This window comes from Triticum aestivum, chromosome 3D (genome assembly GCF_018294505.1).
Source record: "Triticum aestivum cultivar Chinese Spring chromosome 3D, IWGSC CS RefSeq v2.1, whole genome shotgun sequence".
In the NCBI taxonomy this organism is placed as follows: Eukaryota; Viridiplantae; Streptophyta; class Magnoliopsida; order Poales; family Poaceae; genus Triticum; species Triticum aestivum.
The window spans coordinates 1,784,079-1,856,167 of record NC_057802.1 but is presented as its reverse complement, the minus strand read 5'-3'; the positions used below and the strand labels follow the sequence as shown (position 1 = coordinate 1,856,167).

Here is a 72,089-nt window from a genome sequence, read left to right as displayed (position 1 = left end):
ATATGCTATTATGTGCTAAAACAAATATTAGACCGTAAAAAACAACATAAATACGGACTTTGTAAATGCACAAATTAATTGAAATTGTATGCAATTTTGGGCAGAACAATGGATTACCGCGAAGTAAATCGAGCACGAGGTAATTTAAACATATATTTACAGTACGGAACAACATACCTTCTGACCACAGGCAAGAAAACGTCTGCCAGTGTCCAAGGAATCAAAAGCAACTAGCCTGACGCAAGGTTCTCGATGCAGACAACGAGAAGACAGATCGTGAGCAATGCCACTCCATTCATAGCAAGGGATAGTCGTAGGAAGCTAAACGAAACAACAGAGATAATGCACAAATCAACGCCCTGCGTTAAATACCGGAAATGAAGAACCCTAACCCTAAGCCTAGCACTATTTGGAGATTATATAGTAGGAGCGTACCTGCAGGCTAGTCACGGATTCGCCATCCGAAGAAGAGCTCGACTCGTCGCTCCACGAAACCATGGCGTAACGTGAACGGCGACAAGACGTGGATCGGTGGCGGCAGCGGCGGTTGCAGTGGATAGATAGAACGCGCGTGGAGATCGCGAGGGAAGAACCGCCCCAACCAGGTGGCCAGCGCGGCCCATTTAAACGGGCTGTAATCAAAAAAAATTGTTGAATGGGCTCGGCAACGGGAGCGGCCGTGTGTCGCGCCGTCTTACGGCATCCGTCACCCCCCTCCACGTCATCGCGACAAGCGGCCCGAGTTACACTACAAGCCATAAAATGGTGGGTTTTTCTTTTCTTTATAAGGGGAAAATGGTGGGTTTTTGGTACGAAGTCTATACTATCGACCAAAGTGAGCTGGTGTCTTCTATATCTAAATGGTGGTGACCCAAAGGAGTGAAAAAAATTTAATTATTACCACACATAATTACATCTTCTATATCTAAACAACTAGCCACCACTAACCTATTTCTCTTAACATGCAAGTTTGCCACCTCGTCATTCAACATGTATGGAGAAAGGTCCACCACAACATGCAAACAAAATATTCCCGCAACAACATATACATGTTACACGTAACCATTTCTCTATGAATATATTGCAAAACATTCCCGCAACAACATGCCAGGTATCGTCTAGTTTTCTAATATAATATAACTACAGTGGACAACACAAAAGATGCCATCATTACAATGGCTAAAATGCTATCCATTTTCCATGATTAAAGTCCCTAGTGACCGCCTCCTGTTTAGTCCATATATGCTACAAGCACTATCTCAAGGTACTGGCCTCTTGCAATAATATATATCATGTATCATGTATGCAGTAACACATTGTAAACACCTCACTATTAGATCACTGGATTCATCCTAACATAACTTTAGCAACTGTTCTACTCTTCTTCGCCCACCACGCTTCTGCACACGATAACAGGAAAAGTTAATGAATGACAAGTTAAAAACAATTATAACCTACAATGCATACAAAAACTTACTTCTTATTTAGTTTGCATTTCTTGCTGCGTTTAGTGTGCCCTAGCAATTTTCATGCGCCGCACCTGATTCTGATCTCGTCGTACGAAAGTGGCCTACCATTTTTTGACATAGGGCGGTTCCCATCTGCCTTAGTTGCACCTTTCGTTGATACTTTAATAGGATCATGAACTTCAACTATGTTGCCTTCACCATCATCTACATATTCAATTGCACAAGTACTAAGATCAGCCGTTTTCTTACTCAAATTTTCCTTTAGCTGATCATACTCATGGCTCTTAGCTATCACGGCCTTCAAACTCTCCTGTAACTGATCCCACAAAGTTGGGTGTTTGCATGCTGCATGCATAGCTTCTGAAGCCAACACACTGACCTGGCTATATTTCATTCTTTCAGCTGCTCCAGTCCATCCAAATCCCAACAGATCGCTTGTGCGCCTGGCGGGCAGTCCCAACCTTGCATCTTTCGTGAACCGCACAAGAACTAAACACTTTGGTATTTCAGATATATTCAAGTACTTCAGTACATGGAATATGTGCTTGCAAGGTAGACCCTTTCGAATCATTCTTCTGCAGCTGCACCTTATAGTTTCTGCGGAATTTACTGGAGTGTACTCCACCCAAAACGGCTCTTCCGGTTATTCATCCAGGCCACGATGTACTGCTGTGATCCGTCTCCGAGCTTTATTCCTACAATAGCCATGCCACCAATTTTCCTAAGATCAGCTTGCAACATATAGAAGTTTGCTGGAGTGAAGACGTGAGAAGCAGCTATCTCAAGTTCCCTCGAGCTAGTAACTGGCACCGGTAAACTCTGTGAGGCCGTGCAATCATCTCGTGCCTCATTCTCACGGATACGTACAACGGCGTTCTCATAGTGCAAAATCATATCCACCAGGGTCATTTCACCGTCTAGGTGGAGGTGAAGGCATGAGTTTAGACTTTCACTCCTCTGGTTGCTTTTCATGCCAAGCCAAAAACCCTCTGTCAGATAAGCCGCGGCCCACAGTCTCCTCTTCTTATACATCCGTCTCAACCATGTTACTGTTTTTTCCGACTGCCATCTTTTCGAAAACGCGTGCCATCTCTCCTCAAACGTGGCCGTGGACGTGCTGTAGTACAGAAGAGTTCGGAACTCCTTCAAGGACTTGTGACTGAGGTGAATCTTCATATTTTTTTCTATATGCCACGTACATATACGGTGCCACACGTCTGGCAAGACTTGGCGAATTGCCTTGATCATCGCAGCGTCGGCATCCGTGATAACACTCATAGGCATCTTTTGACACATGGACCTCAAAAAAGTCTCCAGCAGCCACACATATGTCTCTTCGGTCTCGTCCGAAACTATGGCACAAGCAAAAACAGTGGTCTTCCGGTGATTGTTAAGACCAACAAAGGGTATGAATGGCATACCATACCGGTTCATCTTGTACGCGCTGTCAAATACAAGCACGTCGCCGAAGTCCTCATAGTCATGACAAGACTGGGAGTCACACCAGAACATCCTATTCATATGTCCTTCCTTGTCTAGCTTGTACTCGAAAAAGAAGCTAGGATCCCTCTGTTTCCTACTGACCATGATGCCTATGACAGTGGCAGCATCACCTTTTGAAAGCAGCTTCCTCTTCTCCCTGGCGCAAAGGTTGTATATTTCACGCCTGGTAAAACCAACACCGCCATACCATACATGTTTGCTGATGAAGGTATCCATCATGTCGTGAATTCTAATCCCTGCAATTCCCATGGACAGTATCTCAGCTCTCTGGTACTCTTTGATTTTTCTGTGGGACCAAAGAAAGGGTACCTCGTCCGGTCCTGCCAAGATATGGCTATGCTTGTCCTCAAAACTATCAACATACCAAACCCCACGCTTTTGGTCAAGCTTCACGGTCAGGTGCGCTTCGCAGTGGCAGCGTGTCTCGGGTCTGAGCCTACGGCTGTGTCCTTCCTCGGTTAGCAACCTGCTGTCACGTTTTCCTTGTCTGGAACAAACAAACCGCCTATAACGCATATGACGTGACTCGGTTTTGCTATACCTGACCCTTTTCTTTCTAATGCTGAAACCATTATCTCTAGCATAGCTGTTGTAGAAATCATACGCAGCCTCGTGAGACGTAAAAGTCATTTGTATTATCTGCATGAACATATCCCTCTTATCATCTGCACTAGCAGTATCTTGGACATTCTTTTTCCCCTCAACTTCTGTCACCTACACAATCATAACATAGCCATGAAAACAGTTTTCTATGGTATAACATTACTTCCATACAACATTGATTACATACATACCTCACTCATGATGACCGACGATTGCGACTCCCCAGAATCAGATGCAGCTAATGATTCGACATCAAGGCCTGTCTCCGCGTCGGATTCACCGTAATAGTCATACGCATTATGACATTCGGAAATGAGCTGAAAAATATAACACAAATACATAAGTACTTATCATATAATATTCCAGGATTAATTCAATTTGCATGCATGCCAACAAAAAATTCCACTTCCATACCTGACTAATGTAATCTTCAGTCGAGATCTCCGAGTTGTTTTCCTCACCATCATCATGCTCATTGTTTTCCTGACCATCATCATGTTCATCCATCTATAATTTTTCAAAATATAATATTGTCGGATGCCACCAAAAAATTACAACATGATAATGCCACTCACATTAAGATCTTCCAATACGTTCCCATTCTCTAACCTATCTCCACGATCTGAATTTTCATCATCTGACCAATCTTCTATCTAGTCTTTCATCAGTTCTCCAAACTCCATGTCATACATCATATCAGTTAACTCATCGTCCGCCATTTCCTACAACAATTAATATGTATCATCACATGTGCAAACATTATCAATGCTGACATATACAACACCTAGCGCACGATCACGGATGTTAGATAAACTACACCAACCGGAGAGCGCCCCAACCGAGGGCGTTCAGATCGTGCACACAACCGACGCCAACGACCTCTGATCAGCCATGGATCCTCCCCCCTCTCCACACCAAGCGGCGTTAAGGTACATCCCACGAATCCAGTACGTGATCACTTTGGATCACGAGAAGCCGCGCTACCCGTGATAACATGCGCCGCCGGATTCCTAGCCCACGGCACCAGTCGTGATTATTTTGGATCGCCGGATACCTAGGTAAGCCGCCGCATCAAATAACGGAGCCGTCGTGCACACAACCGACGGCAACCGACGCTAGGTTAACCCTAGAAAGAAGAAACCCACTTTAGCCCGCGTGATCACTGTGTATATCACGACGAGCAGCACTACCAGAACAAGATCTGCGATGGCCTGGACCGCCAGAAAGCTAGGTTGCCTGCCCCGCTAGGTTAACCACTACGACGAAAACAGCGGTAGTTCGTTTGATGCTGCCGCGAGCGAGACAAACGTGGGGAAACGGGATGCGGTACCTGCGAGCGCTGGAGGTTGACGACGGTGCCGCGCGCGCTCTCGGACGAGATCGCCGGCGATAAGATCGCTACCGCCGATATTCCTACAGAAACTCACCAGAATGATGGAGGAGCTGCGTGATTGATTGAGTTGCGTGATTGATGGATCGGCCGTCAGCAGGTCCCACCTGGTCATGGGGTCGTGTCATCCTTTTTTTTCGGGATGTCACCGTATAGATACGTATGGGTCATACGGGTTATACGGGGCTTGGATATGGGCTACGGGGCTTGGATATGGGCAGCGGCGGGCCGGAGAAAAAATAGATGGCGGGGTCAAGAATACCCCTAGGAAATTGAGTTAGGGGATGCACCGGAGCAAGCCTCGGCGTCGAGACAAGGAACTTGGAACCGCTCGCACCTTATCACAATAGGACAGGCAGAAGGGTTAGCTCCTAAAAAAAATCCGCACGATCAGGCAATGAGCTAACCGTATACACGACACGAGGCAATGTGGAAACGTAAAATTACTTCGGTATGGTGCCTATAAATTTTTACACAGGTGGCTCGGTTGAGTCGTCTCGTGCCGCTCGGTCGATCGACCAGGGTGAAAAATAAGTAATTCCTCACCCTATATATTTCTCATTGCAAACTGTGTTTTTCTGGGTCAAAGCTAGTCTGTCAACTTGGTTCGACTTGTGAACAAGTGCAATTGAAGTTAGGTACCATTGTGATGTCTTAGCATATGCAAACACTCCTTTGTAGCCGGAAAATATATGCCAATGGTGGCCGCGCTAGTCTATCAACTCGGCCGTTGCACCACCACAGGGATTCGCGCTGCCAGAGTATATATATATATATATATATATATATATATATATATATATATACCATGTATTCGATTTCTTTTTGGCCCGTATCGAGCCTGGGAGGTCTTTTTGGCCCACATGAAAAGGCATCTAGCTAGGCTTCAGATGTGCACCTGACATGTACGCCCAGCATGGCTAGCTGGAGACCGGCCTCTGTACGTACGTCCTGGTGCGGAGAGACCTGTACGCATGCATGGCGTCGAGCATCGTTGGCCAGCGGAGGCCACAATCGGGTGCGGACGTGGAGCATTGGCGCCTTAGTTTGCTTTATGTTAATAATAATGCGACTGTCCGTTTTGACCAACAAATGCAGCACAGTTAGACTGTCTTTGTGTTTAAAAACCATTACTAGTACTAACCTGGGAATTGATTTTTATCTTTGCGGGCGCGGCTCTACAAAACAAATACTGCCACGTTAAAGATGGCTGTCTGGAATGTTGATGTTTTATTTGTTAAAAAAAAACTGCTACAGTGTCATCATCGGCACCCCTGCCAGGCTGCATAACTGAACTTAATTAAGCAGGTTAGAGGGTAAAGAATGATTTAAACTGCGTCATTTTGGACATAAACTGTGCCAGCAGCAGGCCCATGCTTACACTGTTTAACAGCCATTGATTAACATGTTTGGAAGGTTCCACAAACAAGTCTCCGTAATCTACTAGCTGGAATTGTACATCATCTAATTGAACATGTGTCTGACACATAATGCTTTGTCATTACAGCTGACATAAAAAAAATCATCGTACATGTACGCCAGAAAAGGTAATTTGTAGCAAGATTAGATGTAGATATGAACTTAAATAGCGCTGGAAGGAGCAATCAATGAAACATCATTCATGGTAAATTTTGTACCCAGTTTTTTGTGTAACATGTCGGCATGTCTCACTGAAAAACTAGTTATATCATAGAGACATGACTCTTTCGCTGACATGTACCAGTAATTCCCGAGACATGTACATATGGTAAAAGTCCACTCCTCACTGTCTAAGTGCTACAACAAATTCAGCAAATACCAGTGGGGCAAGAGAAATTAGACATGATTGAGTATCAGATGAAGGTGATCATAAAACTGGCAGATGCGAAGAGTATAGTTAACTCTTCCTGTGTAAAACTCAGACACAAGGTAGAATCAACTGCATTTGCAAGATGTTTTATTTATGGCGCAGAACAATGGGAGTTTCCCCATTTGGAGGACTGACACCAGTATATATTTTCGTCAGATATATAACAACACACATAAGTGAGAGGCTAACAACAAATTGCAGTTTAAGAGAAAAAGGCTCCTATTTAAACCCATTGTGCTCCAGATTTCTTATACAGGCCATAGTATTTCCAATCTGGTAATCATCATACGACAGTCATGAAGGGAGAAACACCACCGTGAAATCTATACATTACTAGCACTTAAACACTGTAAAATCCAAACTGCAAACACATGTTCAGTTGTAGTGCACCTAGCTTTGTACAGAGCTTTGGCAAATTGACCAAAAATCACCGAGGTGTAAACCTTAATGGCATGCCTCTCGATTGGCAGGTTAGCTCTCAGTGAAACACCACTCTGCAAAAGAAGAAACGTTCAGCACCAAATCAGAGTGAAACCCCACTCACGTTCGAACAGGTGTTTTCCCAATCCTTGCACTAGCAAATAAATTCCAGTTGGGTTAAGAATTCGGGCAAAAAAATTATTCTATACTGTTGAACGTGACATATTTGTACTTGCTATACCTAGAATCTCTAGCCTTGTATAGTTGACTCCTAAAAATATGATAGCATTAGTTTCCTTGTCACACAAGACATCTCGTGTATTTATTGTGACCACCTCCGAGGAATACAATTGAGTTATCCCATAATCTTTCTACATGGTATCAGTTTTTCTGCGATCCTCCTCGCTTCCGCTCTTCCGCAGCCGTCGCTCCTTCCTGTAGTCGCCGCTGCCACCTCCTCCAAACCCTAGTGCCGTCTCCGCTACCACCTCCCGTAGCCGCCGCCTACTCCCCAAACCCTACCGCCGCCGCCGCTACTCCTACCTCCTGTAGCCGCCGCCACCCACTCCCCAAACCCTCCTGCCGCCGCCGCTGCCGATCTACCGCAGCCGCCGCCGCCCCTCCCCTATACTACCACCTAAACCCTAGCCACCCGTCGCCACCCCCTCCTCCTCTCCGTCATCATGTCCCGCTCCAAGGCCGACCCTTCCGATGTTGGTTCCTTCGCCGGCGCCATGTTCACCTCCGACCGCCTCAACGAGCTCCACATCATGGACCACGTACCCGTCGTCCTCGACCTCGACTCGCCATCCTACAACGCGTGGTGCACCTACTTCGCGCTGTTGTTCCTCTCCAACCGTCTCATCGAGCATGTTGACGGGAGCGTTGACATCCGCGACATGAAGGACGACGACGAGTGGCTCGCCGTGGACGCCTGCATCGTCAAGTGGCTCTTCCTCACCATCTCCGCAGGTCTCTTCAACATGGTGAACACCCGTGACCCATTGCTACCTCTTGAGCATGCGTTGGTTTTCCCTTGAAGAGGAAAGGGTGATGCAGCAAAGTAGCGTAAGTATTTCCCTCAGTTTTTGAGAACCAAGGTATCATGGACACCATTGCTACCTCTTGAGCATGCCACCCCTTCACCAAGCAACTATGGTGGCGGTGGCGATTGGTACATGGACATCACATGGCTTCTAACCCCGGTATCCTCTCCCCTCTCCCTACCCCTTCAATTCTCGTATCGTGGTCGGTGATGGGTCCTCTCTTCCCATCACCCATCACGGTTCGTCCTCCCTTCCGCTTCCCTCTTCATCTTTAACTCTCAATAATGTGCTCGTCTCACCATCCTTAATCAAAAACCTATGCTCTGTTCTTACTCTAACTCGTGAAAATCCTGTCACTGTTGAGTTTGACGCTCTTGGTTTCTCCGTCAAGGATGCTCGCTCCATGAGGGTTCTGCACCGATGTGATTCCCCCGATGATCTCTACCCATGCGGTCCTACGACGAGTGGCGGTCCGGTTGCTCTCCATGCTGATGTCTCGCTTTGGCACGCTCGACTTGGTCATCCCGGCGCCGACACTCTTCACAAAATTTTGAGGACTTTTCCTCTTTCATATAATAAATCAGCGGCACACACTTGTCGTGCTTGCCGTGTCAGAAAACATGTTCGCTTACCGTTTCCCTCATCTACATCAGTAGCCACTTTCCCTTTAATGTTATTCATTGCGATGTTTGGACATCTCCAGTGCCGAGTAATTCGGACTTATCATATTATCTTGTGATTTTAGATGATTTCTCTCATTTCACTTGGACTTTTTTGTTACGCCGGAAATCCGACGTCGCTTCCACCCTCCACTCATTTTACGCTTATGTCCACACCCACTTTCATCGCACCATTGCTCATCTTCAAACGGACAACGGAAAAGAATTTGATAATCTCGCCATTCGTCACCTTCTCTCCACTCATGGCACCATCTTTTGCCTCACATGTCCATATACATCCCAACAAAACGGTCGAGCAGAGCGTGTACTTCGCACCCTTAATGAGAGTGTTCGTGCATTGCTTTTCCATGCACACATGCCCGCTAGGTTCTGGCCCGATGCTCTCGCTACCGCCACACTTCTTCTTAACATCCGACCTTGCAAACCACGCTGGCACTACAGTCCTCGTCATCTCTTGTTCGGGTCTCCTCCATCCTATGACGATCTTCACGTCTTCGGTTGCCTATGCTACACCAACATAACCGCCACTGCTCCACAGAAACTTGCTCCTCGGTATCTCACCTGTGTGTTCCTTGGTTATCAACCCAACACCAAAGGCTTTCGCTGCTACGACCCCGTCTCCCGTCGTGTGTTCGTCTCGCGGCACGTTTACTTTGACGAGGTTGTTTTTCCTTTTGAGAAGGTTACTTCGACAGCAGCAACACCTCCGGACACTGGCCCCCATCAGTCGTGTGGCGCCCTTGCGCTCCCTGCGCCGCGGCCACCTGCTTCTTCGGTGGCCCGTCCGGCCTTCCCGACCGGACCCTCATCGCCGGTTGTGGTACAGCCGGCCTCATCTTCGTCCTCGTCGGTCCAGGAGGATCTGACCTCCTCCCCGCTGGCCTCGACTCCAGCCCATGCAGGCACGATGGCCTCTTCATCGACCTTGGCCGTCGCCTCCCCCGTGGCGTCACCCCTTGTGGGGTCTTCTACGACGGCTGCGGTCTCGCCCGCCGACACGTCGCGCGGGGCGCCTTCTACGCCGCCTGTGGTCTCACCCGCGGACCCGTCATCGCCACCCGCGGCTCCGTCTGCGGCCTTGTCGCCACCGCTTTCTGCGGCCTCACCAGCGGCCTCGCCCGTTCCCTCAGTGTCTGCGGACTCGTCGCCACCGTCCTCTGCGGCTTCACCAGCGGCCGCCTCGGTGCCTGCGGTACCCCCCGCGGCTATGGCTCCACCGCGCCGACGGCCTCGGCTCCCGCCTCCGCCGCCTCATCACTCTATGGTGACGCGTGCTAAGGACGGCATCCATCAGCGGAACCCTCGCTACTACAACCTCAGTGTTACGGGTCTCTCTCCGATACCACGCTCGGTGCGCTCCGCTTTGAGCGACCCGCACCGGCTCGCGGCCATGCGCGCCGAGTATGATGCTCTTGTCGCCAACAGGACATGGACGTTGGTTCCTTACCCTCCCGACGCCAACATCATTACCGGAAAATGGGTGTTTCGGCATAAACTTTTTCCGGATGGCTCCCTGGACAGGTACAAGGCTCCATGGGTCGTACGTGGATTTGCACAACGTGCCGGTGTTGACTTCTTGGAGACCTTCTCTCCAGTTGTTAAACCCGCCACGATTCGTGTTGTTCTTCAGCTCGCCGCCTCTCGACACTGACCTGCTCATCAGCTCGACATTAACAACGCTTTTCTCTATGGTCATCTTCAGGAGCGTGTTCTTTGTCAGCAGCCAGCTGGTTTTGTTGATCCCACTCGGCCTGATGAAGTTTGCCTACTCTCACGGTCTCTATATGGCCTGAAACAGGCGCCTCGTGCGTGGTATCAACGCATTGCAGCATTCCTCACTGCTCTCGGGTTTCGCAGCACCACCTTCGACACGTCGCTATTTTTTCTTCATCAAGCTGATCATGTCGCCATGCTTCTCCTACATGTTGATGATATCGTCATCACCGCCTCTCGTGCGGACATACTTCGTGACATCATTGGGCGCCTTGGTTCTGAATTTCGGCTGAAGGATTTGGGCGCTTTACACTTCTTCCTCGGCATTAATGTGCGACGCGATGCCTCCGGATTTTTTCTTCATCAAGGATAGTATGCTCTTGATCTCTTGGATCGTGCTGGCATGACCGACTTCAAACCTGCTGCTATCCCTGCCGAGGCCAAGCCCAAGCTCTCTGCCACTGCTGGACAGCCTGCCACTGATGCCGCTCTCTACCGCAGTATTGTTGGTGCTCTTCAGTACCTCACGCTCACCAGACCGGACATTCAGTTTGCCGTGCAGCAAGTTTGCTTGCACATGCACTTGCCTCGTGATGTTCACTGGTCTCTGGTCAAGTGCATTCTCCGGTACATTCGTGGCACACCGACCTTCGGCCTTCGTCTTCGTGCCTCCGCCTCCACCGAGCTATTTGCCGACACTGATGCGGATTGGACCGGCTGTCCTGACACTCGGCGTTCCACGTCAGGATATTGTGTCTTCTTCGGTGACTCTCTCATCTCGTGGTCTTCTAAGCGACAGCCCACCGTCTCCCGCTCGAGTGCCGAAGTTGAGTATCGTGTCGTCACCAACGTTGTTGCCGAGACATGTTGGCTTCGTCAACTACTTGGTGAACTTCGGGTTTCACTCCCGAAAGCTACGGTGGTTTCCTGTGATAATGTTTCAGCCACCTACCTCGCGGCCAATCCGGTGCAGCACAAGCGCACCAAGCACATTGAACTTGATGTTCATTTCGTCCGCGAGAAGGTTCAGTTGGGTCAGCTTCGAGTTCTTCATGTACCGACCACCCAATAGTTTGCTGACATTATGACCAAAGGGCTTCCAACCGCTGCATTCCAAGAGTTCTGTTGTCTCCACACGATGGGCTGTTATGACCATCGTAAATAACGTGGCACTGCCGGCTCAACAGCATTTACCGCCCTCTTGTGAAGCTTCTGATCCCGCTTACACAGGCTGGTGGTGAAGACGTGGTATTTCCCACTGTTCAATTGCTTCGGGTTGCTCTGATAACCATACTGTGGCTGCTGCTGATTTCCCTGATTACTCTACTGATTATAACCTCCTTGGTTGCCCTGGCCATGAAAACCGGAGTTTGAGCCATCGCCTCCATGACCCGGTCCATGAGAGCCGGATCCTGAACCGCCGTTCGGGCCACAGTTGTTCTGGATAGATTCCCTGAAGTGCCTCATGATACTGCAATCCTTCCACATGTGGGTGGCTGGCTTCTCATGCGTTCCATGCTTGGGACACGGATGATTCAACATCGCTTCAGGGTCAAATTTCGCCCCCTGAGCCGGCTTCCCCTTCTGGTGCTGATTATACTCCCGCGCCCCGGTGTTAGCTACAAAGTCTTCAGCTTTGCGCTTACCGTTGCCGCCCTGATTGGCATGGTTGTAGTGCTGTCCTTTTACGCCGCTGCTCTTCTTTCCCTTCCCTGATCTTTCATCCTCAGAGTCGGGGTCCTTGGTACTATCAGAGACGGCATACTTAACGAGGGCCGCCATGAGCACCCCCATGTCATCACAATGACGCTTAAGCCGTCCAAGCTTCTGCTTGAGTGGAATAAAACAACAATTTTTCTCCAATGTTAAAATCGCTGAGCCGACGCTGACATTGTCTGAAGAATGTATAATGGTCAAGACCTGGTGCACCCAACTGGTTGTTGATTCGCCCTCAGCGTGAAACAAGAGTCCAAATCCACAATCGACATGGGCTGCTTGCACGTATCCTTAAAATTTCGGATAAACCGGGCCTTCATCTCTGCCCATGACCCGACGAAATTGGCGGGCGGCCCCTTAAACCAGGTACGAGCCGTCCCCTCCAGCATCATGGTGAAGTACTTAGCACATGCAGCCTCACGAACATCCAACATCTCCATAGCCATCTCATAACTCTCTACCCAAGCCTCAGGGGGCTGATCTGCTATGTAGTTAGGCACCTTTTGAGGGCCCTTAAAATCCTTGGGTAGACGTTCGTTTCGCAAAGCCGCCGTTAAGCACGGCACACCGAAAGCCTTAGAGGTTACACCTGCCCCAATTGGAGCCGCCGGGTAAACCGGTGCGTGTTGATGAGCCGCCAGCTCGGCCTCCCGGCGCTCTCTGCTCTGGTCCACCAAGTCCTGTGCATTAGCACCATTGCGCGCCGGGTCATGTCCATGCGGTCGGTTACGGTGCTGCTCCGTACTCGAGACTGCTGGTGAGTCAATGTGCCTACTGTAGCTCCGGCTTGGACGAGGGGTCGCATGAATCCGGTCGCGACTATAGGAATAGGCCTGCTGCTGCACCAACGCTGTTTGAAGAAGCTCCCTGGCTCTTTGGGTTTCAACCGCCACCGGAGTCTCACCCTCGTCTGGCAGAGCCGCCAATCGCATAGCCGCAGCGATCATATTGTCTAAAGGGGTGGAGTAATGATCCGCGGTGTTACCAGGTGCTGAGGCGGGGTGTTGTTTATATGCGGAGAACCTGTCACGCGCGACTGACCCGACATTCCACCCCCTGGCGCTTCAGTCATCCGGTTTGTGATTGGCGGGTTACTAGCTCCCGCCCTGGGTGTGTTGAAGAGGTCCCTTGACTCGTAAACCGAGGGCAGACAACTCCGGTGCTTTCTCCTCAAGACTTCGTTTGAAGCGTTCTGATCCACCATAAGCCGATATGAATCTGCTTGAACCCGCTGTGCTTAAGCTTTCAAAACGGCCTGCTCTGCAGCCATCCTAGTGTTTTGTGCTGCTAAACCTGCTTTAGCTTGTGCTATCTCATCATGCAATTTAGCCACTTCTGCTTTATGCTGCACCTGGTTGTCTGGAGTTACATCAACCTCCATCAGAGTCGCCAGAGCATCCAACAGATCTGTTAACACTTGAGCCGGCAGGCGTGCTGAACCGCCAGCACCTGCTGCTGCTGCACCGGAAGTCATGGCCGCGGCGGCTGTTGAACCGAGAGTCGGCTGGGTGCCAGCCATGAAGATTGCCACCCTGTTCGGCGACTCATGGGGGTCCGGAATACTATCGCCATCGGACCAGCCCCCAAGCCGTCCGTCTTGCAGTTGATACATTGAGTCAGTTTCGCCTGTGGACGATTCACCATCAGAATGGATGGCCGTCTCACCGCCTGACAAGGAGCTTCTAATTCGGCCCCATGGATGCACCCAACAAAGGCACACTTCATGGCGGGTTGGACCTGGGCGGCTCGTGCACGCTGAGCCGTCTTGATGAGGTCGGTGCAGATGTCCGGCTCAGGGCCCGGCTCACCGATTTTGCTGATGAAGACGTGGATTCCGCCGAAGGGGACCCGGTACCCGTACTTAATTGAGCCGGCCTCGGGGCCCCAGCCTGCATCGTCGATGTAGAGCTTGCCGCGACGACTCTTGGTCATCCGGCCCAAGAACTCAAAACCACCGTGCGCAGGCCCCATGGTGGGCGCCAACTGTCGTGGAAGTGTCACGGCAGATGTCCTCATGAAAGGACTTAGTTGTGGAGCCATTGCGACGAGGTTAGCTTCAAGAGGTTAAACGGGACAAAGGACGCGAGGAGTTTATACTGGTTCGGCCCCTTGCGGTGAGGGTAAAGCTTAATCCAGTTTGAGGAGGTATTGCTAGGGTTCGATTACCAGGGAGCAAACACGCTTTGCCTGGCTTTCGATTTGTTCTCTCTTGCCCTAAGCCGCCACCGGGTCGTCCCCTTATATACAAGGGTTGACGCCCTGCGGCCTACAGAGTCCCGGCCGGCTCATACAAACGTGTCCGGCCCGGTGACTAATCTTACATGCCTTATAATACAAGTCTACATATACATGGTGGTTTATATTTATGGGCCTTAAGCCGCCCTTTGGTTTGGGCCCTTTAACGAGCCTGCCTTGTGAACCGCCATCTTCAATATACTCTTGGGCTTCATTTAGATGAACCGCCACTGGGATAATCCGGCCCCTCCTGGGCGGGTCATATCCAATAATCATATCCTCAACAAGTTCCATTCTAATCTTTGCATCGCCGACGCCGACGCTTCGACTGCGCGGGGTGTTGAACGTGACATATTTGTACTTGCTATTCCTACAATCTCTAGCCTTGTATAGTTGAATCCTAGAAATATGATAGGATTAGTTTCCTTGTCACGCAAGACATCTCGTGTATATATTGTGACCATCTCTGAGAAATCCCTCAAAAAAAAAGTTAAGATGCAACACGTCTAAACACCACTTTTTTTAAGTGAAGAGGGGTCTAGAACGACCCCGAGCTTTCATTTAACACAAAGCGGTGGAAGTACAAAGCTCCTACAAGGACTCCAAAGTAAAATACATAACAAACAAGCCCCTGACTTTTACATGGAGGACCCCAAACTGAAAGCAAGAAATGCGATCGGGTCCCTAGCAGCCACCGGCCGGATTGAACCTCATCGCCGCCGGGGACGAACCACTTGGTGTGAAGAAATCGCCATGGCCGCAACACCTGCACACCATAGCCTCTGAACAACAGCTGGATCTGCCTCCCATAAGGCACGCACGCCGGGAGGAATGGAGTCGGCCGCCTTTCGGCCAGAAGAAGCAGCGAACCAGCGGAGACCGGCAGCCAATCGAGGGCGCCGTAGCTCCACCATGGAATCAACTGCTGATGTGCACGAACTCGATCTGCCGGCTTCAAGTATCTGCAACGCCCCTGCTCCTCATCCACCAGCAAAGTGACTTGAAAGAGCAAGCAGCAGCAGAGGGCCATCCTCCAGATCAGGGAAGACCTCAGGCTTATTGGGGAAAGAGAGCTCGCATCAGATCCACTCCCATCTGCCTCCATCCACCATGGATGGCCGGCCTGGGAGGCTACTGGTGACCACCAAACACTGCCTGGATGTGTTGATGGGGAGCTCAAGTACGGCATAACGCCAGACGCCACGGAGACAAGACACAACCTACACCTAAACCTAAGACTACTATGAACAGAGGGAGACCGACCACCTAACCCATCCTCGCGCCGGACGGCAGAGCCGCCGGAGAGAGAGAGGGAGAGGGGCGGTGACGGAGTGCACGAGGAGACTCTCAACAGGAGCAGGGAAGAGAAGGGTGACGAATCTCCCCTCTTTCAATCCAAAAATTGCTTCTCCTTCCTCCCGCCGAGTCTCTTGCTCGCGCCCACCCCCTCCCTCCTAGCGTTGATGGAAGAAACATGGCCAGCCCTCGGCCTGGCGGCCGGCGACGCGGCCTTCCCGCCCCCGCCTCCCCGTGGCGTGGGGCGAGGCCGCGACGGCGCGACGAGGCCGCTCGAACCGTGTGCACCAGCAAGAAGGCCAGCTCGAACAAACAGGATGCCCTGCAAAACGATTTCGAACGAGGTGCGTGTAGTTAGCAGATTAGCCGCTCATGTATGTGTAGATAGAGGTATGAGTAGCTAAATTCAGAAACTTTCCTACACTAGGCACTGTAAACTTCCAGTACACAAAATTCAGTTATCTTTTTCGTAGGAAAATTTCTGTAACAAATTTCAGAAGCTTGTATTTTCAATGTAAATCTAACTATGCTTGAAACTGAAATTTAAACTGAGTATGAAGTAAATTATTTTTGCATGATATTTACTGAATGTAACAAGAAGCATATGGTTTAATGAATTTAAACTGAAATGTAAGAAGAATGCAAGTACACTATGTTTCAGATTTCTGCAAGATATTTACTGAATGTAAATGTTTGAAAATTTGTGGCTTATCAAACTCCAGAAACTAATCAGATTGTCAATCAAACTAATCAAATTTGTGGCCGATTTCACAATCCTGTTTAAAGAAGAATCTAGCTAAATATGACAGGATTACAACCTCGTCAGATTACAACCTTGTCAGATTGTCTTGGCCAAATATGACAGCCTTGAAGATTGTTGCCTTAATCATAATGTACCAGCAACTGAATGTACTTATCTTTATCTTTGGCTCCATCTTTTGAAAGATTGGCACCAATATGTAATTACTGTACTTATCTTTATCTTTGGCTCCTTAATCCTAATCTACCAGCAACTGAAGTTTTGGTGCCTTATGATGCAGGGGAGATGCTAATACTCTTAGAATGGTCATTTGAGCCAACTGTTTCAATCGAGAGAACAATTTTCTACTGAATTCAGGAGTGCTCTGCAATGCCATATGCCATTGCTCAGGTAAGAAAAGAGTAAAATAGAAGAGCTATAACTAAACACAATGGTAGCTAAAGTACATAAGAATGTCATTGGTTTCTTCGGGTATCTTAAGCCTTGTGTATTGCTTCAGGTTGTCATGGCAAAAAATTAACTGAATTAGCATTAGCTAAAGAGTTAACTGAATTTTGCAGATTGTCATGGCCAAACTCTTCAGGCGGTATCTTAAGCTTTCGCTAATGAGTTAACTGAATTTTGCAGATTCCGCTGGCCAAAAATTCAGTTAACTGCCTCTTTTTTGCAAATTCTGCTGGCCAATAATTTGCATGTTCATGGACTGACATGAACATGTAATGTAGGAGGAGGATCAACATGAAACTACTCACATTAAACTGAAATTTTCCAAATTAACAGTTAACTGATTTTTTCCCAACATCCAACTACTCACATGAACATGTAATGTAGGAGGAGGATCAACATCAAACTACTCAACGTTAACTTCTGCTTAGCCAATAATTTTGATCACTGAACACTTCAATTACTCAGCACATAAACTGATGTTTTTTCCAAATTAAGAGTTAACTGAATTCATCAATTTTACTTTGCACATTTTTTCACCAGCAGCCCTGTACTTCTTGTCGCGGTGCTTGCAGAGGAGATACTGTGAGAAAGGTACTGGAGATGAACAAGCAAGGAGCCCTGTACTTGTTCTCACAGGCAGCAGCACGAGAAGGGGACCTCCGGTGGCAGCACACGAGCAGGGGAGCTCCGAACGGCAGCACGAGCAGGGGAGGAGCAGCAAGTTGTAGAGGAGCAGCAGAGGGAGATCGAGCTTGAGGTCCAGGCCTGCGCGAGTACTTGAGTTCCAGGCCCGCGGGAGAGCTTGAGGTCCAGGACGATCTTGAGGGGATATCGGCGGCGCAGGCCTGGCGGTGGCGGCGGAGCAGGTCCTGGGTGGCGGAGGAGCAAGCAATTGGGCGGCCTGGGCGGCGCCGGAGCAAGCAATTGGGCGGTGGGGCTCCTGGGCAACGACGGGCACTGGCGGTGGCGGCGGCGCAGGTCCTGGGTGGCGGAGGAGCAAGCAATTGGGCGGCCTGGGCGGAGGAGGATTAAGCCCTAGACGGCGCCGGAGCAAGCAATTGGGCGGCGCGGCTCCTGGTCGACGACGGGCCCTGGCGACGTGCGCGGGGGATGGGCGGAGGAAGAAGGCACACGGCGACCTTTTTGTAACAGATTTGAAGCTGCGGGGATGTTTTTGCAAAATTTGCAGTACACTATGCTGGAGACAACTTTTCTCGGACGGAAGGAGTACATGTGAGTCTCACCTCTTTAGCCAAGATTTCATTGTGATTTATCATGTTATGCCATATATCTTACAACCCCTTTGTTCTCTGCAACAAAATGTCATAAACATTGTTATAACGAAAAGGATGATGTATTCCTTCTTTACTAACTATTTTTTCCAACAGATATTTACACTAAAAAATTGTACATCGTAAGACTTTCTTCACCACTGAACATTACTGAGCTCGACATTTCTGAATTTTAAACAGAAAAAGTTGAAAAGCGGGGACCCATGCCAATGGGGACATGCATACTCCCCTGCACCTTACATCACATATTAAATGGCTGAAAATATTTGCAAGCACCGCCAGCACAGGGATTTCCATGCCTGAAGAAGCAACCGTTAGTCAATAGGCGTGGAATTGAAAGCATGGTCTGAGTAAATGGTAGTCTTTTTTGACTACTATCTGTGAAGCACAAATTTGAAAGGAAAAGTATAGGAAGATTATTAAGCAATCATTATTCAATGGGCATCTAACTGAAAGTACAGTTTGTGGGTGCTAAAGCAGAACCAGATCACGCAGTCATTAACTGGCTATTAGAGAAAGGAAGCGTAAAGGTGAATAAATAAATTGTCAAAAAGCATACACTACACTGTACACATAGGATGGAGAAAGGGAAAACAAAGTAAAATCATGTAGCTATCAGTTCGTTTTAAAAGATTGGTGCGTCAGCAAGAAGCGATGTTGGTAAAAAGTTTCTGTAAGCTGAAAAGAATTCCACCCCTTGGTCACAAAAGCCTTTGTCTTTATCTCCATCTTTAACCTATGTGCAAATGAGTGATGAGTTCCATGTGAGTAGCGCTACCCACAGTAGAATGAAAATTGGCAGATCCAAAAATGGAAGGAGCATAAGGCTTAAAATCGATATCTAAATAAATCTATAAAATGACTAAATGAGCATTGTTCGAGGAATCACAAAGACGGAGTACATGCTCCTCTAACAGATGCCCCTGAATCCTAATTTGAACGTATGGAGGCCATGAATCATGGCATATATAGCAAGCAAGAGGAAATAAGCATGCGGTCATCCACCACTTAATCTTGGTATGCTAACCTCTGAGAACAGACAGTAGCTCTTTTTAACTTATATTACTACACTGTAGCAAAATTGGAGGTAGTAAAAATCCATGAATTCTAAACCATTCGCCTGCGAAATATTCAGAACTGGTTAGATGACTAATTTCTCCCTTTAACCCCACTTCAGGTATTCCAGGGGGTTCCTCAAACAAATGGTAATTTTTCAAATCACAACATAAAGGAGGAGAAGGTTGCTGTTTTGCATGACATGAGAGCAGATGTATCACTGCACCTACAAATTTAAGTCTGTATGGTCTGCTGGCACAGATAAAATTCAAAGACATCCTATGGGTATGTTGACATGGCTGGCTGGATCTGCAAAGATGGATGTTCCACAGTGTTTGATCATACACAAAAAGAGGAAAAACTAAACATATAAATATGTGATTCATCTGTATGCGTACATATCAACAGGGATATAATATAATACTATTTTTGCACCCACAAAAAGAGGAAAATCAGATTTAAGCACTAGTACTTAAAATCTAAACATTGTATTGGACGACATACCTCCACGCAAGCATTAGGCTATTGGACTGTGCCGCAAGCAATCGCTCCATCCATCCGGCACCACAGCTACAGGGCAGACTGGCAGCGCCCTCTAGGCCTAGTATGGATGGTATGGTAGAGAGCAGCCGATTCTTAGTCTTTGCATGCCGCCAAGCTAGGCTGTAATTTCCTATTGCTGTTTCCGTCAAGAATAGAAAATCAAGGAGAAAAAACATTTACATTTCAGCAAACATGTTACATGCAACATCCTGGATGCAGACAGAATTGAACAGAGGAGGATCCAAAGCACAAGCAAGTGTGTAGATGGAGTCAGTAGAACTGATGAGTAGTGCAGCACGAGAAGTTCTAATCAAGTCCATATGCCAAGCAATCCCTACATATTCAATGGGATGTTTTAGACTTTCCAAAAAGACCTGCAAAAAGATCACAGGTATTTTTGCAAGCTTCTGGTGGGGAGGTGATGAAAAGAAAAAGAAAATGCATTGGAAAAAGTGGCAGGACATAGCTATCCCAAAATGTGAGGGGGGAATGGGCTTCAGAGATTTTGGCCTCTTTAATCAAGCCATGCTGGCTAAACAAGGATGGAGGCTTCTGACCAACCCTGAATCACTTTGTGCAAAGGTGCTTAAAGGCCGATACTATCATGATTCAGATTTCTTGGCAGCTACAAAAAAGAGGAACTCCTCTCATACTTGGAGGGCAATACTACATGGGAGAGAATGCGTGAATCTAGGGCTGATTAAACGTGTTGGGGATGGTGCGAGTATTAACATCTGGGAGGACCCTTGGATTCCCTCCAATCATGGCTATCGTCCAATTATTCGGTTACCAGGGGCTGCATGCACCAAGGTGGAGGAGCTTACTGATCATGTGAATAATTGTGAATAATAGTTGGGATCTTGCTGCCTTGGAAGCAAACTTTGTTGCACCTGATATGCATGCCATTGCTAAAACACCCATAGGGAATTGGGGTGAAGATTGTTGGGCCTTGGAGGTGAAGAGGAATGGTAACTTTTCAGTTCGGTCGGCGTATAAAATTCTGAGCACAAACATGAGACATTCCTATGAATCGTCTTCGTCAGGAGCGGCAGGAAATGCCTTATGGAACAAACTATGGAAGATATCGGTACCACCAAGAGTCAGGAATTTTTGGTGGAGAGTTATAAGGGGTTTTGTCCCCTGTAATTATGTCCTGCTTACCAGACATATAGAAAAGGCCCCATTCTGCGACCTATGTGGCAAGGAGGAAACTATAACACATGCCCTGTTCGAATGCACTTGGGCGAGAGTCTTCTGGAAGGAGATGAAGACCATGATGCAGATTAAAATCCCAGTGTTACATCCGCATTCGTGGGCTTCAGATTTGATTGAAGGAAAATTGGGATCAGGCCAATTTGTATGCATAGTACTATGTGGCTGCTGGGCGGCATGGTCTGAAAGGAATGCTCGTACTCATGGTAAGAAGGGACAGTCAGTTCAAACTCCTGTTCGATGGGCTCTTGATAATGTTGTTGACCTTACAACAGTAGGGGGAACTATCCGACCTATGGTGACCAGGGAGGAAGATCGCTGGCAAGCACCGGAACAAGGGACTCTGAAAATCAATGTGGATGCGGCTTTTCTTGTGCAGGCAGGGTGTGGAAGTACAGGGCTGGTGGTCCGAGACTCAGAGGGCAACCTAATTAGAGCGCAGGCCTTGTGGTATCGTTTTGCATCAAGTGCCCAAACTATGGAGTTGTACGCTATCCGGGACGGGATTCAACTAGCCAGAGACATGGGTTACTCACGGATATGCATTGAAAGTGATGCTCGGCAGGTGGTTAGGATGTGCAAGTCTGAACTTTCAGAGAGAGCAGCGGATGCAGCTGTTTGCCATGAAATCAAAGAGCTTTTGGGAGGATTTATGTGCTGTGGTCTGGTGCTTGTACATAGGGAAGCCAATGAAGCGGCCCATCCGTGTGCAAAGAAAGCCACACAAGAGAGGAGGAGATGTTTGTGGATAAATTATATGCCTCCTTTCTTAGCTAGTTGTATTCAACTCTCGTGTAATCCCCCCTAATTGAGTTATAAAGCTCTTGATTCGCAAAAAAACGTGGATCAATCCTTTCTGGATTGAAGGAACTTGTTTATTAAAATTGCTCAGCTCGAGGGGAATACCCTCGAAATATGCGGGAGGAGAACATTAAAAAACGCAGAAATTCAATTATTTTTTAGTCATAGTGAGCATGTCCATGGAATGACAACCGGTAGCTTGCTAGGTGCCATGTCATCCTTGCATTTAACCTAGCTCCCTTTTTGTGTGGTTCAAAGGAAATGGTGTTCGCACAGCTATCAACAACGGATTACAAGTCCAAGGCACATTCGTACAAAATGTTGACCCCCAAAATATTTTTATTTAAAAATGATCACCTCTTTTTTTTGCAAATTTAAAAGTGAGCATCTCAACAGCGAAGCCAATGCGATATCCAAGTAAAAAGTATGGCCTCGGATTCGGTTTTAAGGCACATGCATGTTTGATCAACAATTACATCACTATTAATGTGCAGTTTTATATCTTGTAAACTTGATATTCACAAAAGGAAGTTTCATATAAAAATGATGTCATTATAGCTATATTCAGAAGTATGTAGTTATGATTGTAATTTTGTATCACACATACCACATAAGGCGAGAGCAGTTACACAAATATACTAGTGTCAAAAGAAAAAGACAATTGCTTCACCGTGTTTTGGACGAACTGGAAAATATCCACAAAAACTATGTCGGCTGTGAACCAACCTGTAACCGGATAGTTAGAAAGACAGTGATATCTCTAGCTCACAAGTCCTAGACTAGACTTAACATTGATGCTCACATTTTCCTAGCTCAATCTCTCAGAGATGTTCATAAGTGGGCTTTATTAATTTAAAGCCGGACGCTTCTAGCGTCTTTGTTTTAAAAAAAAGTGTAGAGTGTGCGTGCGTTCATATGGGTAAATGCATGTGCACTTGTATGAGCGTGTACGTCTATACTGTGTTTGAGGTGCTCATAGGAGTAGGGTATACATGCTTGGCTTGATAACGGTAAGTGCATGTGTGTATGTATGAACGTCTACGTCTGTTCTGTGTAAAGCAAAAAGTAGGCGCTAGCTGCTCCTTATACATAAAATGAGGGAAAATAGGAGACATAAAAAAGCCAATCACTCCATGTCGGAGTGAACATGCCAAGGGACGTCAGCTTGACAGATATAATATGAAAATCGCCACATCAACCAATATGCGGTTTAATATGAGAGATTGCTCACCACCCTCGCCGGGTGGTTGTCCTCGGTGCCGGAAAACGAGCATATAAACCGCTTCGGCGTCGTCTGCCGACGCGATGCGGTACTAATGTAACGACGTAACCGGCCCCTCCTCCCTCTCGATCGAGTTGCCCGTACAAGCGAAAGTGAAGCCCGATGATGGATGGTAGCCTGTCAGCTACGGCCCGTACTGGCCCAATAAGCGCCGGCCCGTCGTGTGGAAGAACTCGTCGTCATTCGGCGATTGTGTTCCTGTTGAGGAATTCTACAAAACTCAATACGAAAAGAAGCTTACGCACATCGATGACAGAGTGCGTTGGGCGTCCGAGGCGAGGCAATAGAAGCTGTGCTGCGCTGCTGTGAGAGGATCGCGGCATGCATGGGAGAGGAGAGTCAGAGCTCCATATTCGTGTCGACATAATCTATTTGTTTGAGATTGCTTTATTACCACGCCAGAGTGGATCTAAGCCGTCCGATGGGAGGCTGCGTCCTTGGGAGAAGAGACGGACAGCATTAGCAGGGACAGCTCGGCAGGAATCCGAGTCCTTTCTCTAGCTAGCAATGCCTTTAGTGGTGGCAGATATAGCACATCGTAAACAAACAGTGAGCGAGGTAGCATGCGTTTGAAGAGGAAAAAGTTCAAAACAAACCTTGAAGTTGTAGACGAAAGCTAAATCAAACCCTAAATTTTGAATCCCGGAAATTGGCACTCTGAAGTTGTAATCCCAACCTATTTTGGACTCTAGACCAGTTTGGCACAGTAAGAATACTACAACCCCGACCGGGATAGCCTGCTACTCTCAGAAACAAGAATTTGGGCCGGCCCACTATAACACAACAAGAATTCGTGAAGTTTTAAAATGTTCGCGCATTTCTACAATTGTTCAAAAGTTAAAAAATGTTCCTGTTTTCTATTTGTGGCACAAATTAAATTCCTTTTGTGTTTTTAAAATTTATTTAGAATTTTGAAATTCTATTCGCATTTTTTAAAACTATTCATGATTTTAAAAAACCACATTTGTCAAAAAATGTTCCGAATTCCAAATGTTCTCCACATGCTATGAAAAATGTTCAGGAAATTGTGTTGAATATTTTCTCTACTCCCAATGGAGCAGTTGGTAGAACAACGTCAAGGTTTTTTTTTCACATTCGTCGGTTTTTTTTTGTCATCCACCCACATTACATCCCATTGCGGAAACGTTCGCCGATCCATCCCACCCCACCGGACGAGACTTGCCTGCTCCCCGCGCGTGTGCCCATCCATACTCCCGTGTATGTATTTAATTGGAACAAAATAAGGCCCGGCCCCACTCCCTTAAAATCAGAGGAGGGGGGAGATGATTAGATAAGAAAGAAAAAGGGAAAAAGACAACCGTAGGATGAAGTGGGAGCATGGATTGGGAGCATGGAGAGGGAGCAGGCAAGCCGGATCCCACCCCACCTGCCTCCTTCCCGATCCCGACCTCCCGAACCCTGCCGCACCGCCAACCCCGCCGCCGCCTCCTTTGACCCAGCACTCCGTTCCATGGATCCACTACGCGACGGCCAGTTCTCACGGCAGTCGCCGCCCGCTCTTCCCCTCCTGGTGCACCTCCCCCACCAAGCTCTCTCTCCTAGATCGTGAGCTAAACGAAAATGATTTACGGAACCTCTGGTCGTTGCCTCTCAGCGGCGACTACCCTTGCGGCGGTTGCGGGAGAGATGGATCCTCATCCTCCCGAAAATACACTCGGCACCCGCCTCGTGATTTGTGGTGGCGGCCACGGCACTACCTTCCCACGTCGCCGAAGAGGCCCCCGGGGCGGGCGACGACGCCTTTAGCGGCCTTCCGGAGGCACAGCAAGTCTGGCCTACGGTGGGGTGGCGGCATGCACAGCATGGACGTCGTCTGATTCAGGAGCGACCTCTGGCTGCTGAAAAACCAATCGCTGGAACACGTGTGGATGGCCTCTGGCACGGTCCTCACCAACGGAGGGGCCTCGCCAACGCTGCAGTGCTGCAGGGCCACCCCGGCCATCGGCGCCGACAGTGTGTGCCTCATCCTGACAGGCAAAGTGGCCTTCGGCCTCCCCATCAACTGCACCCTCGGCATCTCCCTTCCGAGGATCTGCAAGTCACTCTGCGTCTCGCTCGTTTGTAGAGGTCCGTTTCTACTTGCAACGATTTATTTTCATTGAAGAAATTTACTTCTGATTAGCGAAAAAAGTTCTTTTCTGTTCCATGCTTGTGATGTGCAGATACATCAACGCAGATCCTAGCTCCAGATTGCATAAATTCTCCTTTGTTGACCTTGCATTGACATCACTGCAGTACGGACCACTGACTGTACATATTACTACAGTGAATTAACTTGCAGGGCATGTTGCATTTAATCCAGCACTGCCCCCTCTGCATAAGTATCTTCAATGGCCTTCTGCGTATAGGGCGCCAGTAGTGCTGATAGTACCATATCCGTATCGAAGTTGCACATTCATTTGGTCTGAATAGATGTCTCGCAATTCTTCCGCACTGTTGCCACCGGATTCGTCAGTTGATGAGAAGGCGCCGCTGCCGTGAGTGGAATCGACGCCGATCATGCAGGGGCAGAGGCAGGTGGTGGTGCCCATCATGCATTGGTAGCATAGTTTTAAATAGCGCACTAAGCATCTTAGCGGCGGACCTCTTCCAAATGCTATAGCGTGCTATAGCGGAGCTATAGCGCGCTATTTAAAATGTTTGTTCATTTGTTTGGACCAAAATCTCTTAGCGCAAGACCTTTTGTAAACGCTATAGTGTGCTATAGCGGGCTATTTAAAACAATGATTGGTAGGTATGTTTTTGCAAATCTGTGTTACAGTTGGTATTGGGTGCGTATGTATGTAGTTAGAGAAGTAAATCTGTTTCATGCATGGAGGAGAGATGTGCAGCTCTGTGAAGAGTTCATGAATACTTCTGAAAGAATGCTCAACTGACAGTCTATAAAAGGACTAGAAATGCATGGCATGCTTGGTCCAAAGTACAACAGTTTGTTGGCTTGCTTCGCACAGTCTTTCGCCGTGCTATATTTGTGAAGAGGTAATATTTTGTGTTGTCTACACACATTATCAGCTCGCCTTTTCTAAATGTTCGGTTATTATGCAGGTAAAGACATATGAGAAGCAAAGAGGATCAAATGATTCCACATACTGGTTAGTGTGCCTTTTCTAGCCCAATTCCATGTTTGAAGCCTTCTATATAGAATGCTCTAAATCATACTGAACTGCTATTCCTGAGATGACAATGGTTTCAGGGTATTATTTGAACTAATATGGGGGGGGCTACTTCAGATTCCTTTCAGCAAAATATGGGAACTCCATTTTCTTGCAAGGTAAATAAGATACAATTGTATCATTCTGAATTTTTTCTGCACATGTATATTACGGAAAGGATGCACACATGTTTTCCTTCTTCCATGATCTCCCGCGATCATCGATTCAGAAAGAAATCTCCTGTGATCATTGCTAATTTTTATTTGTTTTCAAAACTTCAGGTCATAGATTTAATTGCTAATTGTTATTCATCAAATTTCCTGTTCAACCAAAGATATTTGTGATTCAGGACATCGAGAGTGTAGAGGGTTAGAGCTCAGAACTACTAGCAGACTGCCAATGTATTCAGTCAAAGGCATTTTATTTATGTATCTTCTTTACATGTCTGCCAGGGTAACCATAGCATCTACATTGCTTTATGCCTGAAACTGAGAGCTTTGGAACAGTGTTATGTGCTATTGGACAAGTAGATACTGAGATACCGATCAGTGGTGGCCAGCAGCAAATACAAGAAATGTTAGATACATCCACACTCTTTCTTGATCTATGGTTAGTCCCCCTCTTGCCTACCTTAAGCTCTTGGTGACTTACCGGATTAAGCAGAAGTGCTAACCTATTGTTGGTAGCAGTAGGAGATGTTGATGTTCCACGGAATTGCTAATCCTGTCTCCAAGTTTTAATGTTTGATCTGCTTGTTATTGACCTAAGAGAAAATGGGTTCTGAAGCTTTGATGTGATGTATTTCTAAGAAATAGTGACAAAATCAATACCTCGCACGGGCAATTACTCTTATATGGTTTGATGCTTGAAAAATTTTAGAGTCAACACCTCTTTTTAAAGTGTACATGATGCAATAAGAAAAGAACAAAGCATCTTGAGTACCATGCGCAGGTACAATTTTAATGCCTATAGTTGTATTTTGTTCCATTAGAAAATACAACTATATTTTATTCCTGATAGAGCAATCTTATACGAGGAAAATTACTCCTGAACATGTACAACTATATAATGTTCCTACAACTGTATTTTGTTCCATTAAAAAATAGTATTTCTGCTATGTCAGTTCGATGGCCACTGTTATGTCAATTTGATGGCCACTATGTTTTGCTATGGCAGAAGATTCAACTATATTTTGCTAATACAAGTACAACACTCAACCTCTGCTATGCCAATTCGATGGCCACTACATATTCAGGCGGGCAATGAACCAAATAACTCTTTCAGTGGGCCACTGATAATATTATTGTTGAGCTGATTAGGGAAGTAAACTATATACAACAATAAAGTGAAGTTGAACTATTTAGAGAAGTAAAATATACAACGGTAATCTGAAGTACACTTGGATCCCAAAGATGTTGGTGGAAATACTTCAACAAGCTTGATGCATTCATTATTCCGTAATACTAGGATTAACAGTGATGTTGCTGCTGGTTACTTTGCAGGTAATAATGTTACGCCAATGACATAGTTTATTTAGCTCTCAAGAATGGCTGCTTATCGTTCAAGAATCAGGACAACTACTTCTATTTCGTATTCATTCTAAAACTTCTATGAAGCAACAAAAGTTCCTTGTTGTGAATTTGTTCTGAAGCTACTAAAATATCCCCTTGTACTAAAATAAGATTTCTACTCAAACTTTGACAAGTTGCTTGCTCATGCCTTCAAATCTACCATGTTACTGAAATTTGATGAGGAGCTCAAGGGAGAAAATGAACCAACACTACTAGGGAAAACCTAGTAGTAGCACTTGTTTTGTAGCTAACAGTAGCGCTTGTACAAGCGCTACCACTAAGGCGCCACAGCTAACTTTTAGGAGTAGCGCTGGAATGCCGGCTCTACTACTATACCTAGTTAGCAGTAGCGCTTTCTTTGGGAAAGCGCTACAAATAAGAGTAAGTAGCAGTAGCGTTTCTTTAGAAAAGCGTTGCTGCTAACTTTTCCTATATTTTTGAAAATACAGCTTATTTTCGTTGTGGTTTTATATACAGTACTTTCATCATATGATTTTATGACCATGATTAGTTATTATATGTAACAGTGGGTGAAATAAATGTGGAGTAGATTCAAGTGGAGGCAACATGTGGTGCATGTCGAAAGTACTAATAATCCAAACTTGATCTAGTTTGGATTAGTAGTACTTTCGATGTGCACCACATGTTGCCTCCACTTGAATCTAATCCATGTTCATTTCACCTACGGATATATATAACAACTCATCATGCTCATATAACAACTTAGCATCATGCATCATCGATCATAATAATAAATAAATCATCATTGGTATCATAATAAAAAGTCCTACTCATCATCATCGATCATATAACTTCTACTCGATACCACATCATCATCATAGTCATCTAACCAATCCTACTTAGTTGTTCTTAGCACATGATCATGAGTATTAGTTACGACCTACTACCTTATCTTAGATAAAATAGCATAAAACAAGATAGCCCCTGACTCTCCATTATGGAGAATGGAGATTATCCTGTCTCCAATTCTTGCCTTTCACACAATGTTGCTTCCAAGAACCTCCTTACAATTGTCCATACATTTTTTTCATTCTTCGATTACCATGTGTTCACCGGTTTTAGAAACCCGATATGGACAGGTGAGATTCGTAGGATGACCTGCCTGTATGTTCAAAACATCAAGGCGACCATTCTGAAACATCAGATGAGGCACACAATCCTTCGGGATTTTCTGTTGAAAAACATAGTAATAACTTCGTAGTTAGCAATGTAGTTCAGTTTTAGAAGTATGCAAAAGATGCACGAATGTCGTAATAGTAAAAAATCTTACCATGGCATCTCCATGGATGTTACCATGGTTCAACACGTGCACTAATGGCACGTATTGACCATAATGTGGAGGAGTTTGATAATAGATATTGTAATTCTCAAGTTCAGTACAAAATGCGATTAGATGATTTTTCTCCTAATAAGTTAATTCGGAGCCATCGGTGTAGTAGGTTCTGTCTACCATCTTCCGCATATTGTTTGAAGAATGAAAATAAGCTATCAATGGAAATAAGCTATCAACTATTTTGAAATAAACAATATAAATTAGTTAATAACTATGTTTCAGAAACACTCATAGCAATAGAATTAGAAGCATATCAACAAGGACCCAAATGTCCATATAGTCTTTCTCGATGTCAGGATCACCAAGATCCATGGTGACAAGCATACCCTCATAAAAACCATACATCTTGCAAAGTGCTTCCCAATTTGTGCAACCAAAATGGTTACGCTCTCAGAATTGTACATATTTACTTCAAAATTCATACCATGATGGGTCCTTAGGTGAATTTTCTTTGTTTCGAAACTTTCATGGTCTTCAAAACCCATCCTCTCCAAGACATTGCGTCTTGCATGGCATGGGATAAGGTAGTCGAATTGTAAAATATGAAAATTACACGTTGAAATAGTTGAAGTCGTGCTTAATTACGAAAAAAAAACACTTGTCGTCGTTGCGTACCATTTCAACATCGAAGGTCTCCTGGAGCTTAATGCTGAAGCGCCGACCTTCGTCCAGGTGAGGCCTGTCGCACAAAACCCGGTCGTCGTTCCACCAGTCGCACTCACCCGGGAGACTTTCGTCGTGCGAGTACAAAGATTAATGTACAAATCAATATATGTACTACAAAAACTAAATTAGATCATTATTATTCTTCACGGGTTGACTATCGGTCTGCCTAGTCTTTTTCTTGAAAACTCTTAGCTCGCGTGGTGTATACATTCGACCGTTGGTGATGATCGCTCCTCCTTTCGTCCCCGAGTGCATTACACCAAAATGTCTAGCACACGGGAACGAAGGAGAAGCGACCCGCACGACAACAGTCGGAATGTTTCGTCCTCTCATATGTGGTGGAGACTCTCACTCACTGATTCCTCCCTGACATTTGCGACCGGCGGTGATGGTTGTTACTCCTCCTTCCCCTAGTGCATAACAAAGGTCTAGCACCCGGAGAAGAAGGAGAAACGACCCCCACGACAACAGTCGGGATTCTTCGTCCTCTCTCATATATGGTGGATAGACTCCCTCACCGATTTTTCGACCGTCGGTGATGGAGCCTCGATAGACTTAAAGTCAACCCAAAATGTCGTTTAATTATTTTTCTAGAAAATGCAGGCCACTCGATATTTCCTGCATATTCTAGCACAAGTCATGCCAGAATTCACGGAAAAATACGGCATGACCTTTGCTACAAAAGGACATATCGAGCGCCCGAAATTTGCCGGAACGGAAATTGATCAAATCTCTGGTAAAACATAGGCCACTCGGAGGTGTAACCTGCAAACATGGCCGGTCACTTGGGCAAGCACATATCCTATTTGAGCAACACAAGATATACATATTTATATCTACATCATATGAGCATTCAAAGTAGGAGTAGTTTTCCAAGTTGAGCATTCAATAAGCAAAACCAAATCGTAAAATAAATTAGTATTCAAATTAGCACGCATTCAATAAGCAAAACTAAATCATCTCTTTCGGCCGTACATCGTCGAATACTATCACTAATACATCTCGAATAGTATCATACATATAACATCACTAATATAGCTAAAACCCTAGCGAACGACGGGTATCGGCGCGGGCGGTGGACACCCAAAAAGAAGGAACCATCACAGGATCATAGCTCCAGTGAGATCCCTGAAGAACCTGCCAGGTATTGGAGAACCTGCCCTCCAACGCAACCATGTAGCGACGGATGTGCTCGTCCTCGTCGCTGACACGGTGACATACCACCTCCGCGGGGTCCTCAAGCCTCTGCACCGTCACTGGCCCACGTGACCGCCACCAAAGAAGGTTCGGGTCAACGACGGGCTGGCTCCTCACCAAGCTGCGCCCCCCGGAAGGTAGCACCTCCCAGTACCATCCTGGCGGAGCCCAGTCCCGGACATGGCCCCTCTGATCAAGCAGGTGTCCTCCGCCGAGTCGACGACGAGGATGCGGGATAGGCATCGTCGACGTCGATGCGGGAATAAATGCTTTAACTAAAAAAATAACAACAAATTCTATTAACTACACCTAATTAAATACACCTAAAACACCTAAATTCTATTAACTATACCTAGTTAAAAACCTACATTTTGACCATGATTCGATCATAACTAGGGTTCATACTACATTATTCTAAGATTAAACACCTAAAATACCTAAATTAAATTAACAATATGGGTTGGCTGGTCTCACCTCGAGGTCGGAGTGGGTCGGTAACGGGGACGAGGGCGGGGATGATGCAGGGGCTCCTTTATTTCTGCAAAAACAAAATATAAACAAAAACATTATTATCGTCATCTTAGGACTTAGTGAAACTCCATAAGATATCAAGTAAATATCCAATTTGATTCCAAATAAAATTTTCAATTGTCTGCAATTTGTTTCCTAAACCCTAAGAACATTATTATCCTCATTTTATTACCTACTGTCTACTTCTTGAACCATAGAAAAATGCCCTAATTTCACATAACTTAGAAAAATTCCTATTCTATTCAAAAGACCTATATTTACTTATTTTTTCAATTATATTCAGAAAACGTACATTCACTAAAACAACCTCACATAGCATAATATATTTCTCTACCTAAAAATTTCTATTACTAAATTCTTTTACTAGAAAAATTTATACCTAAATTTTTATACAAAGAGAGGAGGGCAGTGGGAGGAGGAGGAGGAGGGAGGAGTGAGGGCTTCGGGCAGCTGGGGAAGGGCGGAGAGAGGAGGGAGCAGGGAGCAGGGCGGCGGTCGGACGAGGGAGAGGAGGGAGGAGCGAGGGCCGCCGGCGCGAGGGAGAAGAGAGGAGGGCCGTGGGAGGAGGGAGAGAGGAGGGCGGTGAGAGGAGGAGGAGGGAGGGAGGGAGGGAGGGAGGGCGGCGAGAGGAGGAGGGAGGGAGGCAGATACCTTGGGGGCGTCGGCAACGACGGCGGGCGATGGCGGCGACGACAGGCGACGTGCGGCGAGTGAGAGAGTGTGTGAGGGAGAGTGAGGGACGCGCGTGGGGATAAGGTAAGCGTAGTAGTAGCGTTGTTTAGCAATAACCGCTACTGCTATTTAGCAGTAGCGCTCGTCAGGGACTGCGCTATTGCTATGTACAGTAGCAGTAGCGCTTTTTAATTACGAGCGCTATTAGTATACCTACACTGTCATGCAACCATTTGGCAACTATAATAATAGCGTTTTTTTAACAAAAGCGCTACTGCTACATGAATAGTAGCAGCGGTCTTTAGACACAAGCGCTACCGTTATTTAGCAGCGGCGCTTTCTTATAAAAAGCGCTACTACTGAGCTCCTGTGTATAAGCATTTCCTTAGTAGTGCAAGGAGAAGGGAGCCAGAGAAGGAGAATTAAGATGTGTCTTTCACTTATAATTTCTAATCACTACTGGAATCGTGATATCATGTTAGCATAATTCCATGGTTACGCGTTAGAAGTGTGGGTGTGGGAGGCTTGGCCGGGGGATTGTGAGCCGGGGACGGTGGAGGAAAATAAACAAGACTGATTTTACTGTAAAAAGATGTTGATTTGCTTTTTATGAAATATTTGGCCAACCGTGGGTTGCAATGTGGGCGCATATTTTCGTAGTTCTATATCAATCATATTTGACAGAGATCTGGATGTTCGGTATATGATATGTAGTATACTATGCAGACCTCTGTTAAATATCATATACCCACCCCGTGCACTACATATCATATATCCACTCAGCTCACTACATATCATATACCCAGTCTAATGAACCATGCGGTTCTGACATGAAAAAAATCCGTAGATGAACTTTTTTTCATGGTTCATGGGACCAACAACATTCAAAGAGCATTTCAGCTGTATGATTAGACTTCTTGAATTCTGTCATAACCCTCATATTACGTGAACGAACGTGCTTTGTCAGTTTTTCCCAGGTTCATTTAAACTTACCACAACAATAATATTGCTTGCTTATTGTACTAGTAACTCCTACAGGAGGAGCTTGCAAGTATGTTAAACTTACATGGGCTGGAACTTTGGTTCATGGATAAAAGTTGCATGATTAGCCAAGGTATGCCTGAACCAATCCTAACCCCCCCCCCCCCCCCCTATTATGAGGATATTAAACACAAACTGTACTTAGGATTGTATTTTTTTTGCTGAATTATTCGCATATCTTCTACTCCTAAAAAGGGAGTTGGTAGCTTCCCCTTCCCCTTCACTGAATTATTTCTACGCCCTGCAAGGGCGGGGTGGCAGCCAGTCACATCCACGTTGCTCCTTCTCTCCCTCCCCAAATCGCCATGGATCTCGCGCTGCTGGCGCCTTACTCTCTCACTTCCCGAGCCTCCGTGGATCTTGTGTTGTTAGAGCTGTTCCTCTCCCTTCCCTGGCCAATAATTTTGCAGGAACAGATGTCATCTGAAGCAAATAAGTGCCTTTGAAATAATTTAAGTTCCCTTGCCCTATTAGTTAGCTTGTTGAGTTCTTTTCCTTGATAAGAGAAATAAAATTAATTTGCTGTAACCTAATTTAACAGTGGGAGTCTCTACTGCTGTCATTTGTAAAAAATAAATGAACTTAATTATGATAGTGTTTGCGCACACTTGCTGGAACTTAGATACTGCGGCATGCATCTTAATCTCTTCTTTGAAGTAGGGCCATTTGTACATACTTTTTGATGCACCTGCTGTTTTGAACTCATAAACTTAATGTTGTGCTTGTAGTGTTGGTTCTGGATTTCGAATGAATTTTAATTTGTGGAACGATATCCCATCAACCACAAAGAATAATTTGTAGATTGATATTCTGCTGGTTAAGATAATGTACTTTCTGGTTTATGATTTCTGTTGATTGAATGTACATCCTGATTAGTGTTTCTATCTAAGAATTTGCAAGAAAATGTTCAACTTAAGGGAAAGTGAACTTTATCTATTTCTATGTATCTGGTTTGATTAGCACCTGGAATCATGTTGAAGTGTCTTCATACTTGGTTTTGGAGTTCATGCTCTGAACTGATATGCTTGTTCATAGTCCAAATTGCTTGTCCGAAGAGTTGATTTCTACTTCATGAACAAAAATTGCATGGTTTAGCTGCTCCATGCGACCTTTTCTCTGATTTTTCGATAACTTCACATAGCCTTTTCGTGTCTATTTACTATACATGTTTTTCTCCGTCACTAGAGGCTAATCTTGCTACGCAGGACTCATCTCTGTTGGCCTCGTCATCCTTTTTGTCACTGTGGTCGTCCATGTCGAAGGGCTCGCGGCGAGGGAAGCACCACGGATCCATTGGACCCCACACCTGCACCAACCGCTGCTTTGTCTATCAGGAAGCAAGAAATGCAAGCATCCTTCTAAATAAGATATTAGCTATCTTAGGCTGCAAATGCATCTTTCTAAGTAAGATATTAGCAATCAAGGATGGAGATGCCACTCACTCCCGACTAAAAATGGTTACATACTTGCATATTTAACTTACGACCAATTGTATATGGAGCTTTTTTTAAATATATGTTTATTGTTCACTTTAGATCAGAGATAAAACCTCATGCCTTCGGATGATGCTTTGAAAATATCGATTGACAAAGCTTAATGATGGACTAGACTGAAAACTTGTTGAGTTTTACAAAATGGGAAGAGATGCATACAAATAATTGTTGTTCTTTGTATATTTCTTGCATGTATTTCTATATATTTTTAGTTTTGCAGATAAGAGGGATGGAGATGGACAAAAGTAATCCATTAAAAGGGTGTCGAGGCGATGTCGTTGGGAGGGACCAAAAATTCATAGAGTTTTGTGCAAGAATACATGTATATATATGCAATAAAACAAAATTGAAATGCCCATGGCAACGCACGTGCATTCTACTAGTAAATAATGTTTTTGAAATTTTGTAAATAAAATTTTCAAAAAATGTTTCGGATTATTGGCTGTGGACCTGACTGGGCAGGCCTAGCAGACATGAAGCGAGTTTTTTTTTCTTAACACGCAGCGTAAAAATTCTTTCTTTCTTTTTCTTAACGCTCGACATAATAATTCCGAAACAAAAAAAAACTGCCATGCAGTCGAACCTGGGATCTAGCAGGGTTGAACTCATTCCGCTAACCACTACACCAAACAACTATGACTGACATAATTAGAGGCCCGAGATATTTATTCAGAAACAAAAGCATCGAACTTTGGAAACATTTTTAGTGGCAAACAAGTGTTGAAAACGTTTTTTAAAATTTTGGAACATTTTATAAAGTGCGAGCATTTTTTGAAAATTTTGAATACTATAAAAAAACGACAACTTTGAAAAAGCGAATACTTTTTGAAACATAAACATTTTTTGAAGCCTGAACAAAATTTTGATGTGCGAAAACTTTTTGAAATATTTCAAGAATATTCACGACTTTCATAAAATGTGTTTGTGACATTTCCAAAATATATGTGTACAATGTAAAAAAATGTTTGCGTGTGGTAAAAATTGCCATACCCATAACAGAATATACGTGGCATATGTTTGAAAAAAGTGTATACAAATTTATAAATATTGAACCATGTAAACGTGTGTTTGTGTAGTGTTATAAAATGTTTATTTTCATAAAAAATGTAATTAAAATGTACATAATGTATCGTAAATATCAAAAGTTATCAAAAAATATTTAATGTGTGTGTTAAAAATGTATATTGGGTACTGAGAAAAATTGGACTTGTGTAAAAAAGAAAAAGAAAAACCAGTGCAGTGCGTGCGCGTGAGCGACTGCTCTAATGGGCTGGCCCAATTCAGCAAATATCGGCTAAGTCCTCTGAAGGTTCAAAATAGACCAGGATTAGAGAGTTTGGTGTACTGATTTCAGGAAATGAGAGTTCAGGGTTTGATTTAGCTTTCGTCTATAAATTCAAGGTTTGTTTTAGACTTTTTCCGCTTGAAACAAAGGAGCACGCGCGGTCATGTATTAGAGTATGTGTCTGATCTGTCGCGGCCAATTTTCATGTTTGGGCCCTTTTCAAAAAATTTAGCAGGATCCGACCCTGGTCTGAAACTAATTCGAGATATGACCTTTTTTCTTACCACCGGGCCAGTTGGCGGTAGGAGTGCATAGCCTACCGCCCTGGCCAGTGGTGGTAGGCAACTAATCCACGTCAGTAGCAGCAAACGGCAACCATCCCCTCGGTCCGACGACCCTACCGCCACAGGGCCTGGCGGTAGGTTGTCTTACCCTACCGCCAGGGTCTCTGGCGGTAGGGTCTGAGCAGTTATAAGTCGAAGGGGCATGTTCGCCCACCCCATCTCTTCTCCTAGCCGCGCCACAAGAACAGAGAAGAACAGCTCTTCCACCTCTCTCATCCGCTCCACTTCCCATCTCGAATATCCTTAGTTTCTTCACGGTTTTTGCAGATTGAGATGGCTCCGAAACGAGAAAAGTAAGCTCTCTCAATCCCCCAATTAGTTTTAGTCAAAAGCTTTCGATTCGATGCATTATTTGGTACAAAGAACCCTATTTTCGTACTACATTTTAATTTTGGTTGATCCTAGATTTGTGTAGCTTGATTCTATATGATGTATGGGGTTGAATATGAACTCTAGTAACTAGTTGTAGAGATTCTATGTAGTTTTGATATGAATCCTAGTTCATCACCAAAACAATTGAATGAATTGTCATATGATGGATGTTGGAGGGATTCTAACTAGTTGGCTACATAACCGGACTTGGCAGCTTGTCCCACGACCACGGCACGCCAACATCATTACCGAGAAGTGGGTCTTTGATACGTCTTCAACATATCTATAATTTTTGATTGTTTCAAGCTATTATAGTATCAATCTTGGATGTTTTATATATGTTTACAAGCAACTATATATCCTTTTTTGGGACTAACGTATTAACTTAGTGCCCAGTGTCGGTTACTGTTTTTGCCTGTTTTTTCTTTTCCAGGAAATCAGTACCAAACGAAGTCCAAATACCACAAAACTTTTTGGAGATTTTTTTCTAGACATAAGAGACACTAGAAGCTTCAGGAGGAGGCCAGAAGCCAGAGGAGGTGGCCACAAGGAACCAGGGCGTGCCCCGGGGGGGCGGTGGCGCACCCTGGTACCTTGTGGGCCCAGTTATAGTATCAATCTTGGATGTTTTGTATATGTTTACAAGCAACTATATATCATTTTTTGGGACTAACATATTAACTTAGTGCCCAGTGTCGGTTACTGTTTTTGCCTGATTTTTCTTTTCCAAGAAATCAGTACCAAACGAAGTCCAAATACCACAAAACTTTTTGGAGATTTTTTTCTAGACATAAGAGACACTAGAAGCTTCAGGAGGTGGCCACAAGGAACCAGGGCGCGCCCCGGGGGGGGTGGCGCGCCCTGGTACCTTGTGGGCCCACCTCTGCTCCATTTGACCTAATTCCAGCACTATAAATTCTCTAAATTCGGGAAACCAACTCGGAGTCCATGAAATACTTTTTCTGCTGCCGCAAGCCTCTGCTCTCGAGAGATCCCATCTGGAGGCCTTCTCCGGTACTTCGCCGGAGGGACAATTGATCACAGAGGGGGTCTACATCAACCTTGTTGCCCTTTCGATGATGCGTGAGTAGTTTATCACGGACCTTTGGGTCCACAGTTAGTAGCTAGATGGCTTCTTCTCTCTCTTTGATCTTCAATACAATGTTCTCCTTGATGTTTTTGGAGATCCATCCGATGTAAGGACTTTTTGCGGTGTGTTTGTTGGGATCCGATGAATTGTGAGTTTATGATCAGATTATCCATGAATATATTTGAGTCTTCTCTCATCTCTTTTATGCATGATTGTTATAGCCTCGTATTTCTTCTCCGGTCTATTGATTTGGTTTGCCCAACTAGATTGGTTTTTCTTGCAATGGGAAGAGGTGCTTTGTGATGGGTTCGATCTTGCGGTGCTCAATCCCAGTGACAGAAAGGGACATGACACGCATGTATCATTGCTATTAAGAGCATCTCCAGCCGCGCCCCCAGAACGGCCTCCCAAGGCGCTTTTTTCGTGCCGGCGCCGAAAAAACAGCCCAGTCGCGCCCCCAAAGGCCCATTTTTCCCCGGCTCGGACCGAAATTGGCGCCGGCGGACCCAGGCCGAACCCGGCGCGCTGGGGGCGCTTGGGGGCGCCGGCCGAAACGTTTTTGGCGTGAAAACCGGCGGGCCCTCCTTGGCAGCGACTCGGCTCTTCTCGTCGCTTCGTCGTCCTCATCGCCTCGGTTCCCGTGGCGAATCAATGCCAAACCTGCCGCGCCGGTCAGCCTCCTCCATTGATGCCTCACGGGCGGCGAAGTGAAGACCGGACGACGCGCGTCCCTCGCCTGCCACGCGTACACACGGCGGCCACGCGTACGTGCGGCGCCTCCGCCTATATAAGCCGCCCCCAGCGCGCTGGTGACGCACAGACACTGCATCGCCGACGCCCGCTCCTCCCTCTCCCCTCGCCGTCTCCAGAGCCATGGCCGAGCGTTTCCCAGGCGACGGCGCGGCCGTGAACGGCTTCGGCCGCCGCCACCTTCACGAGGACGAAGCTCGGCTCCTCTTTGAGGCCGAGTACCTGGTCCCGCCGGACATGCGGGTGCCCGGGGCGTGGAGGATCAGCGCCAGCGGGGTCCCAGTGCCACCACCACCCACCGGGGCGGCGCGGCGTGCGGAGATCGCGCGTATCCGCGCATCTCTGCCGCAGGCAGCGAGGGAAGGTCCACGGTACATCCCCGACAGCCCGCTGTGGGAACCCGACTTCCGTCGCCGCCACACCGAGCAGCTCGAGGCCACCAATGGTGTCGTGCCCTCCGAAGGCCGCCGCCGATGGTGGGGCGTGCCCGGCCGCACGCTGGAGGCCGTCCTCGAGTACATCGAGGGCGGCAACACGCCCAAGCTCGAGTACCCCGCTCCATCGTCCTTCTCCCGCCGGCGTGGGAGCTCCTGGACGCCGAGGCAGGGGGCGTCCTCCTCCTCGTCCGACCGCTCGACCGGCTCTCCCTGCCTCCCCCCCCCCCGTCAAGCCGGAGCCCCAGGACACGCCGGTCAGCCAGCGCACCCGCAGCTCCAGCATCCGCATCGCCGACCCCTCCCCCGCCTCTGGACGCCTCGTCCTCGTCAGGCCGAAGCCGGAGCCCGGCCTCCCCATGGAGTACGAGGCCATAGCCCGGCGCGGCTTCTCCGACGAGGAGGCCCTAAAGTGGGCGCGGGACGACTACCTCCACGACGATATGGTGCGGCAGCGCCGAGCCTTGGAGGAGATAGCCGCCCGCAGGCGTGGGCGCGAGGACGAGCACGGCGTGGTGATTCTCGACAGCGACGAGGACGAGGACGCCCCCGGACCGTCCAACCCGCCGCGCCAACCTGGGGAGGGGTGCAGCAGGGACGGCGGCCGCGGAGGAGGCGACGACGACGACGGCGGCGGCGGCGACTACACGCAGTTCTACAGGCGCCTCGACATGTAGAGCTTCAAGGGCGGCGGGCGGTGAGGAGCGGCGAGGCGACGGCAGGCCTAGTAGCGTTTTTTTTTCTTTTGTGTAAAATATTTTAAATATGTATGAACTCGTCGAAGTTTGGTTGAATTTAGCCGTGTTTTAAACGAACTCGCTGAACATTTTCTTTTTTATAAAACAATTTGACGCGCCTGGGGCGGCCCTGGGCCGTCGACTAAGGGCCAACTCGCCCCCAGGCCGGTTTTTTGCGCTGGCTTGCCCCCGGGCGGCGATTTTAGGCGCCTTCTGGGGGGCCAACGGCTGGAGATGCTCTAAGGGTAAAAATATGGGATTGATTCTTGTGAGATTTTTTCTTGTCTACATCATGTCATTGTTCTTCAAGCATTACTCCGTCCTTCACAGACTTAATACACTAGATGCATGCTGGATAGCGGTTGATGTGTGGAGTAATAGTAGTAGATGCAGAATTGTTTCGGTCTACTTGTCTCGGACGTGATGCCTATATACATGATCATTGCCTTGGATATCGTCATGATTATTCGCTTTTCTAACAATTGCCCAACAGTAATTAATTTGTCTACCCACCGTATGATATTTTCTATGAGAGAAGCCTCTACTGAACACTATGGCCCCCGGGTCTATTTTTATCATACGAATTCCTATACTAAAAAAATACCAAAAATATTTGTTGCATACTTTTACTATTTATTTTACTTTGTATTTGGTTCAGTCTACCAATCTAGCACATACAATTTAATCTCGCAAATCAACCACTGAGGGATCGACAACCCCTTGTTTGCGTTGGGTATGACGGTTTCTTGTCTTGTGTGCAGGTGCTGCTAACGAGGTGTTGCTTAGTTCTCCTACTGGATTGATAATCTTGGGTTCATAATTGAGGGAAATACTTACTCTACCGTGCTGCGTCATCCTCTCCTCTTTGAGGATAAAAACCAACGCAGATTACAAGTAGCAATCTTCAAGCACAACCTCCGACCAGATGGTACACTTGACCTCTTATGGCATGTTGGGTGGTTCGTGATTTCTGACAGCGCGCCGGCATCGACTTCACCAACACCTACAACCAGGGACGATTCACATTGTTCTTCATCTCGCGGTGTCTCGCGCCTGGCTGGTGCACCAGTTGGACGTCTCCAATGCCTTTCTTCATTGTCCTCTCGAGGAGCAGGTCTTCTATCAGCAGCCCACGAGGTTCATTGACACGACACACCCGGATCATGTGTGCCTGCTTTCGCGCTCATTATATGGGCTCAAGCAAGCATCGCGCGCCTGGTACCAGCGCATCGCAACATTTGTTCACCGACTCGGCTTCCGCTCTACACACTCTGATGCTTCGCTGTTTGTTTACCACCAGGACGATGACATAGCCTATTTGCTCCTATACGTCGACGACATCATCCTGACAGCATGCACATCTGGCCTTCTTCGATGGCTCACTGATCATCTTCGCGCTGAGTTGCCATTAAGGACTTAGGTCCTTTGCACTACTTCCTGAGGGTCGAGGTGGTGCGTCTTTCGGATGGCTTCTTTCTTCACCAGCGAAGGTATGCTCTTGAGTTCCTTGATCGTGCTGGGATGCCTAATTGCAAACCCACACCCACGGCTGTCGACGCGAAGGCCAAACTCTCTGCCACGGATGGGTCCCCTACTCCGGATGCTTCGCTATATTGTTCTATTGTTGGTGCTCTTCAATACCTTACACTTACACAACCGGAGCTGCAGTATGTTGTTCAGCAGGTGTGTCTTCATATGCATGCTCCCTACGACGCTCACTGGACTTCGGTGAAGCAGATTCTTCAGTATATCCGCGGTGTTGTAAATATGCCCTAGAGGCAATAATAAATGGTTATTATTATATTTCTTTGTTCATGGTAATTGTCTATTGTTCATGCTATAATTGTATTGTCCGGAAATCATAATACATGTGTGAATACATAGACCACAACGTGTCCCTAGTAAGCCTCTAGTTGACTAGCTCGTTGATCAACAGATAGTCATGGTTTCCTGACTATGGACATTGGATGTCATTGATAACGGGATCACATCATTAGGAGAATGATGTGATGGACAAGACCCAATCCTAAGCATAGCATAAAAGATCGTGTAGTTTCGTTTGCTAGAGCTTTTCCAATGTCAAGTATCTTTTCCTTAGACCATGAGATCGTGCAACTCCCGGATACCGTAGGAGTGCTTTGGGTGTGCCAAACGTCACAACGTAACTGGGTGACTATAAAGGTGCACTACGGGTATCTCCGAAAGTGTCTATTGGGTTGGCACGGATCGAGACTGGGATTTGTCACTCCGTGTGACGGAGAGGTATCTCTGGGCCCACTCGGTAATGCATCCTCATAATGATCTCAATGTGACTAAGGCGTTAGTCACGGGATCATGCATTGCGGTACGAGTAAAGAGACTTGCCGGTAACAAGATTGAACAAGGTATTGGGATACCGACGATCGAATCTCGGGCAAGTAACTTACCGATTGACAAAGGGAATTGTATACGGGATTGATTGAATCCTCGACATCGTGGTTCATCCGATGAGATCATCGTGGAACATGTGGGAGCCAACATGGGTATCCAGACCCCGCTGTTGGTTATTGACCGGAGAGGCGTCTCGGTCATGTCTGCATGTCTCCCGAACCCGTAGGGTCTACACACTTAAGGTTCGGTGACGCTAGGGTTGTAGAGATATGAGTATGCGGAAACCCGAAAGTTGTTTGGAGTCCCGGATGAGATCCCGGACGTCACGAGGAGTTCCGGAATGGTCCGGAGGTGAAGAATTATATATGGGAAGTCCAGTTTCGGCCACCGGGAAAGTTTCGGGGGTTATCGGTATTGTACCGGGACCACCGGAACGGTCCCGGGGGTCCACCGGGTGGGGCCACCTATCCCGGAGGGCCCCATGGGCTGAAGAGGGAAGGGAACCAGCCCTTAGTGGGCTGGGGCGCCCCCCTTGGGCCTCCCCCTGCGCCTAGGGTTGGAAACCCTAGGGGTGGGGGGCGCCCCCCTTTGGCTTGTGGGGGAAGCCACCCCCTCCCCCCCCCCTTGGCCGCCGCCCCCCTTGGAGATCTGATCTCCCAAGGGCTGGCGCCCCCCCAGGGGTCCTATAAATAGTGGGGGGGAGGGAGGGCAGCAACACACCAGCCCCTGGCGCCTCCCTCCCCCCCTGCAACACCTCTCCCTCTCGCAGAAGCTTGTCGAAGCCCTGCCGAGATCCCGCTACATCCACCACCACGCCGTCGTGCTGCTGGATCTCCATCAACCTCTCCTTCCCCCTTGCTGGATCAAGAAGGAGGAGACGTTGCTGCACTGTACGTGTGTTGAACGCGGAGGTGCCGTCCGTTCGGCACTCGGTCATCGGTGATTTGAATCACGGCGAGTACGACTCCGTCATCCACGTTCATTGGAACGCTTCCGCTCGCGATCTACAAGGGTATGTAGATGCACCCCCTTCCCTCGTTGCTAGTATACTCCATAGATGCATCTTGGTGAGCGTAGGAAAATTTTAAAATTATGCTACGATTCCCAACACACGGCACCATGGATCTCGGCATCATGTTACACGCCTCCACCGCCACTGACATCACTGCCTACTCCGACGCTGACTGGGTAGGCTGCCCTGATACACGACGTTCCACTTCGGGATATCGTGTTCTCCTTGGTCCATCACTGATTTCGTGGTCATACAAGCGGCAGCCCATGGTCTCCCGTCCAGTGTTGAGACTAAGTATCGTGCAGTGGCTAATGTCGTCGCTGAGTGCTTATGGCTTCGCCAGGTTCTACTTGAGCTTTCGTGCCCTATCGACAAGGCCACAGTGGTGTACTATGATAACGTCTCTGCCTTCTATTTCTCCACCAACCTGGTCAATCAGCGTCGTACCAAGCACATCGAGTTTGATATTCATTTTATTCGGGAACAGGTGGCTCTTGGTCATATACGTGTTCAACACGTACCCACATCCCAACAATTTGTAGATATCATGACCAAGGGCTTTCCTACGACGTCATTCAAGGAGTCTCGATCTAGTTTTTGCATCAACAATGGCGCCACTTTTTTCCGACTATGTTGAGGGCTACCGTCGGCAAACATCTGGTCGTTGGCATATGGCCTCACATGTGGAGCTGGTGGTCTGTTGGCTGACGGAAGGCTGCCGATGTTATATCTATGCTGCCGGCCCTAACGATGGCCGTCGGCAAAGTATTTTCCTATTTTATTTTCAATTTTAAATATTTTTCTTTTTAAACCTTTTAAAATTGTTTGAATTTTATTAATTCATATTTGACTAATCTAAACTTAAACATATACAAATTATATATCAATTTGGGGTAGACTTTTTCATAGATTATGATATCCACGTTGTTTCTTTTTCTGAATAAGTTAAAAATGCAACCTCGTGTACTTTTGGAAATAGGTCCTCATACGTTGTCAGCATCACAAGTAATTCATACTTGCATTGATTTTGACAAATTTTATATATTTTTGGATCAGAATATTAAAAAGATTATGTTGGTATACTATGTTTTCACATTTGAACAAACTAACATCATGTTTGCTTCAAATTTGCAAAAGCCCCTCTTGTTTTAACTTTTTTGTATATTTTTTATTCCTTAGCCAAATGAGACAAATTTTATATCTATTTGCATCAGAAAGTTTCAAGGATTCCAGAAACAATGTTTTTACACATGTGCTGCCACTCAGAAAGATTCGGTACTTAGAAGGCAAAACTGCCACCACGGGTAAATTAGAGGGTATATTTTTGAATGTTTGGTCCAAATGTGTTTTTCCATGTGTCTATGACCTGACCCAGCACAACCAGGAGAAAAAGTCCATCGGTCAGACGCCTTTCGAAGTTGGTCAAAGGGGTTGACCACACGGGGCCCACGGACAAGGGTGTCACCCGAAACAGGGCTGCGAAACGTCTTAATCCCTTCAAAACTTGCATGTGGCCCTAGCAAATGTGCATAAGTGTGGTTTGGGGTGGAAAGATCCAATACACATGCGCCGAGTATGACCACTTTCACACACATGTGCTGCCACTTCGAAAGGTTCTGCACTTAGAGGGGGAAACTCCCACTTCGGGTCAACCGAAGGGAATCTTGTGATAACTTGGGCTCAAACTTGGTTTTCCATGTTCCTATTGCCTAACCTAACACAACGAAGTAGAGAAGTCCATTGGTCGAATGTCGTTCGACACCTGTCAAAGGGCTAGATGACGCCGGTCAAACAGGTCAGGGTTAGGCCGCCGTGGGGTCTTTGGAGGGTCGGAATCCCACCCAAACTTGCATTGTGTCCAAACATATGTATACAAGTGTGGCGGGAGGTTTAAATAGCCAATACCCATCTCCCGAGTGTGACCCACTTCACGGACGGCACTAACAGCAAAGGAATGTTCTGCACTTAGAGGGGGAAACTGCCACCACGTACGTACGTGTCAACCGGAAGGAATTTTTAGCGGTGAAGCTCCAGGTTTTGCAAGGCATGAAATCGCCCCTCTTCAAGAGGGTCGAGTTGCTGAAACCGCAGTTGTACTTGCTCGTCTTGGAGGAGATCTTTCTGGAAGACCACCAGTAAAGAGGGTAGCTGGACGTCCAATGGAGGACTATAGAGTCGCCTTTGTTGGGTTGGGGTACGACCGAGCTGTAACTCGGTACACCCACAACTATGTATAAATATAGCTATGTATGTAACGATCGATCACTACTTATGTAGCAGCGGTCACATGCGCGCCATCTTGGACACGACTCAGATCCGCCAACTCAACAACTCGAATTAACTCAGCAGCAGCATCACATGCGAACTGTGGAAGGAATTGAATATTGGTGCTTCCTTACATATACTCTAGGAGCTAGCTAAAGCAATCGACGGCTCCAACACCCGACACCCCCATCAATCGACGGCCGCCCCCTATCGATCGGAGACGACGTCCACGGAGAGCAATTGCTCTGCTCTGCTGCAGTACTAGGACTAGGAGTAATAATTAAACCACATGACGCCAGCCAGTCCAGCTCTACACTACGTGCATTCATCAGCCGCACACCCTTGTTCTTCAACATCTCTCTCATTCGAGGTTCGAGCTCATCCTCTCGTACGCGCTTCCGTTGAGCTTGAGGGCGCAGATCATGGCGGAGGGCGGCCCTGACGATGAGACGCTCGAGCTCACGCCCACATGGATCCTTGCGATTGTCTGTGCCGTGATGGTGGTCATCTCCATGGCCGCCGAACGCGGACTGCACTACCTCGCCAAGGTAACACCCTTCCCGTCTGCTCGCTTCTATTACCTTGAGCCATAGATTTTCTTTTCTGGTACGTACGTACGTGTTCATCCCATAATCCCATTCACTCATCCTATACATGCATGCTGTTCCGGCCGGGTTGTGAGCACAGAAGTTGAAGCGCAATAACCAGAAACCGCTGTACGAGGCCGTCCTCAAGGTCAAAGAAGGTAATTCAACTGTTTCCCCGTAAAACTAAAAATAGTCCAAAAGCTAGCTAGCTACGCGCACGTATTACAAACTCACTTTATCTCGATCTCTTCTCATTTTTTTCAATTTTGGCCTGTTGCATATAGATAGATAAGAGTTGTACCTTTCTTCCATCCATGTTGGGCGTATCATCATTTATCATCAACCTACTGTTCGTCGATCGGTGATATGCAGAGCTGATGCTTCTCGGCTTCATCTCCCTGCTGCTGACGGTGTGCCAAGGGATGATCCAGGAGATCTGCATTCCTCCTGACTGGAGAATCCATATGCTGCCATGCAAAAGACAGGAGGTGGCGCCCGCAAAGGAGCATTTAGTTGCAACCCAGATCATTGGCAGAATCGGGAGGCGGCTACTCAGCAAGGGTGCAACGGGAGCCGAGACCTGCAGGCAGAAGGTGATATTGGAGCGCAAATTAGTTTGATTTTGTGCATACTGTGTTTTTCGACTTGTGAACAAGTGCAATTGGAGTTAATTAGGTACCATTGGGTTGTGAACTTGTGATTTCTTAGCATATGCAGACACTTAAAAAAATTATGACCTTAATCTGTAGCTAGCTAGTTACTTGGACTGCGATTGTTGTCATGTTGTCAATCTTAGCATGTGATGAGAAGCGATCTTGTTCTGTACATTTCCACTCACTCTGCAATAGGAACATTAGACACTGGCACGTGGAAAGGAGTGGGGACATCACAACTGTGTACCATAACATTCAAGTGGCTCTGCTCCAAGTGTCTATCCAGCATGTTGAAACCCCCTCTTTCTAGTAACTGCATTGCTTATATCTGTTCCATTTATCATTCCCACTCCGTCAGTTTAAAATCGTTGAGTTTTTCACCATGTGAGTTGAACAATATGAACTTTAATATTTGTTTTAACAGGGAAAAATTCAGCTGATGTCCCTTGAATCTGTGCATCAGTTGCATGTGTTCATATTTGTGCTGGCTATTACACATGTTGTATTCAGTGCTTTGACAATGCTTTTAGGAGGTGCAAAGGTAACCCGGCCACTTATCAGTCACATGTGTTGCACATTAGCCACGGAATACCGCGTCCTATGATAAGCTGATTTTGTGTCTTCGTTTACTCAGATGCATCAGTGGAAACAGTGGGAGGAGGATGCTATTCAGAAAGATACTGCAGGAAATGGTATTTGAGCATTTCTTGTTGTTCATATGTATTACAATGCCAATGATATACTTGTGGGTTAACATCAGTTGTTTGTTCCTCCTGTAAACTGAAAACCAATAAATGTGTCTGATGAACCAAAGCAAGATTGTTTAGCGCCAATACATTTATAACAGGATAATAATTTCACAATAAACTGCAGGGCCCAAGAAGGTGACCCTTGTACAGAATTCCGAATTTGTCAAGGAAAATTTTAAGGGTAATGACAAATATTCTAGAGTATTGAGTTGGCTGGTAAGCAATCATGAGGTCTTCTCATATATCTTTTTTATGTTGTGAAATTGCGTGGACTAGTAAAGTTTTCTGTGCCATATGCAACTTTTTAGTGTAGTTTTGCCTTACATAGCAAGCTCTATATTTAATTGTCTTGTGCTAATATGTGTGTATTGGCGAGGTAATTAGCCTTTTTCTATTTCCCATGCAGCATTCTTTTTTCAAGCATTTCTACGGATCAGTAAGTAAAACTGATTATAGCACAATGCGTCTTGGTTTTATCATGGTAAGAGCATAGCTTGTAATAAGTTGACGTGGTTTTATCATGATGTGCTTTCCTCGTATGTTAGCATGAGATCATTTCTGGATTGCAGGCCCACTGCCCTGGGAACCTGAAATTCGATTTCCATGAATACATGCTGCGGGTTTTAGAGTCTGATTTTAAGGTGGTGGTTGGCATAAGGTAATCCAAAGAGTATACACATGTTTGTACTTTTATATCTATACTGTTCCAAGCTAGTAGTTTTCTATGAAAGTTATTAGCTCAACTCATGCAATTTAATTTCTATTTTCTTTTAGCTGGTACTTGTGGGTTTTCGTGGTGATATTTCTGTTGCTGAATATAAACGGTAAGTTGTGGTTCATCATTTCTGAATAGCACTCGTAAGTTCTGTATAATTGCTTGTCTCCCAATGGCTTAGTTTTTTGAATTGAAAGACTGAATGTGCAAGTTAAAAAATTCCAAAATATTATGTGTGTGTACATGTCGGAGTACACTACAGATCTGCAGAGTTTCAGGGATGCAGAGTAAATATACAATGTTGTCATCTTGGAAGTGCATTTTTTTTTTTTTTTTGCGGAGGAAAGTGCATTGTTTAATGTCTTTGAAATAGAGATGTCCCTGGAGCTCGTGTAGGAAAAATCCGCAATCTTCGAGGTCTCTATTTTCCAATAATCTGGATCTGAAAACCAGTACATGGGCTAGGTACTGCAGCAATTCTGGGTTTCGGAATTTCAAAAACTAAATGCTCCTGTTTGAAATAGGAAAAACCAATTATGACATATATAAGGATTCCAACTTATGAATTATATTTTTGAACAGTTACGCTTTTGTTGTGCAAAATGCATGGTTTCTAAACCTTGTCAGCAGCATTTCATGATTTACGCCTCTTGAAGCTATCTTAATTACACTACATTTTGCTAATCTGCTGCAGGCTGGAACACATACTTTTGGATTGCATTCCTTCCCCTTATTGTAAGTGAATTTATATAACAATTTGTCATTGTAAACATTCACTGTGAGCCTCTTATGCTGCAGCCTGCAGAAATATGGAGCACAAAATGAACAATGTGTAACAAGTAGGGAAGATGGGCTTACTTACTTCCTTACTCACTCTCTCTTCTCCCTGCTGCAGCTTCTGTTGGCTGCTGGGACTAAATTAGAGCACGTCATAGCTCAGTTAGCCCGGGATGTCGCTGAGAAGCACTCCGCTCTCGAGGGTGATTTGATTGTAAAGCCATCAGATGACCACTTCTGGTTTGGGTGGCCGAGGATTGTCTTACTCCTGATCCACTTTATCCTCTTCCAGAATGCCTTTGAGATTGCATTCTTCTTCTGGATACTGGTAGGCATCTTTGCAATTAATTATGTTTCGTTAAGATCTAAAAATGACTGGCCGAAACATCTTATCAAATTTCTGTTGCAGACCACGTATGGATTCAACTCGTGCATCATGGGGCATGTAGGTTTTATTGTGCCGAGGCTTGTTATTGGGTACTACTTCTTTTCCCAATATATCCTTGTACTCATGCATGTCGATCGGTTTTATTTATTGGAAAACAACGGGCATGCATCCATGTATATATCCTTACTTGCAGGGTCATTATTCAGCTTCTCTGCAGCTACTGCACTCTGCCTCTGTATGCAGTTGTAACACAGGTGCGACCATATTTCAACATCATAAAATTAATGTTTCTTTTTTCTTCGATAAAGGGCACGCTTTTATTATCTCAAAATGTAGCATCAAAGTGATTATTGACACATCTTCTCCTCTGTCGTGTACAAATTAAAGATGGGAAGCTTCTACAAGAAGGAGATCTTTAATAAGCATGTGCAGCAGGGGCTCAGAAGGCTAAGATGAAGAAGGCATTGGAGAAGAGCACTGTTGATTCAGCAGGGCCTTCTACTAAGATTGAAATGATGAAACCAGCAACAGCAACGCGGGAAGGCAATGATGACGGTGAAATCATAGAATAGAGCCGTGTTGTCTAGAGCAATGGATCGTATGTATGCTGTCTCTTAATTAGTGCGCGCTGCAATGCAATGCAATGCAATGATGCCGCTCAACATGTCTACTATTATTATCAAGATATATTTACTTGTTGCAACTCTAAAACATTCTTGTCCAAAAGTTTCTCTCCCGGCCGGTTATACGTACTTAATCAGTTGGTTATACTGTGAGTTTAAGATAAGTATAAGCAAATTAAGGCTTATTTGAACATGCTCTTCTCAGTTATAATAAAGCCTATTAGAATCATTATGAACTGGTTCTAGTTCAGAGTCAATCAATTATGAAAGAAAAATTCACAACATCTTGTCGTCAGTGGCCTATATATAACGTGAATACCCTTAATTACGAGGCAATTATATCTGGGCGAAACCCTTTGTAAGCAGGAAGCAGTAGACAAATAACAATATCACGAGGATGCATGGTAAGGATCCGAATATAATCAAATGGCAAGCTCTAGGCAGCATTCTTTCTGAACCACTTTTGCGAGGAGGGCAAAACCTAGCTAGCAAATGATCGAGATGGAACGAACAATTGGCAGGCATATGATCGATATATATAGCTCCTGCATGCTCAAGGACATTGCACTGCGAATTTGTGGACGAGTACTAGAGATGACACGTCCATTTGGCATACGATCGACTGTGCATGAGCTGCTGCAGGTCGCTAGCAGCAATTCAATCATGGGAGGGCGGGGAGGCGACTGTGAGCTGGTAGCAGCGGCATGTTTCATTATGTATGTATATATGTTTCTACACATCTTTGTTGATTAGCCTAGCTTGCTGCCCATGGTCAAGTTCTAGTATCTAAAGTACACTTTGTATCTTCAATTTTATTGAATTTCATAGTGATGTACTCCCTCTGTATCTGTACCGAAATATAGGTCGTTTAAGGGTTTCATGTTACAGAATTTTTTAAGTTTCCTGATATGCCCCCCCCCCCACTCACCAGCGCCTCACCCACTCGCTGCCCTCCCTCAGTCCCTCGTCACCCATCTCCCCCCCCCCCCAAATCCCCTCCCCGTCGTCCCCGGCCTCTCCTCTCCTCCCTGTCATCGCCAGCCTTCCTCTCCTCCCATCACTTTCCTCCCACGGCCTGCGCCAGAAATACACCACCCCCGAGATCCAAAGATCGATTTTTTAGGTGCCGGCGACGGGCTTCTGGGCGGTGAGGCGCTGGTTTTGCGTGCGCCATGTTTTCTCCCTCGGAAGAAGAAGAAGAAGAAGAAGGATGGGGAAAAACTATACCTGGCCAAATCTCGGGCCAGTCCTAGCCAAGCCCGAGGCAAAAACCTAGGCCCGGGCCCGGCCCGGCCCGGCCATCGGTCCTGTTTTTTGGGCCCAAGCCCGGCCCGAACGCATAAAGCCTGCCGGGCCCGTCAGAAAAGCGCAAAAACGACGGGCCCGGCCCGGCCCGGCCATCAGGCTCAAAATCTAGGCCCGGGAGCAGCGTCGGGCCGGGCCAGGTCAGGCTTTTTCGGGCCGGGCCTGCCGGGTAGGCCCGCCGCACACCGAACGTGCGGGCAGTGGCGGGGTGCGCCCGGACGTGCTCGTGCGGGTGGGCCTGTGTCGATGCCACACAGGGCGTGCAGCACATCCCCCCAGATGCCACACGTGATTATCGTCGTCTTTTTTTTTGAGAAACCTCTCCCCTCTCTCTCTCTCTCTCTCTCTCTCTCTCTCTCTCTCTCTCTCTCTCTCTCTCTCTCTCTCTCTCTCTCTCTCTCTCTCTCTCTCTCTCTCGTTGTTTCTAGTTTTGACTCGGCCTTCAATTTGGAGAGAGAACTACGAGAAGCAGACTGGGCTGTTTTCTTTAGCCCAATTAGAAAATTGTCCAAGCCCATTTTCCAGCCCTTTTTGGTGGCGTGGGCTGTATATATTATTGGTAGCATGGGCTGAACCGGACATGCCATTAACCCCGTCCAGTTATTTTAAAACAATTTGGTTCAGTTATTGATGGAGGAAAACCCTATTTGCCGCTCTCTGCGCCAAACAGTCGGGGTTCCGCACAGGGGCTATCGAGCGAACGACGCGCATGGGCTGGCCTGTTAAGCGTTCCAAGTAGACCGGTTTTGGGAACCTTCTGTGAATGTTCCTAGCCGGGTATTTTTCCGGTTTTGGGAACCTTCTAGAAAGTATTTGAACCGGTTTTTCTTTTTGCTTTTATTTTTTACTGTTCTTCCCTTTTTCGTTTTTTCTCTTTATATTTTCTATCTTTTTTTTCTTTCTTCTTGCTCTTTTTCTTTTTGCAACGAATGTTTTCAGAAATTTTTCTAAAAAGTGAAAATTTCAGTTTTTGTTCCTTCTTTCAAAAAATGTTCCTGTTTTCAATTTTTTGTTCGGAAATTTCATAAAATTTTAGAATGTCAAAAATTGTTATCTTAAATTTTTAAAAAGTGTTCGTCTTTTTAAATTTTGTTCACTAACTAAAGAATGGTCGGTTTCAGAAATATGTTCCCGCTTTCAAAATTTGTACAAAATTCTAAACATATTACTATTTGAAAATTTGCTTGCAAATTCAAAAATTGTTTGTGTATTTTTTTCAAGAATTAGAAAATGCTCAGGAATTTTAAAAATGGTTCAAAAAAATTTAATCAAAATGTGCACGTTCTCATTTTTGAGTTTCGAAACTGCTCAGTTTCAAATTTTTGTTCATAAATTTCAAAAAAATGTTCGGGTGGTTCAAAACATGTTCCCATTTTCAAAAATTGTTTGCAAACTTAAAAAATGTGCATGTTTTCATTTTTTCAGGAGTTTAAAAATTGTTCAGTTTCAAATTTTTGTACATAAATTTCAAAACATGTTCGGGTGGTACAAAACACGTTCCCATTTTCAAAAAACAAATCACAAATTTCGAATATGTGCACGTTTTCATTTTTTTCTGGAGTTTCAAAATTGTTCAGTTTCAAATTTTTGTTCACAAATTGCAAAAAATTGTTCGCAATTTTCAAATATGTGCATGTTTTCATTTTTTCAGGAGTTTCGAAATTGTTCAGTTTCAAATTTCAAAAAATGTTCTTGTTTTCACATTTTTCAAAATATGTTCCCGTTCCAAAACAATGTTCCTGATTTTTCTAAATATTTAAGTTTTTTTATGCAAATCAACAATTTGTTTTTGTGTCACAAATCCCTTCGTTTTTTCAATACAAATGCTTGTGAAATTCAAGGTATAATTTGGATCTGCGCTGCGGGATTGATTCTTTAAGCTTGGCGCTGTTGTAGAATTGGTAACGACTGCTAGCTCAGCTGGTAGTACCACGGTACGTTTAGTGCCAGGTCCTGGGTTCGTATTTTCGTGACTGTGGTATTTCTTTTTTAGCTACAGCGCACTGTCATTCGCTATAATCCTGGGCCAGCTCAGTTGGACACCCGCCTGTACGAAACCGTGCCTCTTTGCCGCAGCGAGCGGCGAATAGGATCCTATATGGCGCGTGTGGCAGGCGAATCCTATATGGCGCGTGTGGCTACCAATGGCTTTGGCGGTGGCAGACATAGCACATCGTAAACAAACAGTGAGCGAGGTAGCATGCGCTTCAAGAGGAAAAAGTTCAAAACAAACCTTGAAGTTGTAGACAAAAGCTAAATCAAACCCTAAACTTTGAATCCCGGAAATTGGCACTCTGAACTTGTAATTCCGATCTATTTTGGACCCTAGACCTGTTTGGCACAGTGAGAATACTACGATCCCGACCGGGATAGCCTGCTACTCTCACAGACAAGAATTTGGGCCGGCCCACTATAACAACAAGTTCGTGAAGTTTTAAAATGTTCAAGCATTACTAAAATTGCTCAAAAGTTAAAAAATGTTCCTGTTTTCGATTTTTGGCACAAATTAAATTCCCTTTGTGTTTTTAAATATTATTTGGAATTTTGAAATTCTATTCGCATTTTTCAAAATTGCTCATGATTTCAAAAAAATCACATTTTTCAAAAAATGTTCCGAATTCCAAATGTTTTTCACATGCATGAAAAATATTTCAGATTTTCAAAATTGTGTTGAATTTTTTAAATAATGTTTTTGAAATTTCGTAAATAATGTTTTCAAAAAATGTTTCGGAATGTTGGCTATGGACTCGACTGGGCAGGCCCATCAGACATGAAGCGAGTTTTTTTTATCTTAACATGCAACGTAAAAATTCTTTATTTCTTTTTCTTAACGTGCGACGTAATAATTCCGAAACAAAAAAACTGCCATGCAGTCGAACCTGGGATCTGGTAGGGTTGAACTCATTTTGCTAACCACTACACCAGACAACTATGACTGACATAATTAGAGGCCCGAGATATTTAATCAGAAACCAGAGCGTAGAACTTTGAAAACGTTTTTAGGGGCAAACAAGTGTTGAAAACGTATTTATTTTTTTGAAATTTTCGAACATTTTACAAAGTGCAAGCATTTTTGAAAATTTTGAATACTTTAAAAAAACCGCCAACTTTGAAAAAGTGAACACTTTTTGAAACATAAATATTTTTGAAGCATGAACAAAATTTTAATGTGCGAAAACTTTTTGAAACATTTCAAGAATATTCACGAATTTTAAAAAATGTGTTTGTGACATTTCCAAAAAATGTGTGTACAATGTAAAAAAATGTTTGCGTGTGGTAAAAAAATGTCATATCCGTAACAGAATATACGTAGCATGTGTTTGAAAAAAGTGTATACAAATTTATAAATATTGACCCATGTAAAAGTGTGTTTTTGTAGTTTTATAAAATGTTTATTGTCATTAAAAAAATGTAAAACATGTAATTTAAAAATGTACATAATGTATTTGAAAATATCAAAAGTTTATCAAAAAGTATTTAATGTGTGTGTTAAAAATGTACATTGGGTACTGAGAAAAATTAGTCTTGTGTAGAAAAGAAGAAAAAGAAAAAGAAAAAACAAAGAAAAACCAGTGCAGTGCGTGTGCGCGAGCGACTACGCTAATGGGCTGGCCCAATTCAGCAATTACCGGCTAAGTCCTCTGAAGATTCAAAATAGGCCAGGATTAGAGAGTTTGGTGTACTGATTTCAGGGATGAGAGTTCAGGGTTTGATTTAGCTTTCGCCTACAAATTCAAGGTTTGCTTTGGACTTTTTCCGCTTGAAGACAAAGGAGCACGCGCGGTCATGTATTAGAGTATGTGTCTGATCTGTCGCGGCCTATTTTTGTGTTTTGACCCTTTGCGAAAAAATTAGCAGGATCAGCCTCTAGTCTGAAACTAATTCGGGATATGGCTCTTTTTCTTACCGCCGGGCCGGTTGGCGGTAGGAGTGCATAGCCTACCGCCCAGGCCAGTGGTGGTAGGCAACTAATCCACGTCAACAGCAGCAAACGGCAACTGCCCCCTCCATCCGACGACCCTACCGCCGCAGGGCCCGGCGGTAGGTTGACTTACCCTACCGCCAGGGTCTCCGGCGGTAGGGTCTGAGCAATTATAAGCCGCGGGGGCCGGTTCACCCACCCCATCTCTTCTCCTAGCCGCGCCACAAGAACAGAGAAGAACTGCTCTTCCCCCTCTCTCATCCACTCCACTCCCCCTCTCAGATCTCCTTAGTTTCTTCACAGTTTTTGCACATCGAGATGGCCCTGAAACGAGAAAAGTAAGCTCTCTCAATCACTCCAATTAGTTTTATTCAAAGAGCTTTCAATTCGATGCATTATTTGGTACAAATGAACCCTATTTTTGTACTACATTTTAATTTTGGTTGATTCTAGATTTGTTTAGATTGATTCTATATGATGTATGGGGTTGAATATGAACTCTAGTAACTAGTTGGAGATATTCTATGTAGTTTTGATATGAATCCTAGTTCATCACCAAAAAAGTTGAATGAATTGTCATATGATGGATGTTGGAGAGATTCTAACTAGTTGGCTACATATGATGGATGTTGAATGAATGATTCATATGCATATAGTACAATGTTGAATATGATGGATGAATGGTGTTGGAAAAAAATCTTGGGTGGTTCACTACTAGGGAAAACCCTAGCAGTAGCGCGGATTTTTGGCCTAGCAGTAGCACGGGTACCCGCGCTACTAGTAGGGCACTACAGCTAAATTTTAGCAGTAGCATGGGCCTGAACCCCCCCCCCCTTGCTAACTCAGATAGCAGTAGCATTTGCTCCCACCGGCGCTACTGATAATTATTAACAGCGCGCCCCAGCCCCGTGCTACTATTATTCGTCTTTATTCCATTTCTTTTTTGTTTTATAGTGTATTTATATACCGTTATATAAGTTTTGACACAGTCATAATTTAGATATTGTTATATCATTATGATCATGATGAGTTATTATATCTGTGTGTGAAAGAAATGTTGATTAGATCCAAGTGGATGGATCCAAAGTGGCCAAGTTTGGATTAATAGTACTTTGGATCTGCACCATGTTGTCTCCACTTGAAAACCATGAACAAATTTCAAACTCCAAAGATTTTTTCAAAAGGAGAACAATTTTTGAATATTTTGAACATGTTTTGAAATTTGTGAATAAAAAATGAAAGTAAAGAAAAAATAAACTGAAATATAAAAAGGAAAAAAAGAATAAACAGAAAACTAGTAAAGGAAAAAAACCATTTTAGGAACCTTGTAGAACTGTCACAAAACTGGTCAAGAACCTTCCAGAAGCTTCCTTAAACAAGTTGCTGGTTCACACTGAGTGCGTATCTAGCGTAGCCAAATGAGCCGGCAAAATATATCAATGTAACGGGCGATTACTACCGTATCGCTCGGTACAACCGATACATAGCAATTGGGGCGCCCCTATGTCTCGTTGTAAGCGAGACAGAGGGCACCCTCGCGTCAGCCGCGCAGGAAGCTCCAGCCTCCTTTTTCTGTTTTTTGTTTTTTTTGCTTTATTTGTTTACTTTTTTATAATTACAATATATATATTACAATCACTCTACAAAAATCATTTGAAAAATGGTAAATAAGTATTTGAAAAATGTTTAACAAGTATTTGGACAGTGTTGAACAAGTATTTAAAAACTGTTGAACAAGTATTTGAAAAATGTTAATTAAGCATTCGGAAAAATGTTGAACGTGATAGAAAAAATGTTGATCATGTATTTAAAAAATTATGAATTTTTTATCATTTATTTAAAATGTTAGTCAAGCCTTTGAAAAATGTTGACAAAGCGTTTAAAAATGTTAATATTGCATTTAGTAAATGTTAATAAAATATTTGAAAAATGTTTAATGTGCATAGTAAAAATATTGAACATGTAATAGAAAATGTTAATTTTGTATTTGAAAAATATTAAAAATATGTATAGGAAAACGTTGACCATGTATGAGAAAAATGGTAAATTTGTATGAAAAAATGTTAAATGTGTATTAGAAAAATGTTGTTGACATATACAAAAAATGTAGAACCAAAACCAAAAGGAACAAAGAAAACTAAAGAAAATGAAAAACGAAAAAGAAACAAAATAAATCAAAGGAAAAAAAGAAAAAGGAAACTGAAGATGAGTGGAAGCCCCGCCGCCGCCGTCGCCGACCGGGCTTTGCCCGTCAGCGAGCCCCAGCGGTGGCGAGGGGAGGGGAGGGAAGGGGGGAGCTAGAGGAAGCGGTGGCTAGGGTTTTCCCCCGTCGCTCGCGGGAGCGACCCGAGGACACAAAATCTTTCCTCTCAGAGGTTATATACTTATATGCCTGATGGAGAGGTTATATATTTATATGCTCAGATTTGATAGAAACATGCATACAATTAGAATCTCAATCTGAACAACAGTGCTAGGTGTAAACGAGTCGAATACTAGAATTTTTTACAGAATTAAATGTTTATCATTGATTGCCCTTATTGTATATTTCTATTTTCAGATGATGAAGACACGAAGACGGCTTGAGCATCTTCTTGAGGATCTACCATGTGACTCTGATCCTGCAGAATATTATGAAACACCGGGTCAACTCTTAGAGCCTTTGATCTTATGCTATGACTCACTGGTAAGTCTTCATGAATAACTATTGTCTTAAGATCTTTGGGTTAGTCATTCTACAGTATACCTTTTTTGGGCACAAATAACTACGGCCCTGTCCTGGTGGAACGTAAGTACAATTATCTTATCAATGCACAAATACCAAATTTCTCCATGAATTTTCAGTCACCTTCGTTTAGAGCTCTGATCAAATCAACTAATGAATGTATGTATGATCAATGTATCACTGAACCTCAATGAATGATCAAATCAGTTAACCAAGGGGCAAAAATTAAGAACAGAGTTGAATACTTAACTGAACGAGCGGTAGAACACTGTGTCTTTGTGCTGTTACTGTTTTGGCACTGATCTTGTCTACAGCGGCGACATTGGTTTAAATCAATGTCCGGTCCTTGGTGAACATGCAGGTTAAGAGTTGTTCCCTTGTTCAAGACAGTTAAGGGTCTTCGAGAAGCTGGCTCGGCAATCAGGAAGTTGCGGGCCATTGACTGGTACATGGAGCATATCATCAAGAACCACAACGGACACCAAGACGCGACGACGACAACCGCAAGCTCCGCGGCGTTCTGCTCATCACCATCAACGGCATCGCCGCAGGGATGCGCAACACCGGTTGATCCCGGTGGAGACTTCTCTTTGGTACAGGAATTAAACTTTGTAGCTTGTAGGAATCTACAGTAGTATTTTATGAACACGAAATCCTGCATGGTACATTCTGCTGATCGACGAGGAGATGTATAGGCGTTCGTTGTCTCGAATGTGTTGTCAAAATACAGTGCATTTGTAAAGCCATATACTACTTTGTAAACTTCGATCGAGTATATAGGAAAAAAGTACCTACATTTACATCAAATCAATATCAATTAGAGGCAAAAGTGACCCTAAACATAGGGGAGACTAGAACCCCCTATGCCTCGAAATTCTTGCTGTAGCTACATCCAAACTTGTTGTTTAATTCGAAATTCTTGCTGGAGCTACATCTAAACTTGTTGCCATTGTGTCACCGTAGGTCACGCCGACGGTGGACATCATCGAGGAATTAAACAACTGAAGTACCTACAAGAACCTATAGATGACCAAACCTCATTTAATTGCTGCAATATTAGACCGCCGCGTATGATAGAGACTGACACACTAGTAGAAGTTTGCAAAAAAAAAAGACACACTAGTAGAAATCTTAGATTTGGAGGAGGTTTTCGGCGATAGATAGTCTGTTTCTCATACAACTGAACATGATTTATTAATGTTAAGGACTCACTTGGTCTAGCTTCTTTTTTGAGGGAAAAAGGCATTGCTTTATTGATTAACAAGAGCCAATGGAATTGTTACAATATCATGTGGCTGCAGCAGCCAGATATGTCTAACCGACGCCAGCGATAAAAAAAACTTACTAAAATTGTCCGTTTCAAAATTTCTACAACCACTCTCAAAAATAAAATTACAAACTTCAAACGCGTTTTAATCGCTTGGTCTAGCTACACCTAATCATATGTCAGGGCCTGTAGGGTTTTAGGCTGAACTGAAAAAAGCCAAAATCCCAAAGTACAAGCCCGAGTCCGGCATAAGGCCCAAGAATGTTTATTTTTCCAAGCTCGACACCGGCCCGAACACATTTTACAGTGGGCACACATGGAAGTATGGCCCAAATTTTGTTTCGAGCTACAAAATGATATCCGAGCCAGACCCAAAGGGAGCGCCTATTTGCCGACCCACGCAGTGGGAAGCGAGGGAAAGCGCACCCCTCGCTCGCCCAGGTGCGATTTTCGGGCCAGCTCATGTCGGGGCAGGGTGCCCTGGGTGTTTCTTGTCTTGGGTTTTCCCCTCGTTTTTGTTTTTTTGCTTTATTAAAAAATGCTCAGGATTTCAACTAAAAATCATATTTCAAAATATTGATGAATTAAAAATCACTTTCTACAATTAAAAAAATATCCGTGCCTTTGTAAAAATGTTTGTGAATTCAAAAAAAATCATCATTTAAAAAAAAACTGTTTGGGGGTGCTAATAATGTTAGTGATTTTGGAAAATGTTCAAGAATTATAAAAATGTTCCTCATTGGAAAAGAATGTTGAAATTGAAAAATTGTCATGTACAAAAAAATTCTTCATTTTGTTCATGATTTTGAAAAAAAATTGTCCATATGAAAAATATTCGTGGATTCAAAAAATGTTTGTGATTTTGAAAAATGAACATGAGTTCAAAAAATGTTCCCTACTTAAAAAATGTTCACGACACAGCAAAAATCTTCACGGCTTCAAAAAATGTTGCTGGCTTCGGCAAAAAAAATTACGAATCCAAAGAATGTTCGTGATTTTGAAAAACAATTTGGGATTTCAAATAATGTTCTTGATTTTGGCAAGTATTCGTGAATTATAAAAATATTCCAGATTTGGAAAAAATGTTCAAATTGAAAAAATATTTGCGAATACAAAAAATGTGCTTTATTTTGTTCATTCTTTTGAAAAACAAAGTTTGTTCACATAAAAAATATTCGCCAATTCAATAAATATTTGTGATTTTGAAAGATGGCCATGAATCCAAAAAATATTCCTGATTTGATAAATTGTTCACGAAAGTTGTAAATATGTTCACAAAACTGCAAAAAAGTTCACAAATTCAAAATTGTTGAATGTTTGCGAATCCAAAACATTGTTCGTGATTTTGAAAAAAAATCTTCACTTGAAAAAATGTTCGCGCTTTTGTAGAAATGGTATGATTTGAAAAATGTTCATGATTACAAAAAAATATGCGCCAATAATAAAGTGTTCACATCTTCGAAAAATCTTACTGGATACTTAAAAATGTTCACAGTTTCAAAATTTTGAATTGGATGAACAATTTTTACATTAGATATATTTTTGAATTATATCACCATTTTTTAAAATTCATGAATAGTTTTCAACAAATGATGAACATTTTTTGAATTTTAATGAACATGCTTGTATTTGAGGAACATATTTGTATTTGTTGAACAAGTTTTGAATTCAATGAAAATTAAATGTTCACATCTTTAAAAAGTCATAGAATTCAAAAATAGATGTTCTCGAAAGGAAAAAAGAAGAAGAAAAGAAACGGGAAACATGAAAAAAAGGAAAAGAACAAAATCAAAAATACAAAAAAATAAAGAAGACAAAACAAATATGAATAAAAAATTTCAGAAGAAAAATACAAACAAAACCGGTCTGGGAAGGTTAACCTTCCTAAAACTGGTGGGGAGCACTCAGAGAAATAGCCGAACTGGACCGGCCCAATACGGTTCATGCATTGCAAGGGGGTGCGCGTTTGGTCAATATCCATCAACCTACGCGGGAAATAGAGACCGCAAGCTCCAAACAAATTTTATGAACAGAAAATCTTGGTACATTCTGCTGATCGACGAGGAGATGTATCGGCATTCGTTGCCTCGAATATGTTATCAAAATACTACTTTGTAAACTTTGATCAAGTATATAGAAAAAAGTACCTATATTTACATTATCAAATCAATATCAGTTAGAGACAAATGTGACCCTAAACATACGGGAGACTAGAACCCCCATGCCTCGAAATTCTTGTTGTATCTACATTCAAACTTGTTTAATTCGAAATTCTTGTTGGAGCTACCTCCAAACGTGTTGCCATTGTGTCACCGCTAGGTTACTCCGACGATGGACAACATCGAGGAATTAAACAACACAAGTACCTACAAGAACCTATAGATGACAGAACCTCACTTAACTGCCGCAATAGTAGACAGCCGCGTATGACAAAGATTGACACACTAGTAGAAATCTTAGATTTGGAGGATGTTTTCGGCGATCGATATTTGAGTCTGTTTTTCATACAACTGAACATTATTTTTTAATAGTAACGACTCACTTGGTCTAGCTTCTTTTAGGGAAAAAGGCATTTGCTTTATAGATTAACAAGAACCAACGGAATTGCTACCATATCATCTGGCTGCAGCAGCCAGATATGTCTGCCCAATGCCAACGATAAAGAAAACTTAGCAAAATTGTCCGTTTCAAAATTTCTACAACTACTCTCAAAAATAAAATTACAAACTACTCACTTGGTCTAGCTAAACTTAATCATATATGTCAGGGCATGTTGGGTAGGCCGGACTCAAAAAAGCCGAAATCTCAAAGTACAAGCCCGAGTCCGGCATAATGCCCGAGAATGTCTGGCCTAAATTTTGTTTCGAGCTACAAAATGATGTCCGGGCCAGACCCGAAGGGTGCGCCTATTCCCCGACCCCACGCGATGGGAAATGATGGAAAGTGAACCCTCTCTTGCCCAGGCGGGTTTGTCGAGCCAGCTCATGTGGGGGTGGCATGCCCGTGTTTTTTTCCTTACGTTTTCCCTTGTTTTTTTTGCTTTATTAAAAAAATTCTCAGGATTTCAAATAAAAATAAATTTCCAAAATATTCATGAATGAAAAACTTTCTTCAATTAAAAAAATGTTCGTGCATTTCTGAAAATGTTCATGAATTCAAAAACTGATCGTCATTTTGAAAAACCATTTGGGGGTTCAAATAGTGTTCATGACTTCCAAAAATATTCATGAATTATAAAAATATTCCAGATTTTAAAAAATGTTGAAACTGAAAAAATGTTCACGAATACAAAATAAGTTCTTCATTTTGTTCATGATTTTGGAAAAAAAGTTTGTTTATTTGAAAAATATTATGTAAAAAATGTTTGTGATTTTAAAAATGGGCATGAATTCAAAAAAATATTCCCGATTTGAAAAAATAATCACAAAACTGCAAAAATATTCACAAATTCAGAAAATGTTGGTGGTTTCGGCAAAAATATTTGCAAATCCAAAACATTGTTCATGATTTCAAAAACAATTTGTGACAATGTTCGCACATTTGTAGGAACGGTATGATTTGGAAATTGTTCATGGGTACAAAAAAATATCCTAAGAGAAAAAGTGTTATGTCTTTAAAAATAGTTAGTGAATACTTAAAAAATGTTCAGAATTTCGAAATTTTGAATTAAATGGAAAAAAATATTTTAGATATTTTTTGAATCCTATGATCGTTTTTGAAATTCATGAATATTTTTCAAAAGATGATGAACTTTTTTTTGAATTTTAATGAACATATTTGCATTTGTTGAACAAATTTTGAATTCTATGAATGATAAATGTGCATGATTTTCAAAAAAAATCATAGAATTAAAAAATAGATGTGAAGAAGAAAAAATAATAGAAAACAAACATGATAAAAAAGAATAGGTAAAAAAGAAATAAGACAAAAATTGAAAATGAAAAAAAAAGAATAATGCCAGAAGAAAAATCGGTCTGGGAATTTTAACCATCCTAAAACCCGTGCGAAGACTCAGCAAAAGTAGCTGAACTGGACCGGTCCAATATGGTTCATGTGTTGCAAGGGGGTGCGCGTTTGGTCGATATCCATCGACCTAGGCGGGAAATAGGGACCGTGAGATCCGAACACATTTTCCGTGCGCACACATGGAAGCCCGACCTAAATTCCGTTTCAAACTGTAAAATTATACCCAAGCCTGGCCCAAGAGGCAAGCCTGACCTGCCAGTAATCAGGTTTAGGTCCAGCCGAGATCAAGCTCAGCCGAGCTTTGTGGTGTTAATTGTATTTTTGACTGAACATTTATTTATTTAGTTGCCAAGCTTTATCGAACAATGCTCGAGACAAACATGAGGTTCGAACACTAAATCATTTGGTTACCAAGCTTGGTTGAGCCGAGCTCGAGCCTAACGTTAACATCAAGTTTGATTATGCGCTAATCTAGTGTCGAGTGACTGTGTAGCACTATCACTATTTAGCTTGAACCAACAGTTGTGTTATAGCCATGCATGTACCTATTGCCAAATATATTTTCCTAGCTCAATGGGGAAATTCATGCAGCGACCATGGGATCAAAAGCAATCGACGACATGAATCAACAACCGAAAAGAAAAGAAAAAAAATGGGGGTTGTGCTGCACATCCACGTGAAATTGACACAGTTGGTACATGGAGAAGTATGCAATGTTTATTAAACTGGGGTTGTATTAAACAAGACTCCCTGTTTTATTAAGCAAAGGTTGTACTCCCTCCGTTTCTAAATATTTGTTTTTTTAGAGATTTCAAATGGACTACCACATACGGATGTATATAGACATATTTTAGAGTGTAGATTCACTCATTTTGCTTCGTATGTAGTCACTTATTGAAATCTCTAGAAAGACAAATATTTAGGAACGGAGGAAGTATTAAACAAGACTCCCCTGTTTTATTAAGCAAAGGTTGTACTATTAAGCGAGACTCCCCTATTTTATGCATGAAGAAACGTGTTTTTTTTTGAACCAAAAGGGGTTTCCCCCCACCCCAACTTTATATAAAGCCAAGGCAAAACGTCAACCAACATAAACTGTTAACAGCGCTCGGCGGCAACCAGAGTAGCTGCCATAGACAGAAAGCAGAGATTAAACTGCCCTATTACAAGTATTTTGGGCGGGTCTAGCCAGAAGTACATAGCCAGGGATGCAACATGCCAGCCTACTTTTTATAAGATCAAAGCAAAGACATGTAAGCTAGCAGAGCATAACTCAGTGATGCCCCTGACCGCAGTATCAGTGCCAGGCGATCCTAAGCAATTCCCCTCTTCGGTGGTCCAACAGCCTTAAACATCGGAGAAGAAGCGCACCCTAAGCCTCTGAACACAGTATTTTCCATTGCCTGATCGTTGCCCCCAACAGGTCCAGGACACATCATATACTTCGCCATTTTTGCCCCTGAAAAACAAAGTCATTTCGAAAACGCCATAAGCTCCACAAGGTAGCAGCAGTAACAATGTTTAATGCTTCAAAATATTTTCTCCTCTTCCAGAAGGAAGCCAGCAGAACAAATGAATCAGGCACAGTAACATAAAAGCTATCAGCTACCAGATCCCAGATGTGTCTAGCAACAATACAATCAAAGAATAAATGTTGGATAGTTTCAGGTTCACTGCAAAAGACACAGGACATGCCATCTACATGCCTGCGCTTGGCAAGATTATCTCTGGTTAAGCTCTTATTATAGTATATCAGCCAGAGAAACACATGGATATTAGGTGGGACTTTTTTTCCATATATCATCTTTAATTACAGATGCTATTCCTCCAAAGTTTATCAACTTATAAAAGGATTTGACAGAGTATTTGCTAGACGAATCCAGCATCCAAACAGGCTGATCTGGAGAACCAGAAAGACAAACTGGTTCAATAACCTTGGTGAGCTCCTTCCATCTAACTAAAGTACTTTCCCCAATACATCTTCTAAAAGTCAAGCATAATTCACCATCCACCCAGACCTGTGCAAGGGTAGAGTCTTGTTGTTGGCAAATGGTGTATAAGTCCCAAAAGGTAGTTTTAAGAGAACAATCCCCAACCCAGATGTCATGCTAGAAGGCAATGCTTTTACCATCATCAGGAATCCATCTATAACATTTTTTAGAAGCTGCAAGAGCCCATGATAGACTTTTCATAAATGGAGACCCTAGGGTTACCCTAGTATTAAAGAAATTGGGGCTGGAAGTGTTATACTTGTAAGTCAGTATCTTCTTCCAGTCACTATCCCTGTCATCATAGAATCTTTTCCCCCATGAGGCCAAAAGGGCCATGTTGAATTCTCTAAGGTTGGGAACCCCCATACCCCCAAACTCTTTCCTCCTAGAGATCAATCCCTAGTTAGCAAGGTGATATTTATGGTTATCACCCATATTCCCCCAGAAGAAGTGAGACATTTGAGAGGTGATCATATCAATAGCCCATTTGGGAAATTTCACAATAGACATTAGATAAGCAGGAATGCTGGCAATGCAGGTAGTAAGCAGGATCAGTTTTCCCCTATATGAGAGAAATCTCCCCAACCATCCAGAAATGTTCTTGATAATCCTATCAATGATGGGTTGGAGGTCCTCCCTCCTAAGTTTTTTAAAGTGAAGGGGAACACCTAAATATTTGAAGGGGAAATCCCCAAGGTGGCAGCAGAAAACCTGAGCAAAATCATTAGATAATTGCTCAGAAATGTTAATAGCATGCAGATCACTTTTATGAAAATTAATCTTCAAGCCAGATAGATTTTCAAATCAGGAGAGAATCCATTTCAAATTCCTGGCATAATCTAGTGAGTTATCCAGGAATAGAATGGTATCATCAGCATATTGTAGGCTGACTACCCCACCTGGGAAGGCATGGGGTAGCAGACCACATATTAAACCATTACTGGCAGCCTTATGAAGCATTTTAGAAAAAACATCAGCTACCAAATTGAACAAAAGGGGTGAGTGAGGGTCACCCTGTTTCAAGCCTTTCCCCCCAGAGAACTGGGGACCATTAGAATCATTAATCCTAACCCGAAAAGTCCCTTGGTGGATGGTAGACATCACCCACTCCACCCATTTATTACCAAAGCCTCTAGATAGAAGCATTTCTTTTAAAAATTCCCAGCTAACCCTATCATATGCTTTCTCATAGTCTAGTTTAAGAATCAACCCAGCAGACCCAGACCTATGAATTTCATGAATGACCTATCATGAGCCATAACCACACTTTCCAGAATGAATCTACCCTTAATAAATGCAGTTTGGTTAGAGGAGATAAGCTTGTCACATAAGGGGGAGACCCTAGTAATCATAGCTTTGGAGAAGATTTTAACAGCACAATTGCTTAGGCTGATAGGCCTAAAGTTCTTCATATCTTTAGCCATAGGAATTTTAGGAATAAGAGTAATAATGGCATGATTCAACTTATACATATCAAGCTTACCATTCTCAAAATCTCTAACCATCCACATAAAATCTTTTTTAATCAGATCCCAAAAGGTTTGGTAAAATAAAAAGGATAGCCCATCAGGGCCAGGAGCACCACTAGCATAAGAGCTCATCACAGCTTGTTTAATTTCCTCTTCAGAAAAAGGTTTCTCAAGCTGCTCCCTCTCAGCATTACTAACCATTTCATCTTCAGACCAAAAGTCAGCATCCAAATGGATGTCAGGTTTAGGTTCAAAAGCAAACAACTCTTTATAAAACGAGGTGGCAACCTCAAGCATCTCCTTGGTCGAAGTGACCACACCAGTAGGACTATTTAATTTAGAGAGATAGTTTTTCCTATGTCTGTGGTTAGCCAGGGCTTGGAAATAAGCATTATTCCTATCCCCCTCTAAAAATTTTCTGTCCCTGGATCTCTGCCAAAGAGCAGTCTCATCTTTTTTCACACTTCATCTAATTCTTTCTTAATCTCCTTCATTCTGTCATAGTCAGACACAGATAGTTGTTGGGTTTCAGACATGACATCAAGGATGTCAAACTCCAGAAGGGGTGCCCTCTTCTTTTTCTTCAAAGCTGCCTCTCTATTAATATTCCACCCTTTAGTTTTCTTTCTGAGCACTCTAGTCTTAAGCATCCAATTATCAGCTGAGGATTTGAAAGAGGACACGGAGTTCCAAGTCTCTGTGACCATTTGATGGAAGTCTGGTTGGGAGAGCCACCATTTCTCAAACCTAAAAGGTTTGGGGTTGGATGGGGCTCTAGCACCAGTGTCCAGGACCAAAGGAGTATGATCACTCCCCACCCTGGGCAAGGCTGACAAGGTGGAAAAAGGGAAATGGGTATCCGAGTCCACAGAAATGAACACTCTATCCAGCACAGCAAACACAGGGGAGATCTGGTTATTAGACCAGGTAAATACCCTATTAGAGACAGAAATCTCCATTAAGGACCATCTGTTGATCCAATCATTAAACAGAAATGCAGTTTGTTAATTTACTAAGCCACTACTTTTCTCTTTTTCATTCCTAATCAGGTTAAAATCACCACAGATCATGATAGGATAGGAAGCATTTGATAAAATATCATGCAGTTCAGCTACAAAATCCATCTTAAGTTCAGGGTAGGCAGACCAATACACTAACACCATCTGCCAAACAAAGCCATCAGATTTATTTTTAACAGTAGCAATAATAGAAATTTTTTGGTTAATAAAACCAACTACCTCAAAAATCATCTTCTTAAAACCCACAAGGATCCCCCCAGCAGTATTTTCAGCTGGCAGGAAATGCCACACAAAATTGTCAAATCTATCAATAGCTTTGAGGAAACCCTTTGAAATATTCTCCTTCTTTGTTTCTTGGAAACCAATAAAGTCAGGATCAGACTTAGCAATAGTATCACAAAGGCATTGTATCTTCCCATGTTGCCCTAGACCTCTAATATTCCAAATAAGACCTATCATTAATTAATTTTGAAAGGATGGGATAAGCCACAAGGCTTAACTTTAGTTAGAACAGCAGGTGTTTCCCTAGTAGCATCAGCAGTGCCCACTGGCTCCAAGGGGAAGACACCATTAGGTGTACTAACTAATTCATTAGAATCAATGTCAAGGTTGTCAGGAAGGACAATTTCAGGGTTATTATTGGCAAACACCAAACATCTCTCTTTCTCCACAGCTATCATCTCATCAATAGCAAGATTCTTTTGAATATCACCCCCCCCCAATTATCAAGTTCATTTGGCTCATTTGATTAGTAAGGATGGATTTATCCATAGTAGAGAAGGATTTACCTTTGAAAGTTTGTGGTATCTCCAAGTTCTTCTTCCTCTTGTATGCAGCAGCCTTTTCCATGATGTTAACATTACCATGGCCTCTAGTAGCAGGCCTTTGAGCTAACACAGGCCCCCATCTTGTTTTCTTCTCATGTATGGTTTCCTCACTTTGGGTTTGGTTAAGTGATTCCAGCAGGGACCTCCTCCAGGTCTGACTTTGTAGGATTTGGATAGCCTCAGGAGGGAGAACCCCCAATTCTTCTTCTTTTGGTCCCTCATCTTCAGTATCATAAACATCCACTGATCTTAACAGATTCTCACAATATTCCATACTATCACCATTCTTCTCAGGAGTTGTGTGAGTAACACACTTCCCAGAGGGAGAAGGGGTTTTGTGGATAACCACTCCTTCATTCCTCTTCTCCTCATCAGCATTTTTGTTCCGTTCTGTAAGGATACCAACATAGCCAGCCTTAGATTCATGCCCATCAGAAGATGCACCCCTAAGGTCAACAGCAGCCAAAGCACATTCCAGGATGAATTCCTCCTGATCAAGATCATTTTCATATTCCACAGGTGTATCCACCATCTTCTGAACACCACACTTTTTTGTAGATCCATGTTTAGTTGAGAAGTTAGCTTTATCTAATTCATCAATGGCCAAATCACCTCCATATGACCCATCAGCAGCATGTTCTCCATGAGATCCATATTATCTTTTCCAACATTTTCTTCCTCAGCTCTCTCATCCTCCTCATTACCATCTTCATCTTCATCTACATCAATGACAGAGTCAACCCCACCTGCTTGTTCAAAGCCCTCAACAGTGAAACCAAGTAGAAAAATTTTCTTCTTCATCTCAATCAGTCTCTCAAAAGGAATCTTGGTTGGATCTCTGCAGGCTATTTTGATTCTGACATTCTCAAAAAAGGTTCTGAACATTCCATTCCAATCCACATCTGTAAGTACCCCAAATAGGGAAGCAATTTGGGCAAACACTTTCCAAGTGCACCACTTTGGGGGAATCCCCTCAATCAGTACCCAGGCTTCAATTAGCTCTCCAAAAGGTTCACATCCACCCTTCCATTCAGTTAATGTTACATTGACATCCTGTGGTAAGGAAAAACCAGGCAGTTCAATGAGGTCTTCCAAATTCTTCCATGGAGGGAATCTGACCGGAAAGGTCTTGCTGGAGAGCCCTCTGATTTTCCAAGGCCAATGTTTAGTCTTGCAGAAAGTAGCAGACAAAAGTTCCATCAGTTTAGCACAATTCACTTCTCCTTTTAGGATATTCAGCACTGCACAGTTCTGGAAGTTTAACCACTTAGTGTAGGGTAACGCAGCAGAAAACAAAAAATTTCCGACCTACGCACCAGCCCAGGACCACTATGGAGACTGCATACAAGGTTTGATCTTTTTCGTTACCGACTCGTAGCGCGGCGAGAAGTAGAGTCGATGACGATCGGCGGTGCAGATCCCCGCAGCTAGGATTTACAACCTCCCAACCGCGAGGATGTATACCCTCATCTGCTCCTCAAACAGCCCCCGGACGGTGTCGCGGACAGCCCTTCGGGAGGACCTTCGAAACTCGAACGGTCACTCGGACAGCCCTTCGGGAGGACCTTCGAAACTCGAACGGTCACACGGACAGCCCTTCGGGAGGCACTCACGAACTAAGACCGAAACTACGATCTCTCTACAGAGTTGCACACATACGGTGTCATCTTTCCGGCAGGGCTTCGCCGTCCAGAACTAGTTCCCACCGGAACCCAGACAGCCTTTCGGCTCTACGAAACTATTTCGCTGGGAGGGAGAGAGAAGCCAGATCATGCATGGCACTTGTATGTGAGAAGGGATGAGTGTGGAGGGCTGCCCCTCCACCTCTATTTATAGGAAATCCCAAGGGGTAGGGTAGTTTAACACAAAAACCCAAAATGCACATGAATGAAGTCCTTCCTCAAGGGCATAAGAGTGAAACCAAGGAACAAGAGGGGCTCCAAGGTGGAGCCCCAAGTGTGGCCGACCACACCCCTTGGGGGGGGGCATGAGGGCCTCCCAATCCATCCATGTCATCCCTAGATCTTTTGAGTAAAGCCCCAAAATGTGGCTTTCCATAAAATATCCCAAAAAGCACTTTCACTATTCATGACAACATTTTTCAGCTGCCGTTCGAACTGAACATATTTGTGTGGGCTTAGAACATTTCCAGTACCCACCAAAATTATTTTCAACGCGTTCCGAAACAATTCAGGTTTAGTGATTTTCATCTGCGAAAAGCATCTGAAGTGGTTCCGGCAGCTCCGGAGCATATCCGGTTATTATCCCGGAAAATTCTAGAAAGCTTCAAGAATGATTCTGGCACCCTCTAAGAATTATCAGGCATGTGCCGAAACCAATTTGACTTTATGGTATCCCCTGAAACAACTTTTCAGTTTCATCGAAACTCATCCGATGACCTCTTTCTGCGGAACCTTTTCCGCTGTCCGAAACTTTTCCGGTGTCCGAAACTTTTTCGGTGATTTTCTCTCAGACTCCTTGTCTAGTATTCAGCAAATAGATGACCCTTAAGCGTGTGACCCTATAGGTTCGGTGAAGTACAGACATGACTGGAACCCTTTCCGATCAATGATCAACATCGGAGCCGTGGACACCCATATTGACCCCTATACCCACACGAATAAATATTCGAGTGAACCTCCAGTTGTCGTGTGCTATTCCTGTTGCTTCGTGATATGTTACAAATACCCGAGGTGAGACATGTTGGCATTCCCGTGGATCAACAACTTGTCCACTATGCTAGTTACCTCGTTACCGGTATTGTTCTCTTTTCTCGTTATCGTGTTCCGGCATCCCCGTGATCAAATCACAAAGTGTCTAGCCAGACGATGATGGATACCATAACACCGAGAGGGCCCAGAGATATCTCTCCATCGTCGGAGGAGCAAATCCTAATCTTGAGCTATCAAGTTACTTGACATACTTTTCCATGAACCCGTAAGCCGCCGTAATAGCCACCCATTTACGGATGACGTTTAACAAACCCCAAAGTTCATGAAGCAAGCATGAAGGAACTCGATACTCTCATGGTCTAAGGAATCATGCAAACGTTAACCATCTTTGTGTTATGTACCATTAACTTGTGATGAATGAATCTCATAGCATAACATCAATCCGGGTTGATTCAACACAAATGTTCTCTTAACATTTTGCCCTCAAAGTTGCTGGCATAGACATGCGCATGATCAGGAAAACAGAACCATCATGCAACACTTGAGCTAGTCTTAGAGGCCAGACTAGGAATACTTCTTACCGTTTATTATTCCACACGTGCATATGAGTCTTCCTCCGAGCCTCGTGGATATTGCAGACTCGAGAATCATTGCAGTTATAGCATGGAACATAAACATAATATGAACTCGGAGATAAATAATATCATTTATTATTTCCTCTAGGGCATATCTCCTACAGACTCCCGCTTGCACTAGAGTCAATA

The 72,089-nt window shown here is 44.2% G+C and overlaps 2 long non-coding RNA genes and 1 pseudogene across 2 annotated transcripts; all 3 read left to right on the top strand.

Annotated features, from left to right (window-relative positions):
- The first annotated feature begins 15,097 nt into the window (after positions 1-15,097).
- On the top strand, positions 15,098-18,419 carry LOC123073569 (uncharacterized). Its single transcript, XR_006435691.1, has 3 exons — positions 15,098-16,264; positions 16,961-17,070; positions 17,700-18,419. It is a non-coding gene; the product is annotated as an uncharacterized lncRNA (long non-coding RNA).
- Positions 18,420-24,682: 6,263 nt separating this feature from the next.
- LOC123073568 (uncharacterized) lies at positions 24,683-28,191 on the top strand. The gene is made up of 4 exons (XR_006435689.1): positions 24,683-26,426; positions 26,528-26,605; positions 26,939-27,095; positions 27,989-28,191. It is a non-coding gene; the product is annotated as an uncharacterized lncRNA (long non-coding RNA).
- A 17,795-nt stretch (positions 28,192-45,986) lies between these two features.
- Positions 45,987-50,271, top strand: LOC123073567 (MLO-like protein 1; annotated as a pseudogene).
- Positions 50,272-72,089: the final 21,818 nt, after the last annotated feature.